This window comes from Homalodisca vitripennis, chromosome X (assembly GCF_021130785.1).
Source record: "Homalodisca vitripennis isolate AUS2020 chromosome X, UT_GWSS_2.1, whole genome shotgun sequence".
NCBI classification, from domain to species: Eukaryota; Metazoa; Arthropoda; class Insecta; order Hemiptera; family Cicadellidae; genus Homalodisca; species Homalodisca vitripennis.
This window is the reverse complement of record NC_060215.1, coordinates 84082462-84147849: the sequence shown is the minus strand read 5'-3', so window position 1 is coordinate 84147849 and position 65388 is coordinate 84082462. Positions and strand designations below refer to the sequence as shown.

Here is a 65388-nt window from a genome sequence, read left to right as displayed (position 1 = left end):
AAAATGTTATATAAAGGTAGGTCTGGAAACGCTCCATTAGTGATTAATGGCTGGCAAAAGATTTTGCTTTGTTTTCAGTTCACCTGGTAAAATTAAGTGATTATAAATGTTTTGTTCTTACTTTTTAACTAAAATAAGGTGGATTTATAAGGAAACTCACCTGAAAAATAAAATAAAACCACTCTAGAGGTTGTAGTGTGAACAGTTTTTGAGAAAAAGTATAAAATTTGCCAAAAATCTAATAAAAAAAATACCGTCTTAAATGTTTGATGCCCAATAACACTGTTAAATGACCAATAAACAAATTATTTTTCCTAATACAGATTGTAAAGAATTTAATTCTGAAAACAACCATAATAAGCAAAGTTAACTAAATGTGTAAAAACGTTATGAAATTGTCTCCTCACGTAGTCAATAGTCAATTAATTTTATATTCTATATCTCTATTCAAACACAATCATATAATTGATTTTTAAGTATTTATATGAGCCATTTATAAAAATGTCCTTTATAGAAATAGTAAAAATAACTGCTAGTCACATATTCATGCAATTCTGTAATGTTCCTAAAGAGTAAATATAAGTAGTTATATTGGACAATTCTAGTTTTTATTTATTAAACTGGGAACAACATAATTTAATTGATTGTTCATTACAGAGTGTGACATATTGAATTGTTATTTCTATAAAAACATTTATTTTATTTATTTTAAATATATTTGTTCATGTGAATCAAAGGGATGGATTATCATGTTTCTAAGAGTAAATCAGTGTATCACCCAAGTTTCAAACTCGACAGAAGAAAATTTATTTACTTTGGAAACATAATGTCCTGTTTAAAGTTGATTGGATAAGATTTCATTTCTCATTAAGTATGCAACAACATAAATCTGCCCAGGTTTATAAACTGTGTCACAATTTAAATTAGTATCACAAACTATGTGCTTTTTATATCACACACTTTGTTTTTGTAATATAAAACTTGAGTTAAATTAAGTAAAATATAAAAATGTCAGTCTTATTCTTAAAATGCTCTACTTAACTAGGTTAAGTAAGTGTTATTAATGTATATACATGTATACATATGTTTTTGTATAATACTCAAATGTATTACCTCTGTTATTCAACTCAAACCTGTAAGTCATTTTATACAGTTTTAATTTTATCCAGAAATGAACGTGATTAAAACGATAAGAATATGTTTATTCAATAAACAATAACATTGCACATAATCCTAGTGATAAATGACAGTACTAAAGTAAGTACTTAATAATGTAGCTAACAAATATTTAAGAGTTTTCTACTGGGAATTAAAAGTGAAAGTCTAATGCTTTTTTAATACATTATTAAAAATGAAAAATAACTTAAATAAAAATAGGAATGCTACAAGTGAAAAATTAAAAATAAAACTTATTAATAGTATCATACGGTACTACAGTACAGTATTACAGTACAAAAATGAAATGCAAATAAATAAAATAATCACCAATATATGCATTAAGTGTTTCTCTTAAGATGACTACAAATTATAGATATATTCTTAACACAGAGGCAGCAATCTATAAACCTTTTTATCGATAAATGATATTTTTTAAACTCTTTTAAATGTAGAACAGGTAAGTCCCTGCTATGCCTTGATTAATTTAGATTTTGTAAACCACAAATACATAAAAGATAACATTATTTGATGGCCAATACCGTGTAGCAGATAGTTGGCATAGATTGTACAGTAGGAGACGTATAGTGTATAATCACCAGCGAGTAGGAAAGGTAAGTAGTGGTAATGCCTTATATATGTTTGCAGAAATACACACTCGCACAGTCGTCCCCTGTACCATGCCTCACCACAACCCACAATGGCCAAGGTTGTGAGCACAGCTATATGCCTCCTATTGTACTAACAACAATAATGTAAGTTTTAACACAGCCAACAATACTATTACAGTACAGTACAAATAAACAATGTGACCTCTCAATGATTAAAAAAAGGAAAGGAATATTATGTTGTTCAATGTTTGATTTTAAAAAACCTTAATTAACTAAAAGTACACTTTTACCTTTCTGGTGTTTGTAAAATTTAATCTTAAACAGAAAAATAAAAATGCAAAATATAACTCATAGAGATACTCGATCAAACAAATATCTTTACACTCATAAAATTCTAAATTAATCCATTTTACTGAATCATATTGCTCGAAAAGTTTTATCAATATTCCTATGTAAAGAGAGATTAAAAACTGTCAAAATAAAAACAATAGTCTAAACATTTACATTGTGCAATTGCAACTGAACAGTATAACACATATTCAGTAAGGTCTGGAACATTGGGATATAAATAAATAAAGGATGCTTGCTCTTTCATTTACGCCCAAACAACAGTTTTAAATCCATTCCTACAAATGTAGCATTCAAATGAGTTTCAAAACTTTTATTGTGGAAAAGAGGCTGGCATATTTCACTAAACCAAAAATATAGTTTGTTTTTTTGGAATACTCTGTCACTTTTTTATCAATTAATTCAAATTGTACTCTGAGCTTTTGTTTAGATTATATTATTTTAGTTCTTTAGTTATATTTATAGAACAATATCGTTAAAGATATTTCATTGAATTATACAAAAGTTCCCACTGTCACATTTCCAAGAGCGGATCTACATGACTGTTGATTTCATTATTATAAAAAAATTGTAATAGCTTGAAAGCCAAAATAAAACTTCTGTAAAATTGAAATAACCAAGTTTTCTATCTTAACAACAGAATTAAGAGAGTTTTTGGACAAAAACTGGCTTCTTACTTTCTCTGTCCTTGACTTCGGGCTCCAGAATACGCATAACTTTAAGCCCGGCTCAATCATTACAAAGTTCCTTTTCTGTGGACCTAATCTTGCACACGTCTATCAACATTTCACTTCAGTAACATCACATCACCTTGATATTGAAATATATAAAGATATATTCATATTTAAAATAAAATTCACTTGAATTTAAAACTGCACACAAGCAGTTTAAGAAATGTCCCATTATCCCAAACTGAATAAAAAATCAAGTTATGTTTTAAAATAACCTATTTTTCAACAAAATTGGAAGTCTGTTAATTACTGACAAGTAAGAGTCATAATTTTTACTTTTTTGAAAAATTGAAGGCGTGTTCTGGTAAACTAATAAACCTTAGTCCTAAGACTATTTTTATTATTTTGAGGCTCCCTACTCATAAAGTGGCTTTAAAATCCAAGCAGATATCTAGTTTCAGATAGGAAATCCTTTTAATACAATACCACACTTGTTCATATTGAGTTTAAGTTTTCATAATTGAAGATAATGTGGTCTTTAATTTTGATCATAAGACAAAAAACTTTCAAACTTGACCAAATTCAAGCACTTAAAGATTTTTTATAATTTTTTAATCAATATTTTTGACAAAATTCTGTGATGTACATTAGGAAAAAATATTAAAAAGTATAGTAAACATAGGTATTTGTACTTAGGGTGAATATTTTATTTTGAGGTGCTTTTTAAAGAGTACATTTTTAGAGCTGGCATATCCTACTCTATTTCCTTATGTTAATCAAGAATATTTTTTTTCCAACCCCCTCTATCAATAACATCTGAATATAGTGGTGTGCATAAGAGTGCTTACTCTCTTAATTAGTTTTGGTATGATTATTGTTCTGAGAGCCAAATCACAAGATGTGGGCTTTGCGATTAAGATTCAGCTGATTAACCCCTTGATGAGTCAAGGACAACTCTGGCCTGGATGAAGCATAAGGCATTAGCATAGTAGCCTTCAATGTGGCAATGTTTATTTTGTTTTTTATCCTGGTTGGCTAAAATAAGAAGACTAAATTAGTCATAGCTCCCACAATCAACTTGAGAGAACATGAGTGAATTCCCTACATGTTTCCTTCTGAAAAATTGCATTCAATGTTGACTTCGAGGTTGACTCGAATTCTAAGGAGGTACATGAAGATATTCATTTATATGGGGGATTTTTAAAGGTGGACTGGGATTTGTAAGTATAGGTGGAAAGCAATGCCAAAATATTTATGACATAAGAGGTAGGCTACAGTTTAACATAGAGAACCGCCCTTATTTACTCAGACAATGTGAATACCATCACTTCAACGTGGGTGAACTATATTTCTCTTGGAATTGTGGGTAAGTATTTTGTTCATTTCATTCAGTTAGAATCAACTGATCGCAACTGTACTCATAGAGTCAAACATCATGTTACTGTATGTGATGTCGTGGCTGGGTTTTGATCCGGTACTAGTTGAGATGTGTCACACAAGCAGTTGTTTGACAAATGTAAAACACATTAAGCAGATTTGAACTGTGGAAGGGGCAGGAGAGATGGTTTAGTCTTATAAACTCAGGTGATAAAGGAAAGGTTGTTATGGTGAGTGGCCTACTGTGAAGGTGGCAAAATTACAAGATAACCAGTCTACTAAGGTTGGCTCTGTCTTAAAAGTGTAAAATGATGACATTTCTCACAATCACTTGACTTTTAGATCTGGTTGTCCCAAAGTGCAGAGTTCTTGGTGAGTTTGTATCTTACATCTAAGCTGCTTATAGGTATCACTACTGCTTTTCTCTGAAACAGCCTATATCAACAGCAGTAGGTGGAATTAAATGACCTTGTGCTGCAGCAATTGAGAGAGATCAGGAAATACATACACCCATCCTCATGTAAGGATTGAGTGAACTGTAAAGGATCAATATTTTGCCTTTCATACATTTCCTTTTAATATTTATATCCTTTTCTCCCTATCTTTGTTTTAAAAGTTATATAATATTTGATGGGGTTTGGCTGAAACACTATGAATATATGCAATACCATATTAGCAGTACTTGAGAGTAACTTCACTACTTCAATGAACCATACCCCAAAATAGCAGTACAGAATTAGGACTAATATTTTCATCATTTAGATCAATGTAAGAAAAAAAAAAACACTAAGTAAATTATCTGTGTTCTTTTACCATTATTTGTCAGTACAAATATGTTTAATTTGCAGCCTAATTATATTAGTAACATTAACATCTTACAACTGTAGAGGTTATGACCAAAAAGGTGGTTATTGGAGAGACCCTTCTACAATTAAAAATAATTCATAGCTTGGAAAGGAGATGAGGACTTTGTATAGGTACTGCAATGGAAATTGCCTGGTTTACAACCCCAACTAAAACCAGTCAGACAGCATTTGCAAGACGAGCATCTAAAGTTCTAATCATTCCTGGTGTACAAATGGACCAATATGTTAAGTGCCTGGAACTGACTATTGATAATAAAACGACATGGATACCACATATAGATACCCTTAGTAAAAAGTTAATACTAGCCTATATATGATAAAAGAAATAAAATCCCTCAGCAACTCTGACTAGCCTATTTCTATTTTGTTTGAAAGATTACACAGCTACATGAAAAGAAATGTAGCTGGTCCTTAGCTTGGTTACAACAACCTGTAACACCAAATCCTTTAACAATACCATTACAGTCTCTTCAGCGACACTATTAAATCTAGCCTTATCAGTCCCACAACTTATTACCATAGTAGAGACGCTTTGTCTCTTCAGTTGTTGCTCTTCAAGCTAATTTTTTACTTAGAGGTTTTGACAGTCTACTGATTCTTTGACCAGAGTTGACCGGAACATCTACGAGCATTGTTCTGCTATACTATGAGAACCAACAAGGGCTCTCAAAAGTAATATTTCACTTTTCAGTAATATCTTTCTGTGCATGCTCGAATTGTAGCTGCTTACTTTTGTCTTTAGCATTGTTACAACTTATGACACGCCTAATTCTTTAACACTACCACTTAAAATCTCTTCCCTGACACAAAATCCTGTTATGAACAGAACAGATTTTTTTAAATTTCATAAATAACAGTACTTCTAAGAAATTTGTTAATAGAGTAGAATAATGAACCTTTTTCTCACAAAATATCAGTCTGTGAATAGGAAATACCATATTGCTCTTATGATGAGTAGTGTAAGAGTGCTGAACAATGTGCCGATTGCCGAGTGGTCTAAGACGTTGGACTTGAGCCTGAGCTAGAGATAGCCCACGTTCGAATCCGGTCTGTGACCGTTGCACTTTTTATCAGTACCATCGACCTTGTACTGTATCGACTCTCCCCTTTATTCTGTTTGATAAGATCCTCGCACAGGCCAGTGGCCCATGAGGACGGGCAGATTAAGGCATAAAAAGGAGATCGGCTTCTCTGTTTATAAAAAAAATAAATGTAATCTTAAACAACCGAGGATTAGTCCTTAACACATTTGCTGCAAGAAAAGAGGCAATGTGTGAACCCAAAATGTGGAAAAATACAAATGGTTTTACTCACCCAAAAGTGATGTCTGGATATCCAAAAAATTCATTAGGAACTCTTGTTGACAGGAATTGATGACGTCATTTCCGGAGCTGAAATTCTAACTTGCAATCACTGGTACTGATCAATGTCCTGTCCGTACTCAACCCTCTGCTGGTTTCTCAGCCCCCTTCCTCACTGATGCCCATGAATCGATTTGTGTTTATTTTCAAAAATGTGTATTTATAAAACAAATATTCTATACTCCCCCCCAACAATATTCACTCTCACACAAGTCATCATCATCAGAACTATCTAAATTGAAACGTATTCTTCTCCATCAGAAAACAAGTATCAATAAGTTTAATGTCCTCCTCAAATGGACTACAATTACATATACACAGTCACAATACACTAAACACAACACTCAACAGGGAAAACAAACCATGATGGCGATCTGAGAACAGTTTGTGCGAAAAGAAACAGTGAAACCGTGTGCACAGCCTTTCTCGCCCATTACTGCACTTACATTAAGGCAATGAGTCAGGGCAGAGGGGGGAATTCCAGCCTTCAGCAATGAATGTGTTTCAAAAGATAATACGTTATAGAGCTGATATAAGTGCTTCCTACCTCATTACCATGGAAGATGTCCTTTTTTTACAGATGTTTCTCTTTAGGTTGGTCTATTATCGGAAAGTTCTGACAACTCTTCCTAATCATAGTGTTCATATGATTCCTGGTCCAAAGGTTCAATTGGCACATCCACAAATACTGGAAGTTTAACTTTAATATCAACAATACCAACAGCTCCTGAAGGCCTTTCAACAGATATGGTTTGGCTCTTCAATAGTTTCTGTAGGTGCTGACTTTGACTTAGTTTTAGAACTAGAAGGGTCATAAGAAACAGTCGGGAGGAGTATATTAGACTGTTTCACCTCATTAATCTGAGCTGATTACCATGGTCAGGACATCTGTATCCTCTTCATATCGTAGTTCATATTCTTTAACCCCTGATCTAAAGAACCGAAAAGAAGTAAACATCTGCAGAAGTACGGCGTAGTGTCAGAACACGCAGAAAAGTCGTTATATTGTTCAGAAAGACTAGGGACTGATTTCATACTGTGGACTAAAGTCTCATTATTCTTCCAAATTAAGGGTGCTTAGAACACTTTTATTTGTAAGTGCTGGCTTTAAAACCGATCATATTCCACCAATTTATATGACTGATAAAAGAACTGCAGACAAGGATTTTTACTACAGTTAATTCTACTCTAACATGCAGCACAGGGCTTTGCAAAGGTGCAATAGTCCAAAGTTTACAATACAAAAAATAACAAACATAAAAAACATATAAAATTTACTGAGTAAATAATTATAATAAAATAAGATAAACCTAACCAGTCACACACTGCATTGATTCTCCGATATGCTACTACTGAGATTGCACTCAACCAAGGGGGCCACAGAAATCATTCTACAAGCCTGGTCGACTTTAAACACCCACATGCTGCTGCTCCAGTCTGAACTACATGGAGGTTGAGTATGTCTTAGTTTGGGATCGAAACAGCCAAAAGAACTTAATAATTCTGAACAGGAATAAATAAGATCATAGAGCCAAATGCAAAGAAGAGATTATAAATGCAAAAATCCATGTATTTTTTCTTCTGAAACAATATTTTTGATTTTTGCTATTTATTTAAAAAAAGTACATCTTCTAGAGCTTGCAGTTTACACATAGCTGAGATTATGAACATGTTTAAGTCAGATACAGTGAAATGACTTTTAGTTTTACCCCATAAGAACAATGTTGCATTTCAAACACTTTTACATTCTAATTTTGTATTGTACAATCTAAGTTTATTATAAATACTTTATGAATATTTATAATTAAGCACAAAAAAGTATGAGAATTTTAAAAACGAATAACCAATGAAAATATTGTAAAAAATTAAAAAGCATATGGGTATGTATTAATTATATCTGTGAAATGAGACTCAAATAATTGTACAACTAGATATAAGGACGTAATAGTGTGTTGAAGTTTAGTGTTGTTCTTATAGAATTCAAATTAAGGCCACCAACACAGCCGGCTATTACAAAGCTCAATATAATAATAATGATAAAATAAACAAAACACAACTTACATTATCTTTTTGCCTGTACGTTTGAAGTTGAAACGGTTTTAAATTTATTTAGAGAACCAGATATCATAAAGTACAGATGACTTGAATATTTCTGTGAAATCACTTCATAACAGGTGTTTTAAAACAAAAAAAATGTTAGCTACCTTAGAAATGTTTTAACTGACTTAAATAGTACCAGTCGGCGTATGTTATTAGGATTTTCAGCTTAGCAAAAGAAACTATGAAAAATTAGAACTTTAAAGTTTTGCGTAAATATAATGCAATATATATATATATTTCTTTCTGCAAATGAATTTGGCTGGATAATCAGAGAAAAATGCTTTACATTGTTTTTTTGTTTATTATTCAATAATATTGCACATTCATATAAGTTTGATTATTATGATTTAAGATTGTACAGTTCCAACTCAATGAATTGAATACTATAAAGTCTCCGTGGACTCTCATATCTTCTCAGTGATACCTCTATATATCAAAGCAACAGAATAGAACTTTCATGTACACAGAATGAGCAAACTAACCTTTATGTATTGAAGTTTTTAGGAGGAAACCTCTAGATATCGAATGTGATGTCAAATATTTTGAAGCTAAAACCTGCGGCACACTATTGTTTATTGTTCCAGTTTAAAATGGAGTGTAATTAGTCAGATTTGTTTGAAAAATATAGGTTTTGGTGATCATGATTGATTCAGTAGGATAAAGATGAAACACAAAATACTGTCATACAGTGAAAACCTCAAGATCATTGAAGCTGTTAGTACGGGTTGAAAAGGATATGTGACGAAATGAAGGATTTTGGAATTCCAAACACCATGTGGGCAGAAGATAAGGCAGGTGAACCTGAGTTAAGTTGCTGCTGGACAAAGAGCTAACTTATAATGCACAATGTGCCACTGACTTATTGCGCTAACTCCTTTTACAACACTATGAGGCCTTTTCTACCTTTGGACAATTGGCATAATTCACATAGCATTTAGAATGTCAATCATCATGAAAATGTGGCATAATTCTGGTAACAATAAAAAATCAAATTCACAAACATTGTGGCGTGGTAAACTTTGAATCAGTAAGGAATCTGAATTTTAATAAGGAGCTATAATTAATGCTAGGAAATAAATATTTATAGTACTTAGACTTGGAATCTTCATTCATCAGGACTTATTGAATTTATATTAATTTACACAATGATATTTTATATATTCCAAAATGCATTTGTAAATTATTATAAATTAATCATATATTAAAGTGGTTGAACTACCAATGGTATTTCTTTTATGAAAAGCTTAAAAATTATTAAAATTATGTGTGTTGCTAATACAAAAGTGAAATACTTTTAGTTTTTAATCCTAGAATGTATTTTCAAGCTTAACGTAACTCCAGCTTACGGGTTTAGTAATTCAAACTGTTTTACAAGTATTCAATTTGATACAAATACAGATAGGGATAGTTAAAATCAAAATCAAAAATATTTTAATGTCTATGTACAATGAAATTGTGTCTGAGGGCCAAACACTGATCTCCAAACAGCTGATTACATACTATAAATATTATATGCAGAATCCTACTAAATCAGGAGTTTTAGATACGAGACTTGCTTTTTATATTTCAAACTCACTAATCAGAATAATCTCAATTGGTTTAAAAGAGCTACAATCTAACAATACATTAATTATGGTATTTTTGTAATTTAGTGTTTTATTATTCATAAAATAATCAATGTGACAAATAATTCATTTTGTCTAAAAGGGCTAAGTTCTCAAGCTTCAATTCTATGTAGTAGTATTATGAGGTGTAATGAATTCTTTATGGCACAGCTTGATTTCATTGTAGACTTTGTAATACATACATATAAATAAATGTGTACTATAAATCCCATGCTTGTATCATGTTTTTGAGTTTGAACAAATGTTAACACTTATACGCTGAAGAAAATTTGGCCGTGATGCAATTAGCGTGCATTTATATGTTTTAAAATTACATTTTTGCCACAGTTTGATTTTTTTTTGTTTATTGGAAGAAAAAATAACAAACAAAAACATATTTTTTGAAAACAGCTCTTCTGGTACTAGCGGCTGCGTTCTACATGTTGACACGCTGTACCTTGCATTGTCACATGAAATGACAATTAAAGAATAGCAGTGGTTATTGATTTATTTTGGGCACGACACCCATTCTATTTGCTTTCCGGCAGTCATAAATCAATCATTTACACTTTCCTACACAATTGCTACTCTTTCATGACTTGTTATGTAGACAATAAACTTAAATAACATAATATGGGTGTTACTGTATGCCATGATTTTGATTGAACAGTGTCTGATTAGTCTGATGTTTGAATATCATCAAACTTTAAATCACAATAAAATAACAAAATCTTTAGTTAATATTACTCCCGATTTTAACACTTTGTACCCTGGGCCCTTATATACATTTTTCGGCGTGGCTCCCTGGGGTTTTATGATGCTTTCAAAAAATTCTGTGTTATTACAGTAATTATGTTAAAAACTCATACTATATATCTTTTTAAAGATAGAGAGATACATACGTTTTTTAAATGTATACAAATATATGGTTTATTTTCAAAATAAAATTATTACATAATATTGAATGTTATGTAAAAAATACAAAAACAGTTTTTGCTACATAGCTTGTTAGTTCAGGTAGTTCGCCTTAGTGTGGTAATTTTTAAAGCACAATGGTCTGAATCAAATACAGGATCTCGCACATTATCGTTTAGATCGTTCATAAAATCAATATTTGGTCCCAGGTGTGTATCAAAATCATTGTCACTTTCTGACTCGGAGTCAAACAAAAGATCGTGAATTGCATCACTTTTGATTTCATCACCCATAATATTTAAATTCGAAAATAATAAGTAAAGAATATAAAAGAAAATAAACGGAAAGTCGAGAAGAAAGAACAAAGCGAGTGTAAATACAAAACAAAACACACGGATAACCTCACATTGCTTGCATTTGCCTTTACTTCATTCAGTAATAAACTAAAGTTCTGATTATTTACAAACAGTTAAATTCACATTTAGAATACATTATAATAACATTTGCTTCAGTATTTGTCGGCAAGATTTGTAGAAAACTTAGTAAGACTTTACTAAGACTCACAACAAACAACGTGAAACACTACAAAGCAAACTGACAGTACCGACGATCAACCGCGGCACCTACGATCAGCTGTCTAGACTCGCTTGTAGTACGACGATAAATATACGTATTTCATTACTAAAACGTGACCCAGGGATCTCAAAACCAACAAATACGAACTTAGACAACCAATGAACATAATCAAAATGTTTGAATCCAAAAATAAGATGACTGAGCTAAATAATACAATTAAATAACACGACCCGATCTATACTCGGGTGCCGGTAGCAGGCGCTGCCCGACCTATACTCGGGCTCAGGGTACAAAGTGTTATGAGATATAAATAACTTCAACAAACGCTGACTGTGTGTAACTTATTCTGTTCCTTATTTTGTTCCAGTGCTTTTTGGTTATGTTCAAGTGCTGATACAATTGTTTGTTTTACATGACAATGAGCAATCAAAATTTTAGTCATCTATAACTTAACTCTGCCAAATTTTTCTCAATAAGCATAAATACTCTTCAGTAAAAAAACTAAAAAAAAAAAACTTAGTATGACAACAAAATTAAAAAGCCTGATAACAAGAAAAAAATAAAGGAAAAAATATATTAATTAATTAAAGTTGTAGTTTTTTAACCCTGGAACTGGCCATCATTTTTCCCAAAATGGCAGGCACTTTTTGGTGATTTTGTAAGGGTTTTGTATTTTAATCACTGCTCATATATTTTTTAAGATAAAAACATTTTAAAAACATCAATGTCTTTAGAAATAAATGCAGTTTCCCCCAAAAATATTAAAGGTTGAATCATTTAATGTATTTTTATTTTTTTACAGATTAACGTAAAAATATTAGTAAAGAATAAATTTTTCTCAAAATGTATAGCACCCTCTCAGGTGATATGAAAGTTTTTAGAATAATTCTAAAATATACAAAAGTTTGCTTATATACCTCAATTACAAATTACAAAAAACATATTTAGGTAAAAGAAGTTTATTGGTACTTTTGAACAATATATCTATAAAAACTACAAAATCTGAAAAAAGTGTGTATAGCACTATTATGTATACCATTTTGACATTTTGGAATCTATTGGATGAACAAATATTTTTTTCTAAGAGATAAATATATTTAGAAGAGATAAATATGACATTTATAGAAGTTTACATTGTATAAGATATTTTTATATGGCAACAAACTTTTTTTAAATTTTTACAAAAGTCAAAATTGTGAAATAAATGCCTAACTTTTTTAGCTAACAATTTTCTTTTCATCCAAATATTATTTATAAAGATAGTACGTTTATTGAAGTTTACAAAAATGTACAACAATGTATTTTTATTTATATGATGTTTTTTGTTAAAAAAATAAAACAAGCGATGGTCATAGAAATAAAACGCTAATACCTTCAGAAAAAGTAAAAGAAAACTTTTTTACTTTTATAATAAATACCTTTGCATAAATTTAAATCAAAATTTAATTTTAATTAAAATTAAGTTGTCTAAAAAATTATAAAACACTGAACCTACGTGATCATAGGCTTATTTTCAGTTTCACAGTTTCAAAAAATACAACCTATTCCCTAAAACTTAACCTAACCTCTACATTTTTCACTTCACTAATTAAAAAAAAACAATAAACAAACTTTTATTTATACACACTAAATAACGAAAAGTCTAAAATATCCTAATAAATAGCAAGCAATACACTAATACGGGCAATGGCGTAATAACAACAAAGAAATCAACATGGCAACCATGCGATGCGTTGTTCTCTACTGGCTGAGTCGCTGATTGCGCAACAGAACAAAAATAAAATACTAGTTCATAGTCTTCGTTGTCTATTATACTGTTGATTAGAGCAATTCTTCTTCTTTGTTTTGATATGATTTTCACTATTTCCAGACAACGATAAAGTAACAAAAATAACAAAATTTAATGAAGCTATTTTAGACGCATTAGGCATTTTGGGATTTTACAAAACACGAGCTTTTCAAACGCTTATTTTATAAACATTAATTTTCCTACTGGCTATTGAAAAGATGTTTCTGAAAGCCAAGAAAACACTGTTTTCATGACGACACTTACGATCGTGTAGAACGTAAACTCACGATAGGGAATTTTTACAAACATACGGTAATTTTAGCGTGTTCGGAAATTACGCAAACAAATGGCAATCGGAAATGTGAACATCCAAGTTTAGAATTTTATAATGAAAGATTTAACTTAAATATAGAGCGTTTTATGGTATAATATGAAATCTTGAATCTTTATCTTTAGATTTACGTATGTTTTACTTCAAACAAAGTAAAAATAGATTTGCTGTGAGAGATCATATTACGGCATAGTTAATGCGTCGAAAATAGCTTAGTGCCATTTTGAAACTGTAGTTAATGCGTCGATAATCGCTTAAAGCCAGTTGCAGGGTTAAATGTTCAAAGAGTGTAATTTTAGTGTCTGCATAAAATTTCAAAAGTTATAAATCCTACTAAAATTTAGATATTAGGCTGAAATTTGGAAATAATATAGCCAAATAGTAATAGAACAGTTACCAAAACCAAAGATGAAGCTAAAACTACAAATTAAAATAATGTTCTCATTGTCAATTAGAACTAATATATTTTTTATACATTTTAATCTTATTTCTAACAGTAAACCATCTTTTCAAGTTTGTAAACATACTGTATTTATATGACAACAAAGAAGATGTCATAAGGAATATATAAAAAAATAATTTTAGTTATAAGCATTACAAGATACTATCTTGTGAGCCTAGTATTTTGGGGTAGTAGGATTTATTTTTTGGGGTCTCCAAAGGATTAAATGATTTGTTTGTGCTTATCACTGTACTTTGTATAATAAACGATGATTTACTCAAAATAATTTTATCCTTTTGACACCATTTTGTACATTCAATTTTAATATATGTTAAGAGAGACATACAAAAATAATCCACATAATTGACTGTACATTATCTGTGGGTCTTAAAGAGTTTGGGAACTCCTGGCCTTAAAAAATTATTTATTTCAATTTCATAACTGTATTGTAATTTTAGTGTAAAATAAAAATATACAAGTTATGCATATAAGACCCTACTCAGACTAATATTTTACTTAATTCTCACAATTTGTAATGGGTAAAACGATTTAAGAAATTATTTATAAAAATGTATTCTTGTTTTCCATTGATGTTTATACTGAATGATACAGCTTAAACATAAAACAGATTTTTAAAATTGACATTGTTAGATAAAATTGTATAAAATGTATAAATTGCGTAAATTTAGAAAATGTATGTATATTCTTTTTTTAAATTTATATTTCTAAACTTAAAATATAACTAAAGAATTATAAGAATAAATAAAAAAAAAGGAAATTAATCAACAAAAGTATTTATTTTCACAAATTAAATGAAAACTTAATCTAGGAAATGAACAGAAAAGTATATCTTGGACCATACAAACAAAATAAACTTAATAATAATCAATTACAGCACATAGTTTAGAAGTTTGGTTTGAAATGTAAAATCTGGTTTAGAAGACATTTGAGGTAGGAAAAGGAATGTGTTAGCAGGAATGGTTCCAAACAGAATCAAAACCAATACTTAATAACTCTATCACTACTATACGAAAATTATTAAATACTGTTCAGGGTTTACTTATAACATTGTGGGTACAAAATATTTCCTTCATTCTCGTTATAGGAGGGGCTCTAACAATCAATGAACATTACGTTCTAAATTTGGAAAAAATATCCTAAATAATAATTAGAATACTGTTAAGAAGTGTTTTCAAAGTATAAATACTTCATGGTTTGGTTTAATAAACATTACTTTGTATCATGTAGTTGTAAACAACAGAAAAAAGTCTATAAGATTGTTGTGCCTTTTTCCAAGTAATATTTAACAAAATATTTCCTAGAGCCTAACATTTTTATATCTATTTATTGTAAATTTAATTGTATTTGGACTTGATTAATAAGAACAACAACAATAATTTTAACCTTTTGCATGCTACAGAAAATTTGAAAAAGTTTTTCTTAAACACCAAATTAAATAAACTACTTTTTCCACAAAATATTTTCTTCAGTAATAGATAATACAAAATTTGTAATACAATTTTACACTTACTAATAACAGTGTGTAAAATGCACAAATTACATTAAATTAGAAAATCTTTGTACAATGTTAGCAAAAATTCATATTTATGCATGGGTACCAAATTACCTATCATTAAGCAAAACATTAATAAAAACTATAATGAAATTATCAGTAGGATGATTGTAAATTTATGGAATAAATATGCATGTGGCAGACCAAGATATGATAGTACCACAGGCAGATAATAAATATGTTTAATTTTGTCTTTGTGGATATGTGAACTAGAGGACTAAATGTGTTATTTTAGATGTGCTCTAATTCAGGATTTAAGGAAAGTTTGAAGTAGATAATTTATGTGTCTATTGCATGCGAATGGTTAAAATGATTGTATAAATTAGTTTTAACTCCAAAAGTAATTAAATGGCTGATTTATTTTAAATACTAAACCTGAAGCTTTCAAATTTAATAATGTTAATTATTGACAAATGTTATCACATGCATACTATAATTTTAAATCCAGTAAGAAAAAACTGCTAATAATTTTTCAATTTTTACTCTACCCTAAATATTATAAATTCATTGAATAACCATTTATTGAATATTTTTGCAAAAATTTAAATATCCTACTAGTGTTGAACAATCATAAAATCACAGAGAAAATTTAATGATTGTACAAATAGAAACAAAACCAATAAAATATTAAGAGATAATTAGATATAGAATAAACATGGGCATGTAAATCTATAATTTCCGGGAAATTTAATTAAGTAATCACAATCTTAAAGTACCTACAATAATTTAACGAATTTTCTATGCATATGATTTATTCCCAATTAACATCTAATAACTATTTTGAATAGGCCGTTAGGAATGATCATTTGGATGGTAATTATAAAAAATAAGAAACATGAAATAATTGAGCACAAAACATTTAGTTTCCAAAATGCAAATACCTAAATGCTTGCTTGAATGACTGTTAAAATATTGCTCATTACCACTTGGGAAGTTTCAAGGACAAATTACTGTGCACCTTTACTTTGAAATTTAGCACAATTCAAATTTGTTATCACTACATGCTAGGTATAAAAAATATTTATGGTAATACCTAATTCTATCGCAAATATTAGTCAATTATTATTTTCAGCCTAATGACACAATTCGGTAACACTACTGTGTATCATACAGTTGTGGCAAGTATAAATTATATCATAACAAAACAACTTCACAATAACAGAAATAAAAGATAGACTAAACACAAAACTCAACAAAAATATTAAACATACATTCATTCACTGTAGGAAAGGATAACATTTTTATACAGCATTATGTATTTTCAGACCTAAGTAAATGAACTTTACAAATGAAGCACCACCAAATTCTAGTCCTATTTCTCTAAAGGCATTTAAGTTAGAAAAACTATACTTAAAATCTTTGGTAACTGACATTTACATTATGTAAATATTGTGCGTGAATGAATGTACGCATTGTCATGTACCAAACAACATAGGAATACACTTGCTTACACTACCAAACATACTACAATAATAACGATTTTAAACCAAATAACAAGAGTATAACCCAATGAGTGCCGTAATCACACAAATTCTTTTATATTCTCATTTTCAATTTATTAAAATATTAAAATTTGTATTGCAATGAGTATTTTATGTTCTAAAAGAATACATAACCAGTTTTACTTTCTGTTATTTTGTTTGAAAATTATCATGATATTTCTGAGTAAAAGTAAATTTGAAGAATTACCCATTTATCTTCAATAACTATTTGTACATTCTTTCCAAATAAAACACAAAACATTGAACAGTTTTTATGTATATGTTAGCTAAAGGATAACATACAAACCATACTAACATGCCAATTTATATAAGAACTAAACGCTTGAAAAATATTGCAGATAACTTTTAAGATATTGTATTGTAATTTTCTTAAAAAGATTGACAATGTAGGGTAAAAAAACATTTGAAAATTTTGCACTCAAAATGCAAACGACACTCATGAGATTGTTACATGTAGTTTGGAAGTAACTTACTACAGTGCCTGTAAAAGTTAAAGGAAATGTTTTAAAATAAAACTCCAGAACTAAATGAAAAACATACAACTTTCCAACTTAGAGGAAAGTTAGTTTCCAGTTAAGACTCGCATCCTTTGTGGGGATAATTAAAGCAAGAGGTCCCTAACTTATGATAATGTCTACAATATTATGTTACCCCACTTGTGGCATATACTATTGAAAAAGTCACGTATTAAATTGTTTTGTCAATGAGTAAACATGATAGAAAACATCATTACTTGTATTATGTGGTCTAGAGTTATAATTGCTTTTAGTTTACATTGTCTTAGCATTAAATTTATAAAATCAAAAAGGAATTAACTTCCGATTTTTCATGGCCTGTCATCAGGTAAACTAATTTTAATTAGTGTTATACTCTATTTGTTAGAAACTTTACAATATTTTATCTAACATCACATTTCACTATTTATAAGGTTGGCTGATGTAACAACTATGGAATAGAAAATTTGTATTGATCAGACTGATCGACAAACAATAAAGCAATGGGACAATTAACTAAATACCAAGTTTCATTCTAAAAAATAGCCAACTTTAGCATCACATAATATGGGAAGATCATAAGTGACAATGTAAAAACCATTATGCAATTCAATCTAAGGAAATTGTTAGTCATAACAGAATGAAGAAATTAAAAATTCAAGAAATTTAGATCTGGAGCTGTCTATTGTAAACTTTGCACAATAAATATAACAAATAACATACAGTTAAGTCAACTGTGTCAGGGGGAGATTGGGTGTGGTGTAAACTTAAATCATGCTTAACTAATTACAAGGGATGATATTTGGACACGGTTTATAGTCTATCTAAAGGCTAGTAGTACCAAATCCAAATATGATATAAGATTATTAATTAATAGCCAAAGCCAACATTACAGTTGATAAATAAATTACAAATGTTAGCAATTGTCTTTGGTCATGAGATCATCAAAATGCAATAATTTAAAAGTGTTTTCTAATATACTACGCTAAACATTATTTGCATTACATTGTAATCACTTTGATAAAAAAACCATCTGAAACACTTTTAACAAGTCATATTATGTAAAAATTTCACTATGCATTAGTAGTTCATAAATTATTGCTTCCTAGACAAAAATTATAAATTTTTTTATGCATGCAAAATTATGCATATGTTTACTGATGACAAGTTGAATTTTATTATCATGTTTTTCAGCTAAACAACAGTACATATACGTGAATATGTACTATTTCCTAGAATTATCATTATTAGTACACAAGTCACTTAGCTGGGACCACTGCAATATATTCCCCTGGAGTCAGTCTAGACTAGGAAACAAGCCGAATACATCTACTGAGTCACTCACACTAGCAGTCAAGTACAAACTCACCTATAAAACTGTTACTGTACATAGCTCTGTTTGAACACATCACAGGAGTTTCACCTTAATGATAAATCACTATAAATAGATCAAATACAATTTCATTCCAACAAGAACAAGCAACTATATACAAAACGCCATAAAAAATTAACAAAATTACTCGAACACAACTGTTGAAACATTCTGCCTAAAAGAACTCTAAGTCAATCTTTTGATTCTTTTTGAGCTTTTAATTTTCTGAGGCGCTTGTGGTAACTTTGAGCGAACGAGTTGATGATCGATACAATGAAGTAGATGATCATGGAGACAACAAAAATCTCGAACGCTTTTGCTATCCAGTTGCCCTGAGAACATGGAAAAACAGCATTAATACATTTTAGTAATTATTTAAAAGTAGTTGTGTACTGATGAATGCCATACTAATCGCCACATGATCGTGACACCTAAGTGGTAGGTATAGTCGCATGTTTAAATAACCCAGTACCAGGTATTTTTAATTTATTTACATGATTTTTGACATATTTGTAGAACGTTTAAAGTCAATTAGGGGTTGATAGTTACCCAATATATCTTGAGTTTGACAGTTAAAAGATTACACATAAGCTTAAAAGTTTTTAAATTTTATTTGCAGAATGTATGTACGGAGAATTAGAGCAAAGGTAAGTGGGAGGGATTGTATTTCCGGGTGAATCACATTAGTATTGATGGCATGAATCACATGGAGAGTCAGCAATTTGGATGTATTTGGCATACGCTTTTAGCATTCATTCATGCTATACTACATATTTTACTGTAATAATGTTTTTTCTTACATTTAAATTTCATATAAAACACTACAGAATGTATGTAATAAAAAAATATTATGTGAAACAGGCCACTGGTGCTAACATCTTGTCAAGTCTGTACATAAATGCTTTGTATATTGAGTAAATAACGTAAACTACAATATAAAATTTCAGAAAAAATTGACTCAGTATTGAAATAAAAAATGTTTTAGTTGCATAGGTTAGGCTAAAGAAAATAACCTATGCTTTTACTTTCATAGGAGTAAAAAACTGAAATATTGAATAAACACAAGTGAAATACTTAAACATCTACACTAAATAACAGACAAACAATAACATTTTTAAGAATTAACACAAATATGTTGTAGAAATTTCTAAATGTAAGCTTTGCGAGCAAGGAGTACCACAAGGGGGCAAGACTGATCACTTTATCCCACTCATACACTGAAAGGGTGTTGGCAGAAGGAAAGTGAGATATGGTTGGTGGCTTTGTTTAGACTTCCAACATTCTCGCCTGCATGATTTTTTTGTAGAAAATTGTGCCATGTGGGCACTAAATGTGCCTTATCAATAACACACCCTTTGTCTGGGGTATAGTATATCTTAATAAATCTTATTGCGGGCTCAAATAATAGATAACAGTTGTATGTTACCCCAGGAGAGTTCACTTCTGGCTGGTTTATACTTTCTAGTTGAATCTACACTGGGTACAGCAAAAACCAATGTGCCACGTACATCTGGATGACCTTACGGATGTCCGGGAGCTGCACATCACTAACTGTAAATGTCGAGATATTGTGGTGCAAGGGTAGATCGATAGGCTTAGTCTACTGTGAGGGATGACTGTTGGTGGGGCTTTAAGGCAGTTGTTAGCTTAGATATATGGACTTGCCACCCCTGCTTGCTTTAAATGGAGAGGCTAGTACAGAACTGGCCTCCCCCCTCTTCCAAAGAGACATAACTAAGATTAATGCCCAAAATCCTTCCTCGTGATCTGGACAGACACTACTACCACCCTCACCCATCCAGAATATCCTGTCATTTTGGAAGCAGCATAAAGGTCTTTTTAGGACCAAGTGCAATTTTTCAGTTTTTTGTCTCCAGAGAATAACAACAGTTGTAAGAAAAATAATGAGGATGAGACAGTCAAAGTAAACTTTTAAAGATAATCTTTTCATTTGTGTGTATGCTTAACCTTATGTCTTAGGATTTATGACATTTAAAGAAGAGGTTAGATTCCAACCTTTTAAACATAGTATTCTATTTTTGTAACATATAACGATTATAGTTGTAAAAAAGAACACTGTTGTGATGACGGAAGAGAAACTTGAAAAACAGGAGAGGAAATAGCAAAAAAATTGCTACAAAGACAGGAATGGGGAAGAGTGAATATTACGGGTGACTGGAAGTATCCAGTACAACAGTGTAGTTTTTAACTTTCAAACAGAATAAATGTTTGCTGAGTCACAAATTTATAAAATTTCAAGAGAAAAACTCCCAGCGTAATATTCAACATTTTCATTGTTACATAGTGTCTTCAAAAAGTAAAATGCAACATTGGTAATCTACTATAAGTAATTAACATCAATCATATTAAGATTCCATATCCGGCTATAACGTTATAGAGCTAAACACACCACCATATTAGGCTGGATATGGCAGGTTTTACCAACACAAATATGACAAACCAACTATATACGTTTTCAAAACCAACCATATAGCATTACTATTTAAAATGTTCATATATAAACACATATCAAGGCACTGGACATATATAGCATTGGATCAGGCTCTACAATATACAAATTATATAGGCAGTTACACAATTTCAGAAAAAAAGGTACAGACTAAGAATTTTTTACGAAGAAATGCACACAACTTTTCAATCCTTTATGCAAACTTAAAATTTCACTGTTAGATACACATAAAACTATGCAAAGGTGAACAATCAAGAGTGTGAAGTTTTTAAACTAAAATTAATTATGTTTGATGTGTAGCAAACAAAATACGATATTGCAAAATAATAACTTTTTATCCAATATACTTATGTTTATACGAACAATTAAATCTAACAATTCAATGAAAAACCACAATTTTTAACCCTTTTAGTACGAGTGGGCTATAATATTTATAACCTGAAAGTATATTGTCCAAGAAGACGATGCAGCCTATACGTAGTCGTGTTAATCTTGCTGAACAAGATTGGGCTACATTTAGCCGGCTTTTTGTTTGAATATTTATGACTCACGAAACACTGTAAAATCATGGTTCTCTATGCTGAAGTATATCTTATGACCTTTGTACAAATATTTTATGCATTCATGTTTGTAGTATAAGTCATCTACATCTTTTTTACATCACTTATTTTGCATGTTTTTTGTAAATTTTAGTTGATTTGAGATTTTGTACTGCAATTTCTGTTACTCTTATTTTCCAACTGATAAAAACAGACTTTGAACTCTAATAGAAAATAAAGTAAGAAATTTTAAAAGATTTCCACATTAAAATTATATTAGATTCTTATAGTAAAATAACGGTAAACAAAAAACAAAGTATTAAAAACTGTTATGCACTGTAAAATTATTATTAAATAATATTATATTGTACACAATTTTATTGTGAATAATAAGGATACAAAATTATAAGTATATCTTTTGTCAACACTATAATTATGATATATTTATAAAACATTTGAATTTTCCCTGTTTTCACCTTTGTCTTCTTCAGTACCCTTGAGAAAAAAGTTATCACTTCAAAAATATGTACCAAAAAAATAACACAATTATTCATTATCATACATAATATGAAATAGTCTTAGAAAGAGGAACTCTCTCAACATGTTTGCTAAAATTAAATTTAAAAAACTATATTAAAAGAACACTAAAATAAGAAATGTACCATGCTCAAAAATGTACTATATTTACCAATAACATTTGACTAACTGTGATAAATAGTACTAAAATTATGAAACAGTTGGCTGGCATACCAAAGTTATGTAAATCCTTTTCTGGTTTTAGATTTATAGGAGATATTGTCTTTCTTACTGTGACAATAAAATGAATCAATACTTCTTATCAAATTTGGTATTAGCTAGTCATTTGTGCCCGACAATGAAAGAGGAACTAAATATTATCAACTACTAGTGCCAGGAGCAATTTGAACAGGAAAATATCTCAAGAATATGAGTTTATACATTCAAACCTCCTTTTACAATTGGAATTAACATTAAAATACTGTCAGTTCATTAATTAATCACTGTTTAACAGTAGATATTTTAACTGTTTGACACTACTCTCTAATTCTCGTATAACTGTTGTGTATTCAATTGGGAATTTTTGCTATTTGTGCACCTCTACTTTTTTATTACAGTAGAGTCTAGCTGATGGCCTGGACAATATTATTGGTTGTGTTATTACTGAGGCCTAACTTGAGGTAGTGTTTCTTTTTATACCTTAAAAATTTAATATGACATACTATTTTCATAAATATTTTCAAGAAACCTAACACACAGAAATGCTTTTATAATAATACCATATATAACATACATATCAATAAGTGAAATACTTACTCCAAAGTCAACACTGTCTCCTCCTTTTCTGTGGAATCTTTCTTTTTGTTTGATAAAGAACTTCATTACTGGTTCCTGAAGCAGTTGCCCAACGATCGGTACTACAGACAAGCTGTCCACAGCCTTAGCGATAAGAGCTTCATTAAACGCAACGATCACAAAGATCTGTTGAATCATCATTTTGATCACAGCCTTGCCTATCAGTGTAGCACCAAAAAAGGTCCAGAAGGGAACTAGGAAGTGACCGCAGGTAATTCCTGCCAAGTCAAACAGTGGGTTGGGAATCTGCAAAAATATTTTTTTTATTTTCAACAACTTCAAAACCATAACCATTTATTTCAATTAATTTAGAACTAATGCAAAAGGGAATAAACAAAAAAACATACATCATTAAACACTAAACAGAAGGATATTTTAGGAAAATAGTAAATAAATCTTAAAATACAAATAACTGAGATCATAAACTGTGTAGAAATTTAACATTAGATTTTATTTAATAAGATTAATTCAAATCTATTTCAGAAATGAGCCGTTTTATTAATAAAAGTGAATACTACAAGAAATGTATTAACAATCAAAACCATTCTTCATTATAACTACACAAACTATTCATAGTGTAATTACAAAACATATCATAATGATATAGACACTTTGAAGACTACCCGATATTATGCAAGGCAAACGTGCCAGGCTATTACAAAGATTACAAAATTACAGAGATTTTCTGAGTTCCAGAGAAATTACTATATTTTAAGACCTAAACATCCTCTAACTTTTATTTTTATTTAATAGATTACAAAATAGGATTCCAGAATATATAGAGTCTTAATTATAATTGTAAACTAGAAATTTAAAAACAAGTTAAACCTATGATGAATACATTGATATATATATACATCGATATGAATTTTTATAGAGTGTACATGTATGCACGACTGCACAAAGGAAAACACATTTCAGAGATCATCTGTATGTTTACTGCCAAGCAGCTGATGTCCACACATAGAAATAACAAATATGCAGCATGCACAAACACAGAAATAAAAAATATGAACTTGTTTAAAAAAATGATTTACAAAATTATATTTTATCATTTTGGTTATTTAGCTATTCTTTTTTTTAATACAAAAAGTACAGCAAAATATGTTTTAACAAGGTCTATTTGTTTAATGCCAAGTAGTTGTGCATAGATGCAGAGGACACACGGTAATGGATGAACATAGAAATAGAAACTTTACATAAAATACTAATAAAAACATTAAAATATGAATAAACCTAATATTTGAATATTTGATCACAATAAAGTATGGAGTACATGTCAACTATTTTATTAAATAATTCCTATGTATTGGAATTTTACTTTTTACTATAACACAGTATCTCAGAAGTTAGTTTCTAAAGGGCTAAAATAAATACAATCACATCCCAATAAATTAAATCTCATGGTAAATAATAAACATTATAGACATAATTTATCAAGTAATACAATACTACCTGAATAGGTTTATAGTATTATTTTTAATTAATAAATAAAGAAATAAAGTTGGAAAACTTAGATTTGCAAAGGCTTGTAATTAGTACGGAGCAAATTCAACAAACATGGATTTATAGAAGTTACTGATTAGTGAGGTTGAAAACATTTATGTTGCTGATTAATAGGAAATGAATACAGCAAACTTCGATCTAAATGTTTGTAATTAGTGAAGAGACATGATCATATTTGATTTTATAGAGGATTATTGAGAACTAGTGTCTGAAAACTTTGATATACTGAAACTTGTAATTAATGAGAAGAGAAGTTTCCGAACTGTGAGGCTTGTGATTAGTGAGGAGTGAAGTAAGCATACTGGGATTTAAAGAAACTTGTGATCAATTTAAAGCAAATTTGGTCAACAGTTTAGAAGCTTGCACTATAGATTAATATAAAACATAAAATTATAAAAATGAAATAGAGAATTACTCACAGAGGCACAGGCTAGAATTCCAAAAAATCCAACTTTTTCTACTAAACTCTCAACCATTACCTTCATTCGGTCTAACAATGTCTGAAACAAACCAAGAAACAAAAAATAAATTAGCAATTGCTAACACAATATTTCATAACAAATCATTCTATAGTTTAATATAATATTTTTATAACTTATTTCCACTTTTATCAAAATAATTAAATAAGAAGTAATAGCACTAGTACTAACATTTTAAAGATTAATGTTATCAAAGCATTGGAGATAGTGATAATGATTACTTTATTAACTTAAGGCAGTTTTGAAGTTATCAAAAGACTGAGTAGCAAAATGTTCATGTTAAGACGTTTTATCAGTAAATGTTTTATGTATTTAAGAATTAGTTTACTGATGCCATAGAAGTTGAAAGCATCTCTTTGGTATAGGTTATATGGCTGAATTTTGGATGGTATTCCTTTTAGTAGCACATTTGATACAAATGGCCCACACTAAAATTCTGCAGTTTACTCACTACTGTACTTTGGCACAATAAGATCAAACTGTGTTTGATTGGAGAATTTTAAGAAAAATTACATTTACCAAGATTCTATTGTATCAGTAATTATACAATACTAAACTGTAATTGTTTGTTCTGACTCTTTACAAACTCTTACAGGATTATTTTAATAGATTTGGGAATGCTGATTTTTCACAAATAAACACTATAAATTGTTGTGCTGTAGACAATTTTCACATTTTAGATACCCTTTTTCGTCTATCAAAATACTTTAAATATAATATTTCACATACATACCCAAAATTGTAGGAAAATTTGTTTCAAGTAATATAAACAAAACATTACTTTTTGAATAAATTTAGGAAACAAGAGATTTTTACAAATAAATAAAAGCTATATTTGTTTATCTGTGTGTTTTGTACAGAATTCTCTAAAGGAACAATTTAATTTTGTTCATTTATTATCTTCCATTTAACATAGACTTTTGAAAACAACTTAATCATAATTTTAAAAAACTTAAGTCTAACTTAAATACAATATTTTAGAGTTAAGTAATTTTGCTATCAATAGTCAATAATTTATTATTTATTACGTCTACCACAGAAATTAGAGGCAGAAATTTGGGACTACCATATATATGGTGGGCCATCATAAAACCTTTCTTTAAGTGCTCTATGGGTCAAATTGATTATTGTGCACTACCTCTAGAGACTTATGAAAATAACTCTAAATCTCTAATAAACATTATTAACATTTAAAGGACTGCTATACTATCACATGTGACAGAAGATTGAATTATTGAATGAAAATATCCCAAAATGATATAAAACAAATCTAACCAAAGATTCTGGATGCAACTCTCTCTTTCTTTGAAATTCTTCGAACTCTCTGAGATCATCTTCATCCTCTGGATCATAGCCGGAGAGGCGGGCGGCCCGAGCCATGAAGTACGGGGGCAGTTCACCTGCTGCTGTGCCCGCACCCCACATCATAGCCTCCAGCCGCACCTTGCACATGATGTTCCACAGGGTAGCAACCCAACGGGGATCCACCTCGTCAGGACATATGATCCTGCAATACCATCATGTATTATTATAAATTATTTCTAATTTTACAAGTACTGTGTTCTGATACATCAAGAAGTATGGGTCATCGATTTATTTAGATTAAGCAGAGTTAAATTTAGGATTGTTTGAGAAATGCTCAAATAAACCACATCTGTAGCAGAATATACGAGTAGTTAACAAATCAAGTGGGCGAATCCTAACCATGCAAGCTGTTAACAAAACAATTACACTAGAATTAGGCAGTGAATTAACAAGCAATCAGCAACTAATTGTGGATGAATTAAAAATGATTTCTATTGGTGGTTCTACTGATCTCGCTGCCTCACTTAGCAATTCATCATGAAAGGTTGTTCAGGACTTGCTCGCCTCTTTATTCCATTTTTCCTGTGATTTCCCGTAGCAGAAAATGTCAAACTGATAAACTTGATGTTTCCAAATAAGGCACCCGGGGCTGATACTATCTCTAATTTCAAAGTACAAAATATCTCACCATGCATATAGTACCAGTTCTAACACATATTTTTAATATGTGTTTAATAAGAGTTAAACTGAGGTAAAAATTGCTAAAGTAGTACATGTAACACAATTTAGTTTTAGAGAAGGAAGAATGAGAATGGAAATGGCTCAACAAAATTTTATTGTGAATCAGAATCAGATTCATAATATGATGATTTCTACCTCTCTCATTTTTATAAATAATGCTGCTGAAGTTTTTAACTCAGCGATTAGTATGTCTATAAGTAATAATATACCAGAGGAAAGAAGAAATGGTCACAGAATCTAAATGGTTTTTAGAGAAATTTATATCTTTTCCTTAAGTGGAGACATAGTTCAGTTAAAATTTAAACAACCTGTACTTACAGATGACTAAAAAGGTGTAAAGGGCAGGATTCTAGAATTCTTACTAGAAGTCTAAATGTTTCCATTCATCAACTAACAGTCTTTTCAGTACTTCTTAACTGATTAAATGGCAGATAAATTTCATGTTGTACGTAGGTGAAATAGGCAACTGAAAAGTTCTAATAAAAATCCTATTAGTTTAAACAGCAACTCACACATTATTAATGATCTTTGTATATATAAATACTAGACGTATGCATACATACTTAAAATGCAAGGAGCTATTACAACTGTGACAGTTTGCCTATTGTCAGTACTATTTAAAAGTAGTTGTACTTAAGCATTATACTGACCAAACTTAAAAGAAACATAGGGTATACTGAACTTTTCAAAGTGGGAAAAGGTGAGTCAGGCAATTAAAAAAAATTGATTCCTGACATCTTTCTTTATGTTTCAACATAGTTTCAATTTTGTTTATACATTTGTCACAAAGTTCTATGAGCTTATGAATGCCAATGTCATAGAAGTATGCCACCTGTGAGGATAACCAATCTTTAATGGTTTCTTTCACCAGTCCTGAAGCCCTTACTGCAGAGAAACTCCTTTAGGTAGCAAAACAAGTGAAAGTCACTTGGCGCCAAGTCCAAGCTGTACAGCAAGTGACCAATCTGTGGCATGATCTGATGAGATTTTGGGTCTGGCGTTGTCATGCAACAAGAGAACTCCAGATTTCAATAGGCCATGTATCTTATTCTGTATTGTGTCGACATTTACCTGTCCATCTTTGAAAGCTCTCACCCACTACCGCACTTCGCTCACTCATTGCATTAGAGCCGTAAACTTCACTTATCTGTCTTTAAATATCCGCTGCTGGAATGTTTCTTGATGTCAAAAACCGCATAACTGATCTATTTCGCAGTCAGCGAGTTAATGAATTGTTTTGAACATCTTCTTCAAAGGAGCGGTCTATTGCCATGCACTTAAGCCTCAAAGGCCTTTTGCACATTCTGGAAGTATACCATGAGGCCAACCAGCCTACAGTTTCGGTAGTTCTACAAATCACAGAAAACAATTGGATCAGGTGCTCCTGGGGAAATTCACCACCCTTGTCCAGACTACCAAAGATGGTGTAGTGCTCCCTTGCTATTGCATGACAGTCAAAGAGCAGGTTTTTAAACAGCACTCTACAGTAGAAATGGCGTCATGCTGGGAGTTGGCGTACATGTGCTTTTCACTTGCTGCTTAAATAGTTACCGTGAAACGGGTCTTACTTTCCGGATGACCCTCATACCTCATACACACCTGAGGGCCAACCGACCAGCCTGAGAGTACTACCTGAGCACCAACTAAGCTACCCCCGCTAAGGGACAATCACCCTACCAGAGGGTATAGGTTGGTTATATGAGTTGGCCTTCTCAGGTAACCCATATAAACTCAGAGGAGATTATTCTCAGATAGTAAGTTTTTGTTTGATTTTTTAAAATGAAAAAATACAAAAACTAAGTTAGGTTATTATAATGTGTAGGTACCCATTATTATTATACAATTTATAAGTCTTCTGGATATTCCCTTATATACATACATTGATAAGTTGTAATAAATAAACTAACTTCATCCTATTTATTTAATTTGAAAAGGTAACATGAATATTAAACAAAAAATCACTTATAAAAAACCAATTTAACGACTTGGATTTTGATACTATTGTGTCATGATATTGGTATTCTTTTTCAGAAAACCGTAATCATGAAAAATCCATGTTAATTATGAATAGAATGTTTGATAAATAAATTATTGTTTCCTATAATAGAAAATATCAGTGTACTTTTTTCCCAGAGTTATGCAACTTTTGGGAAACAAGATTAAAATATTGATGGAAAAGATTTCAAGTTTATTTCTCTGATAATTTTGTCCAAAAACCTAATTGTAAAAAAAATTTCTCTGGATATCATAAATAATCCCCATATTATATAGCCCTGAACTGCAGATTGACTAATACCAATAACTATGTACTTTCAGCCAACAGTTCCAACTACGTCGAAACTATAGTAGTGTATGACTACAGTTTGAACTGTTGTTATTGTTATTAGTTTATATAAATAATCATATCACAATTTCTACTAAAAATATTTGAACAATTTTACTACAAAAATCTGAAGAATATATTCTTTTAGGATTTCTTAAGGATAAAAAATAACCAGTAACATAACACTAATAATAAATATATGAATTTCTCTTGACACACAAGAAAAAATTAAGATTAATTACAAATTTTTCTAAAACATTCTCATGGTTAGGCCATAAATAAAAAACACATTAAAACATACAATTTATTATATACATTATGAATATGCGTTATGATACTATTTTATCAATGATATATTGACAGTCTAGCCTTTTTATTTACTTATTGATGATTTATCATCAGCTGTTCTCAAATGGGTTAAAATACTATAACAAAGTTTGTATAATATATACTGACTCATCTGGGTATGGTGGCTCAGGGAAGTTCAGCCCCCCACACTCGTATGCGGCTAGGGTGACCGAGGCAATGTGAGGGCCCAAGTACAGTAGGAACGTGTGGAGCCCAGTTCCAAGTCCTATTGATGACAGCACCCCTAGTCCAAACCAGTACACACACCACAGAAATTTCTTTTGAGCCCAGGATAGTACCTACAAAAGTTTCCACAATTTAAAATACCAGAACAGAAGATTAACACCATAAGAAAATAATACTGTTATTAATATATAAATAAATTAGCCTAGCCTATATCATTCATAGTAGCTTCGTTTCAAGTCTGATCAAGAGTAAAGATATTTTATTGAACTACCTCTTCCCAAATCAGTTTAGAGCTAATAATAATAAATATTGAAACATTCAAAAGAGGTTGAAAATAGAGGTTAATAAACATGAAAAAAGTTATTATATTCAAAAGTGTTATTGCACATAAGCATTTAAAGCTATTACAAAGTAATGTGAACTGGTGCATTGTCAACAGTGATAAAACACACTGAAACTATGGTTGTGCCATCGGTTTTCAATTGGATTAATTAAAAAAAATGTTTAAACAAAATTATGGTCACAAGCCCTTAAGATAAATTTCCTGAAGAAAAAAAATACAACTTTTTTTTAATCAACCCACAAGGAGTATGTTTGAGGAACAGAATTTAAGGACCATCTTCTTCTATTCAGACTATAAAAAAATGTTGAAGATAGGATACGATTTGTTGATTGTATGAAAGATGACTGGATGGAACAACATCATTTTTATTTATAAAAATATCATTACTTTCACCATTTGGATGCCAGTGGCAGAGGCAGCTAAATTACCAAAAACTGCCACTGTATTTATCTTTTTTACAATGCATTATGTACTGTCTTTAGTTTATTGGCAATTAGATTTTCGTTGTTTTGTACGTAGCTTTGTATGTAATAGTGAATATATCTAAGTGTATGTTAATTAGTAAAACATTACATATTACTTTTACTGTTTACATTATTACATATTACATACACATTATATATTACTGTGGTGATGCCAAACACAATCTTTCATATATAAAAATTCACCAGTGCCATCATGTGATGTGGTTTTAAACAAAACATCAGCTGTCTTTAGGGACTTGAATTATAAAATAAATCTGCTGCAAATTAGATTATAAAGTATAAATAAACATTTAAAAGATTACTGAAATGCAAAAAAAGTAAAATAATAAAAAGTTAGATGATTTAGAACCAAAAATATGTATTATAACCTAATGTCGGACTGAGTCCGGCAATGGAGCAGAATGGGAAATTTGCAATGTCGGACTCAGTTCGCCTATGGAGTGCAAAAGGTTAATATATAAACTTTACTATTTAAGCCCATACTAATGTTAAAAAACATTATTTAATAATGTGTGAAGTCATCACGGTGCCATCTTGTGATGGGTGTTTTGATACTGCTTCAGCCATCACGGGATAGCACCTTGATAAGTGGTTAATGGGTTAAAGAGGTGCAATAATTTTATAATTACATTACATTTTAAGTTTTTCTTTCTATTTTCCAACATTCTAAACCATATCAATTAGCAAACCAATCAGTTAACTTATAATGAGATATTCACACATATGCAATATTAATAATATAGCTCAAATGGTTCTTCAACTACTTTGTGGACAAACATACACAATTTTTCCAACCACTTGAATTAGTGGCTGTACTCACTAATTAATATTGTTATTTAGACCAAAATTTAAAATTAGAGAGCAATTAAAAATTCACAATATCTCGTTAGTTTCACCCTCTATGCAAGAAATCTTATCACAGGCATTAAAATAAATTAGAAGAAAGCATAGGAGTGGAGTGTCAATGTTCATTGATTGGCCACAGACGAAAGGTAAATAACATAGCCTTCTCTTAAAAATGATTACTAGCTGAAATCTGAATTATAGCTGTTAATTATGAAGACACGACAGGGGGAAAGAGAACAGGAAATGTCAGGTTTTACTACTATATGGCCTCGCGCCTCAACCAATAAAATGCTATGTAGCTTTGCTCTTTATATAATTTACTTTTACTACTATTACAAGCAAGAAGGTTAACGCTTAACATTTTCAGTTGATAATGTTACCTAAAGTTCCACTATTCTAAATCAAAGTATCCACCTGTCTTAGCAAGCAACTTTTTTGCATCTGAGCTCTACCATTACAAATAAACCATAAAATAATTAAAGCATCATAAAATACAACGAAACCATTTATACAGCTACTATCCTACAAATCTGTTAAAAAATAATCCAAAATGTAAAACTATTTGAACTGTTATTAACACAAGTAAATTTATATAATATGGTCATGTGCCTAACTTCTGACCAATGTTTTCAGTTAAAATCACACAGCATAGTGTAGCTCCAACTAACTTAACTTAAGGTTTGTTTACTTCTTACAGTACAAACCAGGTTCATTTTAAAACCTGATAATTACGATATCCAGATATCCCATAAGAATATTTGGTCTACCCAACAGATCTTAAAAGTTGTAAAAAGGGTAATTTATCAGAAAAGTCACTAACTAACAATATCTGGGTATAAAATAATCAAAGGTAAAGGAGTATCTCATATTACTGAAGATCAACTTTGATTAGTTTCCCAGTAATCCCCAATAAACCGTCACAAATGTTCCTTTATAAAAAAATTTATACAGACCGAGGCATGTGTAGAAATCACAAATCTTTGGATTTTAAAGTAAATCTAATGGACTAGCCAAAAGTGCAGGTTTACTTAACCATACATAATACTGTTATAAGAAATAACAAATTTTCTCTTAAAAATGTAAATACATTTTCAAAACCAAACAGTAGCAAAAATCAAAAATTTTAAGTCGAAATCAATTTAAGATGAAGTAGCATGTGTTGTTCCAAATGTAGGTTTATTTGGCTATGCACAATCTTGTTACAGGTAACAAGTGTCCTTCAAAAACAAGATAAATTCTTACATGTCTGATAAACAAATTTAATACTTGGTTCAGTCTACAATTTTCCAAAAAACTCATCCTAGAATGTACAAAAATTGAACTTTTGTGTATTACATATTATTTTATTTTGATATGAAAAATAAAAAATAGGTTGGGGGACATTTCAAAAAAATCTTTTACACAACCATCTGGAAATATGTGTTGCTTGTAATGTAAGCAGCGTGTTACAGATGGAGAACGTATCAACACTACAACCGTACCCATTTTAAATAAAAATCTTCACTGTCATGACAGAAAAGGACAAGTGAAAACTAAATTACACCACTCACTTGTTGGTGAGGTCCAGCCAAATTGTTCAAACTAATTACAACTAGTGCTATGAAGATGGAAAGGTGTACATATCGTCGGTGCTCCCATAATCTAAAAAAAACCAAAATAATAATACACTGGAATGACAATGTAATATAACAGATTTAAGTTTCATTCATGCAACCAACAAAACTTAATACTTTAAAATGCTTAAACCATTCTAAAACACGTGCCTGCGATAAAAATTCATTACCATACACTTCTTTCAGTAAATTATAAGTTTCAGCAGCATTTTTCCAAGTTTAAAGTGAACTTTCACAATAATTTGTTGGCAACAACTATTTTATCCGGCAAAACAAAAATAACACAAACTTAGGTTCTGACTAAACGGTGTTGTTTACAGAAGCGAGATTAGTTGTATACTAATGATATAGGTTCACACTAAACAGTAGATGACACATGCCTCCTTGATCCGCAGCAGTGTTAGTTTTGTTATTTAATAGCTACACCTTGTGTGTGTTTATACACACACACACACACACACACACACACACACACATACATATATATATATATATATAAAACCTCTGTATAGTAATTGCTTCCCATTGTTGTTTTTTATTGGCTTTTGACCAACTTTTACAAGTCAGGAAATTATGACCCTATACAAGACCTTAAAACTCTCAATTGACCTGTAACTTGAAACTCTCAAAGGTCGAGTTCTCTACCGATCCCTTAGTTTATTTAGGTGAGATGGAGTTATTAAACAGTATTTTTCTGATACAGATTTGTGCTAGACAGTAACATAATAGAACGAACATAGCGATGTTGCATGTATCTAATTGAGTGATCTCACAGCTGTGGGAAAGGTGCTGTGAAGTAAGGAGTCACACAAGGAGGGCTATCAGAGCCACACAATTGAATGAAGACTGATCCATATAACTTCAAACATTCAGAACATGTCAAATTACAGTGTCTGCAATAGAAAGTGACCTGAGACATGCTACTGGTAACATCATTTTCTAATCCAACTAATCTGGTTATGTGAAGCTGGACTACCCAGTAAGAGTGCCAAGATTGACAAGGATATAATTGCTAGATATGAGGTTTCAAGAATCCATTGCAACTGAAAGGGTCAGGCAATGGAGAAGTGTGTTTTATACAGATGAATCCAAATTCACTCAATACACTTACGATGGTTGGAATAGGGTGTGAATGCGTGGTACAGAAGATTTGCTCTTTGCCCACTTCTAACTTCTGTCTCTTTTTTTGAGGTGTATCTCTTATATAATGTGGGGAGGAATTTTTTTATTTACACAGTTTGTTATTAAAAACAGAAGTTATAGCTCAAAAGTACATCCACAATGTTCTGCATTAACCTTGATGAACCACACCCTGCAGGTGAAGAATTAATTTTGCAGAATGGAGCAGGATTCTACAGGAAATATTGCATTTCTCAAAAGGGGTAGGCTATGCCAAATTAAATTAGAGCAGTTATTCAATTTAATGAATGAATTGTGCAACTGGCAAAGGAATTGCATAATGTTTATGCCTGAAAGTAATAATTGCTTATCTGAACTGGTGCACAAGTTCTCGCAACCAGTGTCATGGCCAGTGGTGAAGAGCTGATTTGGAGACAGTTATATTTTTAACTTTAAAAATTTTTAAGATCACTCTCATGTGTGAATTGATTTGGCATTGACCTTTGTAACAGCTAGTGGCAGTAACTATAGCAAGTACTTAAGACACTCAAGCAACAGTTCTTGTGATCAAAACTGCTTATCCTTGTCCAGACAAAGAGACAATTGCACAATTTCTCTTGCAACATTTCTTGTCCGCATTAACAAAGCTGTAGTGTGAAAGAATTTGTTGTTTCCCAATTCTTTATTTCATTGCACCATTGCTATAACCTTCCAACTGATAATAAGAAACTTCCAGAATTATACACTGGTGTTTGTCTTTGTGCAGCATATTTTTCAGACCTTAAAAAAAATATATGCTAAATGCTAAGTAATAAGGCTTATATCTCAATTTTGTTGTTAGAAACCATAGAAAAATGTAAAATAATAAAAATATGCACTTATTGTATTGTTTTCTTTTATTATTTGTACATCAATTGAAAAATGTGTATTGTAATTTTTTTGTTTTCTAAGTTTTACTCTGCGTAGCTTTTACATGACTTGAGATGGTAAGATAATGTAAATGTACAAAATATACACAGTTTTGTAGTAAAAAAAGATTATAACACATATATGCTTATTAACAACACAAAAACGTTTTTTGATGAAAATGTAAAGTATGTACTGGTTTTTTTGACAGTACACGTATCCATATTGGAGTTTGATGAATTCTTTGGGCAAGAGGAATACAAGGTAATGATGAATTGTTGTCACTGTAACTATTGATTTGTTCACAACCCAACTCACATTCCACCGGTTCATAATCATCCAAACTATCTAACAACAAATTTCACAAGGAAATATCATGCACTTTTTCTGCCAATATGTCACTTTCATCATCCAATAGTTAATGTACAGGTATAACACTTCAACAAGGATCACTCACTCCACAACATAACAATTAATCATAAACAACTATATTACTAGTCTTCATAATAACCTAGCAACAGAAGCAACAAAGAACGTCAAGGCTGTTAAGCACATCACCAGCTACGTAGTCCGTCAGCTTGTATGCTGTGCAGCCTTTGGAGCAATATCAGCTGACAACGAGTAATATTACGAAAATAAAATATATTATATGAATTGGTATTTATGAGTAGAGTATATATATATATGTGTGTGTGTGTGTGTGTGTGTGTGTGCGTGCGTGAAATATAGCATATTTTAAAATAATTATCATACAAATTTATATATTTTTTACTAACTTTTTATATACTTTTCCTCTAATTTTACTTCACAAATTATAATCTGGAGATAGACACGTTGGCCCATACGCCTTCAATAATAATGATACTTTCACTTAGTGCAGACAGAATGTACTCAATGACGTGATAAAATATATCATACTCCAATTTTCCAATGGTGTAAGGGATTTATATATGTATATATATATTTTTTGCTTCACCTAACTCTAATTGTTTGTCCATTTAATACAGTAAATTATGGAATACACGAAATGTCTAGTAACTTAAGATCATAAAATATTTGTAGAGTATTTGTCCACAAAACAAGTTACTTTCAGTTTTGTTAGTTTTTAATTTTTGTGGCCATCTTGAATCCAGCATCTTGGACTTAGGTTTAATATTTAAAATACAAATATAATCACATGAAATATTACTTTTAAGTATCTTTTTTTATATTCTGAGTTCAATGATACAAGCTGTTGTTTGATAATTTAACCCCTTAAGTTGTAAAGAAAAATGGTATTATCAAATATGCACATTTTACTATTCAGTTATTATATCACACTGCTTCTGAAAGAATGAAACTTATCTTCTCAACATTTAAATTAGAAAGTACCTAAAATTATGTATGTACAGTACCTTCAATTCTTGAGCACAGTGAACATGGCATGTACAAAATTGAAATCTGCCATACGGAATCTGATTATTTATTGATTGCCCTTTTAAACACATCACATTACTAGTCTTAGGCAGTTCAACAACAGTGAAAAAGGACGGTCAGTCTATATGTTTCATTATGCAAATATGCATTAAGAATTTCAAATTCATGAAAATTCTCTTGTTTACTAAATTACTTAGTTGATACAGCAGTTACTGTCAGCTAAGCTGCCATTACCAAAGATCAAATGGTTTTTAATTCTCAAATAAAATATTCAATGCACACTATGAGAGATGTTGATAATTTATAAACACAAAAATTATTGTTTCAATATTTTGGTTTATTACAATGTATAAAAACCATGACTTACTTCGGGGGAATACTTTTCAAATAAATGAAAAGTTCTTGAAAGAAGTAGTTCAATGTAGATACAGGTCTACGCCAGAGCACATATGATTCCTGTTCTGCTCTATCGGCACCCCGTTTTGATGAGATAGAGGGGGGTTTTGGTATTGGGCTTGTGCCGCCATTGGAATGTTGTGAACCAACTCTTTGATGAATGTCTTCCATATCCTGTAAGAACAACAAAACATTATACCACAGAGCGTTTCTCATTGCATAACTATTCTATTTATTTATCAATTGCGTTGATTACAATAATTGTATTATTGCTAATTTAGTGGTAATTGTATCACTAGAATTGAAGTGGAGAAAAAGACATTAAAAATAATTTCTGCTAATCAAGAATTTATATTTTATATAATTTAATGACTAAAACATAATGGTTATCACAACTTCTTTTATATCACATCATATGATTTCGTCAAGTGTGATGCAAAATAAGTTGTGATAATCATTATGTATTAGTCATAACACAAACTAAACTTTTGCTTTTAATTTGTACAAAATACATTGTGTAATTTATTTTGTATTTTGAGCATCTTCACAATTTCTATTAAATAATTTAAACTGCCTTTGATTTACGACCACCACCAGCCAATTATCGATGATTAAAATTGCATTTATTTCTCAACTAAAATATTCTGTCAACATTGTGTGAGATGTTGACAAGTTTCGTATTTTCATACACTTTTTGAGTGATGATGGTTTTTTTTTGTTTGTTTCAATAACTCTGTTTTCACATATGTTTAGAACTAATATATAGAATCGTAAATTTTACAAGGTCACAACAAAGAAATTGGAATACAAAAATTTGGTATCCAAACATTTGAACATTTTTTAAAACAAGATGGGTAATAACTAATTTTCAGTTGTTTTATCGACTGATCTTAAAAAAACTTTCAAAACCACTATTTTTTATGGTCTTACACTATTTTGAATTCCTTTTTAATTGTTATGTAAGTTTTAGTGAAATTTGACATGAAAACTCGAACTGTTCAGAATTTGTTGATCAAACTTTATGTAGGTACCATATAAAGAAGGGTTAAGTAATCCAGTATAAAAAATTAGTGATCCTGCTAAGTCTTTCATGATACCCAGATATACAGGAAGGCTGACCACCCATCCGTGATGTTTAGCGGCTGAACCTAGAAATCTACCTTCTTCGTTTTAACGAAAACCCCCATTTTTTGACCCTAAAGAATTCGGGAAAATATTTTGAACATCCAAAACTACCCCAAAATGTCACTTTTGGGGGAGGGGGAGGGGAGGGGATAGCGTCATTTTTGAGACTTTAAATGTCACAAAAATGAAAATGACCTTTGGATGAGCTGTAACTCATTTCAAAGGTCCCTCTCTATTCACTGATCATTCTGAAAAAACTATTTTAAATGATTTTACTTCTTGTATACAGGCAGGGTGGTCCAAAATGTCAAAGTTGTACGGTTATGCAGTATTTTTTTACTGTTATCTCTTAAAATTTTTAAGCAAATCCAAATTTTCCTCCAAGTTTACCAAATAAAAGTATTCTTTCTAAAAATATGTTACAAGTCACTTTTCAACAAATTTCAAATTTTTAAAAATAGTTCAAATTTACGATAGCAAAACTAAAAAAATGCAAATAGCAAATTATGACTTTCATTACATCTATCAATAGCCCTCTTAAAAATAAATTTTTTTGAAAGATATGAACTTTACAAAACTATTTTAATAATGTGCTAAAAAATGAAAAAACTACATTTCTCAAAACTATCTCATAAAATCTATAGAAGGAAACCATTAATGAAAAATGACCAGAGAATAGTGTATGACAACACTCCAATTTAATACAATGAAATACCAATGGTAAGTACATACTCATCTGGATATCAAAATAGAAAAACATACACTTGACTCCTCGTTGGTTAACTCACACATGATTACCACACAGTCCTTATGATTAAACACATCACTTTCTATCATCATTTTGTTACAACACCAGTAAGTTACTAAATGTAGAATAAAAACTTGTAAGTGACCACCAAAATAATGCGTCACACTACATCTTATCACAGCTGACCTTAAAAACAATGGGCAGTGTAAATATTTATGATTGGACAAACTTGTATTATCAGTCACCACTCTTTCTTCTCATTCAAAGATCATCAGAAGTTATTTAGTAGGCATATAAGCTGTCCACTGTACAAATTAACCTGATAATTTTCATAACTAGACCAATTACTTATATTCACCATAAACACTAAAAATAGTGTCTGAGGACCATTGATTAATTCTTTCGCATTCCCCAAGGAAATGCAGGGAGAAAGCTGGTAAATTACTGTATATTACAATTTCAAATTTTGTGCTTGAGAATCAATATTGAAAGAAGTAAAAATCAACTATGTTTTAATAAGCCCTAATATCATTGTTTTAAGTTTCCAAAACGTACAAGTCTATAATAAACTCAGATTTTGAATAATTAATTATTGCTTTTAACAATAAAAAAGAAGCTTACTATTTCAGGTAAACTTTACAATGTATGCAAGTCAACTAAAATAATCAACTTATTATGTCAAGTAAAAAGTATACTAATTTTTGACAAAAACATATGTGTACAGTGCATTTTTACAATTGTGTTTGTTTATGGAGAAGGATGTGGACTCAATATTAATCAGTCAACTACCCCTTCATATGAATATAGGTTAAGTAAGTCACTTTCTGGTCACTGAATTGTTTGTATGCAATCTAATATTGAAATTTACATTTAATCAATATACTAAAATGCATGCACTTCTTCATTTCTGAGAACACAATGCAGGTACAGGAAAACACCACTAAGAATCTACAAACCATAATACTAAAACTAGATTTATGACATACTAACGTCAATTTCTAAATAATGTTTACAAAAACATGTTATTTACAGTAATATAAAATAAATGGGGTAATTTAAAAATAGCGCCATCCACACTAAACATATTATCACATAATAACTGAAATAGTATAATAAAAACATCTGAACAACAATAAACTAAAAGTAGCACTTTAGGATAATAAATAAAAAGTTTAAAAAGTAAATTACTTGAAATATTAAACCAATTCCAAAGTATTCTATTAAATACAAAACATTTTGTAAGTTTGTTTTAAATTATAAACAATTAACAGTCTAATATTATGTAAAATTATTTCATAATTTATCTGAAAGGTTTGCTTTAGTACCTACTTAGTGAGAACGTCAAATTAGTTTAATGCAAGATAATAGTGAAGCAAAATGCAATTTTTACATTGAGTGAGATTTAGTTTATGTATCGTACAATAAAGAATTAATGTACAAATACATTACAAACATTTTAAAATATTTTGGTTAGTAATAAGCTGCATGCAGAGGGCATCTTTTTTAAAACCAGTAATTATCCTAACAATAATGTTTTTGATGACTTAAAATTATTCTTAATGTGGAGGACATAACAGAATATGCATTAATAAATTTAGATTCAATGTCACATTGTTAAGGAATATTAATATGAGACTTTATAGCAACCCTAGTTTTAAACTTAGATACAATTAACATTTCTTTACACTTTCAAAATAAATTAAAATTGGGTTTTAGTATTTTCCCTGTAGCACTAATAAAGTACAATGCACAGACAATATAAGTAAATATTGAGTTGACGGGATACAAACTCAGGCTTGATTATATTTTGATGAGGCATCCTACTTTATATGCAAGAGGGATAACAACAATAACTTGGTTGTTGATTATGTAATGGATAAAAAAGTACCAGCAGCAAGTTAAACTTTGTAAAGGGTGATTTTTTTTTTATTGGTGTGGTTTTTAAGTTGGCACCACTATTAAACACAACAATTAAATTTGAATAAAACAGCTGATCTTTGTTTATTATCTTAAGTCATTTCGATATTTGTATTGTCTAGTGCGTATTATTGTATAGTAACCATGAACAGACTTACAAAAGAAGAGCGTTTGCGAATAGTGCAAATTTATTTTGAAAACCGCAGTTCAGTTCAGGGCAACTTACCGAGCTCTTCGTCCGATTTACGGACCTCATAATCGTCCATCAGAGTCAGGTATTCGAGCTTTGGTTAATCGTTTTCGTAATACCCACACTCTTGTAGACAAGCATCGGCAGAGACGCCGCACAGTAAGGACCGAAGAGGCTGTTGATGCTGTTGCTCATAGAATTGAAGAGGATCCAAGTGTGTCGATTCGTCATCGTGCGCAGCAATTAGCGATCTGCTACTCAACTCTATGGAATATTTTACGGAAGGATCTACGCTTATATCCATACAAGATTCAGTTGGTGCAAGAACTGAAACGATTAGACTATCGCAAGCGTCTTGATTTCGTTGAATGGGCTCAACATAAGATAACACGTGACCCGGCTTTCGCAGGCAAGATTTTTTTCAGTGATGAGGCTCATTTCTGGTTATGCGGCTTTGTCAACAAACAGAATTGTCGGATTTGGAGTGATGAAAACCCAAAAGAATTTGTTGGTATGCCCCTTCATCCACAAAAACTTACCGTTTGGTGCGCCATTTGGGCAGGTGGTGTTATTGGCCCTTATTTTTTTAAAGACAATGCTGGCCAGACTGTTACGGTAAATGGTCAACGCTATCGGGCAATGTTACGGGACTTTTTCTTTCCTCAGCTAAACGAACTTGAAGTGGATTTAGAAAATGTCTGGTTCCAACATTACGGCGCGACGTGCCACACGGCAAACGACACAATTGGCCTCTTGGCAGAAACATTTGGTGAACGTATCATGTCATTTAGAGGTAGTGTCAACTGGCCTCCACGGTCGTGTGATATCACGCCAACAGACTACTTTCTGTGGGGATAAGTTAAGTCTCAAGTTTACGCTGACAAGCCACAAACTTTAAATGACTTGGAAGCTAACATTCGTCGAGTTATTGGCGGAATTCAACCACAGCTGCTGGAAAGAGTATTTGAAAATTGGACTTCTCGATTGGGCTTTCTACGCGAACGAAATGGAGCCCATATGCCAGAAATCATTTTTAAACGTTAATGTCATGACACTGTAGTTCAAATAAATGCATTTTTATGTCAATGCAGGTTGTTTTTCATTTTTTTATTTAGTTTTAAAAACCGCACCAATAAAAAAATCACCTTTTATATCTATGGTCACTGTAATTTCCTCCAATCTCAGTATTTTTTGTTCCATACTTGATTTTTCCTTGTTTCCCATCAAGAATATATATATATATATATATATATATATATATATATATATATATATATATATATATATAAAACAGTCTACAGTATGTACAATATATATATCACAGATCAGAGAAATGTATTTAATAGACAAAGTGAGCAAATATCATTATTTAGGGAAAACTCCAACAATGTTTAGTAATAAAATTGCTTTTTGTTATCAACCACTTACCAGTTTGTAGCTCATTCTCATAAAATTCCCATACTAATTGCTCCAAAACTAATAGCACTATTAATTTCGTTTCGAGTTTATTCTACGAAAACTTCTTAATTACTTAATAAGAAGTAGATGAAGAAAAAATTGTTGTGTAGTACATGGTTATAAAGCATTTATCCATAAATTACCAGTAACACATTACATAGGGTCACTGAGAAAGGTGACTGTCTCTAAGTTGTAAACTCTTACAAGCAATAGACAAGAAATATTTGTGAAACCGTTGTTTAACTGCAGAAGTTTGGATGTATTTACATAGACCTTGAAGCTATTCAAAAGGTGTGCAAATGCCTGAGTCACAATTTAATCTGTTAAAAACTTCACAGCAGCAATCTACATATTCACAATGAAGTGTGCAGATTCTTTAAACTAGTTTAACTAATAAAAGATTGTTTTATTATTAGTTTCGACTTTCTAACAACAAAAAGTATGCAGGATTTAAAAAACAGGTATAAATTACTAATAATAAATCTTCTTTTTGAAGTTACAAACACACTTGCCACTAATGTCTTAAACGAACCTCACTTGTCATTAATTAAAGCTTGAAGTAACCAACAAGTAAAATGGAAGCAGCCAAAACAATTGTATCTGAACAAATGCCCAGTGACTTCCTAGTATAAGTAATAGCAAATACCAACATTCCTTTAGCGTTACATTGTTTTCTTATTGTGTATACATATTACAATTGAAATCACATAAACTTTCTTAATGACCTTACTGGTTTAACACTCCTAAAATCATGAATATTGTCTGTTTTATGTTTTGCTACTTTAATTTCAGATTTACTCAATTAACATCAATTATCCTGCAGTTATTAACTATGGTACCAATAAAAAAAACTAAAGAAAAGAATCAAATGAAATATATAGGTATCAATTAGTTAGAGGAGAAACATTTCACAATTAAGAGCAACCACTGTCTGTATTTTATCAACTGATTGATTCATGACAAACTATTAAGATAAATATATTTTATTTTAGCTCCTTGATACATTTATAACAGTTCTGAGTGTTGTAGCACAGTGATGAATGATTAACGAACAACTGTTACATTTGGATGTTTTCTTTCAAAATAAAAGTACAATGTTTAATATTGAGTTAACATCTGATATTGCAACAAAGCTGCTAAATTATTGCAGTTTAATAAAAAATTATTTGCTGTAGTAGTACAGTAGATACATTAAATAAAGTTCAAGCAATCTAAGATACTTGAAATAATAAGCCAAAAACTTCAAATTGCATTGTAAATGAAAAACCCTAAATGTCTATATAAAATGCATGCCTGATTGGATCATATTATGGGAAAAACATGTACGAACATTCTTGTCTGATCTAAAGTTTTATTTATCAATCAATGTACGGTAAACAATTTTTGAGAACAATATGTTATGTTTGTCTATACTCTTTAATACTTAATGAATTAGTATTTTAAATGTTATGCAATTTTTAGACATAGCTACTTAACTTAAACAAATTACTTCATATAGTAATTACATGTATGTTATATTTTACAAAATACATAACACGTTAGTGTTATACATTTTGTGACAATCTTCTTCCTAATATAAACAAAACAAAATACATGCTTTGAAGTAAATCTTAAAAATACATATATATTTATGGATAATTCCATTACAGAACATGTGAAAGGTGTCAGATTCTGAACGAAATGGGAGGGTATTGGAAGGTTAAAAATATTTTGATAAATTGTTTTACAGGTCATATTCATTTAGCTTGACACAAAAAACCAAAAAGGGCCAGTGGCCGATTAGATTAGCATCGCTATATTTCTTATATTACAATAATTTTATACAGTACATTGAATATAAATATTGAAGCAATTTAATTGCCAGGGGAAAATTTTGTTTCTAAAAGAACTGTGCAGAAACTGTGGTAGCTCTTTCTACATTTAAAAATAATGAAAAAAGTGTATATAAACATAGGTCCAGAAATGCTTCGTTAGCTAGTGAAAGATTTCGCCTGGATTTCCATTTTGTTCAAAATAAAATTTTCTACAGGTTTTATTAAAAATTTTTTATCTTTTTCTTGGTGAAATTACAACAAGGTTATTGTTGCCCAAAGATGAAAAAACGTGTTTCCACTTATTATATTTGACACGGGTTGTCTTCAAAAACTACTTAACTTAAAGTTCTGGGAGCTCTTTTATTCGATTTATCAGGTTAAAAACCATAAGACACGATTGAATTCACCCCTTAATCCACCTTACCAGATTTTCCGGTTTACATGTTGAGCTGAACTCTGGGTAAAATGTTTTGCTAACCATAACTCGCTAACAAAGCATTTCCAGACCCATGTTTATATAAACTTTTTTCATTATTTTTACATGTAGAATAGGCTCTCACAGTTTCTTCATATTTTTGTGAATCACCCTGTATGACAACAGTAATTATTTTATCAATATTTTATGAAACCCTTACAAACTTTATATTTTGGACCTGGCATTACTGGGTATACTTTCATATTTTATATTTTGTTAGAACACATAAAGCACATTACCTATATACATAAATGTAACTCAAAATTCAAGTAACTTACACAAATACAATATTATAAAATATTGAAGATTTTAAAAACGTGTTACTGTTAGACACCATTAGAAATATAATACGAGTAAGTACAAGTAAGCTTATACCACCACACTGCACAATTACAATGAGTACGGAATATTCTCATCAAAATCTGTTGGACTAGTAAAGTTGACCACATATATTTAATCATCCATAGCATTGATATTAATGGTAAAAGCACATATTTAAGTGATATAAAGCAATACAATTATGGCTGCTGTCAAATTTAATTGATCTAACAAATATTTTGAGAATACAGTAATTGTCATTATACTTTTATTAATTTGGCAAATAAGGGAAATAAGAGCCTCTTTTGATAGTGACATATAAGTCACTGACAGCATACTTAAAATTTTACATATGCGAACACTGAAGGTAAATTGGAACTTTCTCAATAAAATGTATGACAAAAAATTATTTCACTGTATAACAGCTTCCAGGTGTTTTGTTTTTATATATAACTGATAGGTTTCTATTTATTTTTAATGTTCTCAGTGATATAAACAAAAGTTCCAACAACTTTTTAAGATAAACTGAGTTTTTCTATTGAAACGGAAATAAGATGGAACCAAACCAATCAACCCCACATAATTCATACAAATTTCTCCTTTAACTGTTTGTTATCTCTTGCTTCACTATTTTCAATGTAACAAAATAAATAAAAAGATTTGAGATATATTTTGTTACTAAATTCCAAGAAGGCAATGTTTTTATCACAACACGTATGACATCAAGGGTAGTTAACATTACAAAAAGGAAAATAGAAAATAACTTGCAGATGGCATGGCATTGTTACAAAAACAAGAGATAGATGGTGTTGCGTGAAAATAAATGGTGCCAAACATGAGCAAAATGTCCAATTGACAGTTGGCACCTACAGTGGCAGCTGGCAGAGTGTTCGTGCATCTAAAGAACATGCTTTTGTTCTCTGTACTTGAGTCGTTAATTAAATATCCTATAAGCCTCAGACCACAATATGATTTCACTATCATTTTGAGCACAGAACATTTCCAATTTACCTTTCTCAATCATAATACAGTGAATGTCAATATTTCAGTGTTGCTCTTTTTAAAATTTGTTTATATCCTCCAAATCGTGATTAATTTTCAAATAATATGAATTAAATGGCATTAAATACTTAGTGACTTTCTTCTTGACATAAAGTACTATTTTCCATATTTAATAAATGTTCTCTGTCTCAAACATTTCTTATTAATTAATGTTTACTATAAGTAAATGTTGACATGTATTTAAACATAGAATTCTAAAACAAGTTACCAAATAGAATTACAATTCTTAAACTGTTATTCTCTAAAATTATCTACAAATTATCAATTCACAAGGCATACTAAAACAAAACAGGGTCAATATAATATAGTGCACTATAATTAATTTTAGCTGTAAATAATTTTAATTGTTTTGTGATGACAATTTTAAAAATATGTAGTATGTTACCCATTTGTAAGACAATGCACCAGTTTTCTTTTTTAGTAAGAAAGAAAATCATTTATAATAAACTAACCATGCATGTAAAGGACTATAAGTTTACTTTCTTCTATTTTATCATTCCAAGTAAAAAAGAAACTAGGCTAAGCAATGTAAAATATCCCATTTCAAACATTAGCCATTACTGTGAATTAGGACATGATAGCTTTTAGATAAGATTAGCATTGTTAGCCTAATTATATAATTTGAAGAAGAGGTATCATAATACTCATGAACACTTAAAGAAATTTAAAGTAACAGTTTTACAATAACACAAACTGATTTGTTATTGCTAATTCTTTTTACTCTTTTATTCTTGTTATAATAGCCTGGCTGAATGAGGGTTGAAGTTTTTTAAATTAAGAGAAAACAAATTTTTTATGTAAGTACAAAATTTTGCTAATGCGATTGGTTGTGCACTCTTCTTGGTAATCTATGAGAAATTTTAAATATATTAAAATATGGCAATAATAAACAGACTGGCTCCGACTAAAACCGTGAATTTGGTAAATTTAAATATCAGCATATATAAAATATTTATTCGAGCTTGGTTATTTGCTTGGAAGGATTTATGAAAGTTGGAAAATGATCTAATTTTACAAATCTTACGGACAATAATGTGAGTTGGTTAAAGACTCAGATGAAAAACGTTTCAATTTGGGTTTCTGAATATGAGTGAAGAAGTCAAGAGATGAGTTTGGAGTTTTTAATCTTGTATAAACTGTTTTTTTAACACATTGATTTATATACAGGTAATTATTTCATAAGCCAGTTTTAGCTCAACAAATTTCTGCTCAAGACAAAACAATAATAATATTTGGGGATATTGATTGATAAATGTGGATCTTTTGATACATCCAAAATCTTGGATAGCTCTGCTGTTTCACATCTCACACATAGTATTGTTACTAGAAGAACAATAGTGATGACACAGAAAATCTTTAGGGACTCCTATTACTTCTTATGACACACGTAATAGAGTTATAAAAAAAGTATTATGATGAAAGAGAAAATTGGTTTTGAGTTTCTGTTAAAAATATTGACTTGAGGTAGCCCTAAATAAAACAGATAAATAATACATACAGAAATTCCAAGTATAAAAATTGTTAGATGGTAAAATTTGGCATATATTTGAAACTTGGCTTTACATATTTTTTTTCAATTTTTATTATTTAATATTTTGCTATCCAAAAATTATGAATTTTGTTAAAACTGCTATCGCGATTTTTATTGAAATGACAGTTCATTAAAAGAGAAACAAAATGCCTTAAACTGTATTAAATTAAAATTCATGTTCAAACATATACAACACTAAACATTTAATTAGAATTCAAACAGTAAAGCCCACTTTTATTTTTCAAAATTTTACTTTTGAATTTAAAAATAGATCCAGTATATTCTAAATTTTATACTTAAATATGTTTGTACTTTTTTCATTGTTATCAACATAAAAACTGTATTGTTTGTAAATAATTTGCTTTGTATTTTAAAAGAAAAAAAAATAAACTAAATTTTAATGAAACAACTATTATTGTAGTTCTACTAGTTAGTTTGTGGTTATCTTTCAAACTCGGTTGCATAAACTTTTAAATCCAAGAGTAATTATCTGATTCTGGATTGCACTTTCAATGTACAGACTAACATCTCTGATAAAAATTAATTTGATAGACTTTTATATTTCTGTGCCAGCTGCGTAAAGAGTGTTAAGTCCAAAATTGGTCAAAATGAGTTATTGCTACACCCGCATGCAGAACAATGATATCTACGTTTGTGTATAGGGTGATAAGTCCAATTATCACATAATAAACAAGTTATTCACTTGTGCGCCAATGGTATAAGTAAAAGTGAACAATTTTGATTGTGTAAAGTGTTGTTTAGTCCATGGTCACATTTTACTCAAACTATACTGCTTAAGGTCTATTTGTGTTTAGTGTGTTAAGTCCAAGCAATTTGTGACTTAACGCACTCTTCACTAATTTATTTATTAAGTTAACACACTTTTACACTGTTTAAAGCCTGATTTGACTACTTTAGTTTTCAGTAGTTGTATTGACCATACTCTGGAAAACAAGCACATAATAATAATCATTACCTAAATAGTTTGTTGGTTAATGTGAAGGTGTAGTGTACAAGTTAAGTTTACCATCATGTCATCAAGATCTAAGAGGATTTTGGAAATATGTGGTGCAGGTAAAAGCACAGATGACAACTTCAAACCAGATAAAGAAAGCAAAGGTAAGTAATTTTGTTATTATAAATTTAATGTAAAATAATTAAATTGCTGATGACTTTTTTACAATAAACAACCAGTTAATTGTTCAGAAATTATGCAATATAAAGTAAAATTTTCATTGAAGTTATCATTAAAACATTTGTTTCATTCTTTTCTTTTGAAATACGTATATAGTATTTACTGTACTGTACATAAAGAATAGTTTGTCTAATGTAATGGAATTCCCCCCAACATTGTTCATATTTTTTTGCATTGTATAAGTCTAGATTGTCTATCGTTGTTGAACTATTTCAACATGCACGTTTGGCTCAGGGGGTAGCGTTTTAGGCTCACAGTCTCATGGTCCGGGATTCGGAACCACGTGGTGGTCGTATACTTTTTGCCATCTGAATAATTCCGATTTAATTTAAATTTTAATCATTAGGCTATAAATTAAAGATTTAAAGTATGTAATTTTTTACAAGTGAAATAATTTTAAAAAATCAACTTAAAATGAGTAAGTAAATCTAAAAATTAACAGACACTTTATTGTATTTTTTCAGACTCAAGTCCTGCCCCAAGCTTGCCACCTGAACTTATGGATCTATTTAATTCTGATGACTCAGATGTAGACAGAGACTACAATCCGGACGAAGACCAGATAGAGGATTGTCAGGAGATGAAACACAATTTTTTTGTAAAGAGAAGAAAAAAGATGGTGAGTAAGACTTACACTGAACTACTTCCGGCTAAGGTGTTTAATTTAGAAACAGTCCGACCAACTGAAGAAAAAACTTTACCTCGAGCAGCTGAAGAGGCTAGCGATATTCAGTCCGATCATGGAGGCCTTGAAGAGACTTTTATAGAAATAAATGAAAACTCCACTTACTAAAAGTGGAAAAGTTGAGACAAAGAGGTTTGAAAAATGAAAGCCGAAAATGAAGGAAAAAATTTAAGAAATCAAGGTTTGGAGTATAAAACAAACAAAGGAAAAGTAGTAAAAGCAAGAAAGTCGGAAAGTTTAGATTTATGCAGAAACAAGTGTGCTGAAAAAATACCAGACAATGTCCGTGAAGCAGTGTTTGAAGACTACTGGAAAATGAATGACTACAACAAAAGATGTAATTACATAGTAGCCTTGATAGAGGTGAACCTAAAAGAAAAAGGGAAAGGAAAGATGACAGTGATAAAGTTAGAATGGCTACCGTCAAGTACATGTTGAAGTTGAAGGTAACAAAGAAATTGTTTGTAAAAGTTGTTTCTTAAAAAGTATTTGGTGAAAATCGACGGATGCTGGAGACTGTAGTTAATAAAAAAAAGGGCGTCTTCTTCAGGCTTAATCCAACCAGATGCTAGAGAAAATTTTCAAAAAAACCACTTTAGCTCAAGAAGACAAAGACAAGGTACGTGACTTTCTTCTTAAAATTCTAGCTTACGAAAGCCACTATTCGAGACGAGATTGTGGTAAAGAATTTGTCGCTCCATTTTTGATAATAACAGCATTGTATGAAGAATACAAAACCACTTTAACCCGAAGCCAGTACTAATCAGTGAGTTCACAAAATTTCTGTGAGGAGTTCCATAACTTGAACTTAAAAAAACCCAAAATAGACACTTGTTCAAAATTTTCTTCGGAAGATGAAAAAGGGGCGTATTTAAAAGAAAAAAATTGCCGCCTTGAAGATGCAGAGTTTGCATATGAATCTAAACAGTTAGATAAAGAAAAAATCAAAAGTTGACCATACCACTAAAACAGTGACATTTTGATTTGCAGCAATGCCTGCCAACTCCTCTAGTTCACAATTCTGTGGCTTTCTATAAACGCCAACTTTGGACTTTCAACCTAACAGTCTACGACTGCACTGAAGGCTTAACTTACTGCTACCTTTGGCATGAAGGTATAGCTGGTAGAGGTGCCAATGAAGTGGGTTCATGTATCTATTCGTTCATTTTCGGAAGCTACAAAACCTGATGTGACATGTTTGACAATGTACACAGAAAAAACATGTGGGGGCCAGAACAAAAACACACACATAGCTGCTATGTGTATGGTGGCCCTACAAAAATTCGCCAGGACTAAAAGAAATCAACCATAAATTTTTTATACCTGGGCATACGCACATGGAGTGTGACACATCTCACGCTCTAATTGAAAAACGTAAAAAAACCTTTCACGGAAACATTCACCACCCTCAGATTGGAGCCAGCTTATACGAAATACCGGATCAAAGCATTCCTTTTTTATTGTAAAGGATATGAATGAAAAAGACTTTTTTTGACTTTGCTAAGCTTTTCAAAAGTGATCTCCAGCAGCGCAAGCAAGTTGTTGTAGGAAACAGTTTCAATTGGAGGAATGTGCAGTGGTTGAAGTACCTAAAAAGTGAACCTGGAATTATTTTCTACAAAACTTCCTTGGACCCCAATCAACCATTTCAATGTATAAGTTTTAAAAGGAGATGTAATGAATGTTTGCCAGAGTAAAACTTTTGTTTGTATAAATATTTAATCTAGCCTTTGAATTAATTAAACAATATACTACTTAAAGTTTGTTTTTTTAACCCTAAAAACAATTGAAATATTTAAAGACAGTGTAATAAAAGTTTACTGTTTCAAATCGCAGCTTTCTTCTAGTGTAAAATAAGTTAATTCCCTGCAATTAGTGTAAAAACCGTGTTAAGTCCAAGTCAAAAAAAGTTTTACATTTTTTTCTAATAAAAGAAAATGTTGTTATGTTATTTTGAAGTATAGTACCTTTTAAGGTAATACACAAACTAATATTTTAATGAAAATAGGAGGTCGTCTGTAGGAGTAAAATGTCCACAAACTATTAAAAAGTGTAGGTTTCAGATTTACTGAAAACTTCAAACGTGAATATCTCAAAACTATGTTTTTGGACTTAACACTCTTTACGCAGCTGGCACAGATTTTGTAAAAATAAGTACTGAGTTTTAAATTGAATTTTCTCATTAATCCATTTAATTCTGTTGGAATAGAATTTGCAAATGTTTTTAAATTTTTCTACCGTAGGCTTTGAATTGATAAAATCTGAAAAAGCAAATTTTAATTTAATCAAAACTTTTCGAACGATAATAAGGCATCCCTGTAAGAATAATAATTAGTTACAGGGACCTGTAAACAACCCTCTGGGATCTCTTGCCCTTCATAAGGGATAAGATCTCTTCAAAGTTAGAGTGTGTCAAAAGGTCATATAACATTCTTATATATAATCATTTGTAGTTTTGATATACATGGACAAGTCTTCTACACAATTATAATGTTTAAAAGAAGATTTCAAACCCATACAGCAATAATTTATTGTTTATTGATAGGTAGGTCTATATTAAACTGATACATGAATTCAAAACCTATTTAACAAAGAACCTATTTCTCATTTTTCTCTTGAATACGATTTTAATCTTCTATATAGGTTTACTACATTATAATTGACTACTTGTATAAATTGAATTATAAAATAATTAAGATCATTAGTACAAATAATATGTTAATCACTTACTATGAGCAATTGTACAGGTATACAGTATGGGTGATATTCCAGATTAAATGATTATATCCATAAAGAAATGTGTATGAGGCATTAAACTCTTATATCTGTGCATTTTCTCTATAAAACTGAGTTATCCTGACTCCTGTCAACATGACTGAGTGTTTATACACCTACTCCATTATAATGTATTGATCTTGATATTTAATATTAATTGCTGTTTGATATTGTTTCCTAATACATTCTTATACCAAACCAGGAAATACATTAAAAGCAATTAAAATTACCCAAAAATAGAAACACAACATAAATTAAACTAAATTTAAAATTGTAATGGTTTATACACCATTTTGAGATCCCATGAGTAAAAATTGTGGTTTTTAAAAAATGTCCATCCGTATGTCTACATGCACACCGGAAGTCTGTGTATACTGGAAGTGTCAACTGTAACAAAATGAATAGACAAACTCTGGGATGTGGATATAGTTTGTGAATGAATATCTAGATAAGTTTTGTCATTTGAATTTTTGTAATTGGCCAAGTAATATGTGCTTATAGTTTAAAAACAAATTGAAATGTTAAAAAACCCATTGTAATTAAGATTTCAATACTTTATATCCTAATAAATGCTTAACAAAATGACAAAAACAGCATTAAAAAACTCAAAAGTTTTAATTTGATCTAACTAAAGTTTTAAAACATTATATATAAATGTTGGGTTGCATGCAATTGAAACTGTAACAAAAGACTACTCAGACACTCTGATTCTGGTGAAATTCAGAAAGTATGTCTGATTTAGTTACACATGTTTAAACATTTTTAATTATAAAGATGTTTTAAACAATAAAATATTAGTTTTAATTCATAAACATTGTATTGGCCTAAAAAGTAAATTTTTTTAAAAGGTATTAAAACTTTTTAATTAATTTTCACATTATAGCATCTGCATTAAATTCTCTTACAATCTCATCCTAAGCCTTCCAGAACTCTTTTGTAGAGTGTAAAATGCAATGTCTAGTGTGTAAAAATAGAGATTTTTGTTTTGCCTTTGATCCTATTTCCTAACTTTTATTTTCAACTTAAAACTAAGATAGGCTAACTTTCCTACACACCATTCATATTTTTAATTCTAGGTTATGTTTGAAAACATTTGATTTGAAATAAGGAGTTCGGGTTCAATAATCAATAAATATAATAAGGTTAATATATGTTCTCTACCATACATGAATACATTCTTTATTTTATCGGGTGAAGTTAGGACCATTTAGTTCTTTCTTACACTTAACCTGAGGTAACAAAAATAAATGTAAATTTATTTGTACATCCCAAAACAGTTATCATATCAAAAAGTGTATAGATAAAGTAGAAAAAAACTTAGAATCCCACTTAATGCACTTAAATAAGAGAACCATTTTTAATTGTCATATTTAATCATTGGAAAACTAATTTAGATAAGTAAACAGATGGCATTAATGATCTGTATATTATTAATAAAGTGATAAGAAATATCAGGTTGTAAATATCAAGGTTGTTCTGCATGGGTAGGCAAATACAATACTATATAGAGCTTTTATCATTTACACACTACTTTATTTAACTAAATTTTACATGGCCTTCAAAGCATTTTTACTCTTCTCCATCAATTTATTACAGTAAAATTGAAGTATGTCCGCAGACCTTAAATCTGTACTAATAAGGAGACAGAATTCAATAAGAATTGGAAATCACATCAAGAACTATAATCTATTAATTCATGCACAATCTCTTTATGTAAATATTTTTCAGCAACTTTGCTTAAATTGAGTGCCAAATGTACAGCAAGGTGCTTACTATATTTGTCTTGATCCATGCTTTAATTTAACCAACTATGTAGTGTGGTAGCTGCTTCTTATTTAGCCTAAATAATGATTTCTATCTATAGAATTATGAAAATAAACTTGCATTGCTCTAGTGTTGCCTGTTAAAAAAACTGATAAACCTCCTAGAACTTAATTTAATTTTGACAATCAATTGCAGATTAATGCAACAATTTTAAAATATCCTAGATATATATAATAATAATAATACAAATTTATCACTAGATAAGCGTAACATCCTAGCTAAATTTTAAATTGTAGTACTTTATTGCAATACAATTGGAAATATTATTGGTCTTCATTTATGAGAATATATAAAACCTATAAGTTGTAGTTTTCAGACTCTTACAATCAATCACATATGCTGTAAAATATCAGTTTATTGCAATGAATTTATATTTTATATTCTGTTAACTTATTATTACAATACTATTGACTTATTTTATTTTATATTCAAATTTTTGTTTGAGAAAAAGTTTACTACATATTTGAATTGTTAATAATTTGAATTTCAATTATTGAGAAGATGCATATGAGCGAACACAGAACTATTGCATACATTTCATATTTAATTTACTGTGGGACACACATGGTTTTCCTTACTATACAGAACTGAATATATTGAACTATTATACCAAAGTATCGATATACATGAGTAACGAATCCTCGATATAACTATTTAAACCAAATTACGTGATAGGTATTTTAAATTCCAATATAAAAAGTAATGATGTTATTATGGTGAATAAAACACAATCTAGACTATGTGTATGTACGAGGGGTATTAGAAAAAAAAGGTTCCCTATGCCGCCGAGAAAGAATGCGATATGTTGGGAGAAATCTGGCAACACTGTCTTACTCATCAGCTGTCCCTCTCTCTATCCATACCACTCGCGCCTCGCTAAGTCCAACAGTGCAGGCCTAGCTGCCTTTGAAGATGGGGCTCTCTTTCGTTGTTACCGCCAGATGCGAAATTCGTGCTGTGATACGCTTTTAAATGCAAAACAAATTTCACCTATTGAAATTCATCGTTAGTTAATCGAAGTTTATGGGGAAACATTAAGACACATTAAGAAAACTGAGACGCGCGATCCAGAACCGCCGGTGAGGAAGATTGTCCAGTGGTGTGAGGCTTCTCCATGACAACGCTTGACCTCATGTCTCACGTAAAACTCAAGAGCTGCTGACAAATTTTGTCTGGACTATTGTGCCCCATCCTCCCTACAGCCCAGACCTAGCCCCAAGTCATTATCACTTATTCCCAAAATTAAAGGAACACTTGTGTGGCCAACGCTTCAGTACCGATGATGAAGTCAAGGAAGAGGTTACTCGGTTCCTCAAAGGATTGGCGGCAGAATTCTACAACATGGGGATAGAAAAGTTGGACCATCGTCTACAAAAGTGTTTGGACAAAAACGATGATTATGTGGAAAAATAGCTTAACTTATGATAATATGATAGTTAAATTGATGTATAAGACTAAGTAGAAATATAGAGCTGTCTATTTTAAAAAATCATGGGAACCTTATTTTTCTAATACCCCTCGTATGATACTTGTCAAACACAAGTTAGGATGGAATATAGGTTTGGGGGCCTAGGCAAAGGTCAATCTGTATCTGGTGCTGAAGGTTGTTTTTCAGCTTCGTTGTCATCTAAATCACGACCACTTACTAGTCTTTAGTCCTCAAAAATAGCAAAATCAGGATCAATATCATCATATTCACTATCAAAATTAAACAGTGCATCCTCAATGTCTTCATCATACAAAACATTTGCATCACCGCCCGCCGCCTCGGCTCGGTAACGTCATTTCAGTTGAAAATGAAAACTCATTTTACATGTTTATTTATTGAAAACTAAATAATCATAATAAATCTGTATCTATTCCTAAACAAAGGACTTCAAAACAAATGTTTAACCAAACAGCAGCAGACACTACAAGTTGTTGGTCGGCTGAAATAAACACTACCCAGGTTTTAAACTACGCATCGTAATAATGCCAAAAGTGAAACCATAGAGACGATATCTTGTGACTAGTTATTTAAAACTTTTTCACAAGATCTTTTTTTACTAGCAGGATAAGCCAACCTAAGAATAACTTAATGCCGCTTAACTTAAGTATCTTCCATCAGAATCAGAATCAGAATTTTTATTGCCGTTACAAATGTGGTACGCATGGCATCGTCATCTCATACAAAACAAATTGTATTATAAAAGTAAAATATTCATAACTAGACTATGTTAGCTTCAATATGATCTATAACTTCATCTAAACTGTATGCTGCTAGATTTACTAAGATATTTTTTAAGCATTTCTTAAACCTAATAAAATCTAGACATTTAATATGATTTGGTAACATGTTATAAATTTTAATACCTATCTCTACAAAACTATTTTTGGTACACTGGTAGGTACAGTAGTTTACTCTAAATATTAGAGGATTACAGTCATCTCTAGAATCCTTGGATATTACACTTGCTGAAATTAACCCAACCGTTGTTGTCTTGACAGAACATACAAAGATAAATTCCAACTTGGAAAGGCTCAATATGAATGATTACAACATAAGTGTTAGTTACAGTAGAAATAAGAGTAGAAGTGGGGGTGTTATTATTTTAACAAAACCTTATGTGAACTGCACAGAAATCATATTACTGCAAATTCAAGATATTATTGCTGACCAAATTTTTTGTGTTGTTTAGCAGAATTGGAGAAGGTACAATCATAGAAAAATTTGGTCATAATTGGCTGTTATAGGAATCCTATTAAACAAAACGAACCCAAGTTTATTAAAAGATTAAATATTTTGCTTGAAATAATAAATTCAAAGTGTCATGTTGTTTTTATGAGAGACATAAACATTGATATTCTGGCCGTTAATAACAGAAACAGAAATCGTTTATTACATACTATAACCGCCAACGGATTTTGTTCACTGGTTGACTTTCCAACTCGTATCACAGATTCTTCAGAATCTGCTATAGATAATATTTTCACTAATTTGGATAAAAATATGTATAAAGTAACAGGTATTAACACTCAACTATCCCATTACGATGGTCAGATGCTTGAAATACTAACTATTACAACTGCAGTAAATAATTCTTCTAACACTATTGGAGTATTTAAAAAGAAATGTACAGACTGTTTTTGTCTTTTTATATGTCCATTTTTTAAACATTTTCTGTTGTTTTTTAAATTCACTTTTTAAGCATTTTCCTTATGAAAAAAATAACAAATATATTATGAAGTGGTTAAAGTGAAAATTTATCTAGTACAGTACAATACAAATATTAATATAAAACAAAATAAAGTTTCTGGATTTCTAAAAAAAAATGGATAAGTAATTTTAGCAAGGATAGTATTTATTATTTTTGGTAATGTTAATGTTACCTATTATCATTATCAGAATTACCTTCTTTTTTTTAATGAAATAACTTTATTTTGTTTGATTTCTATACCATTAAGGTATTCTATAGGGTGGGCCATAAGTCACTTAATACTACCAGTCACTTAGTATAAATTTAACTCTAATTGTAACGTGTCAGCTGTTACAACAAAATAATAGATTAGGTTATGTTTGAGTTATGTTGAAATTAACATCTTGTTAGAAGTGGTTTTAGTAGATTAAGTTTTCTAAAGTCCGTTTAAAACCGTTTAGGACTATTTTAGAAGTAAATAAGACTATCTGTAATCAATTTTGTTCAGTTTAGTGTCCACCCATTGTGTTTTCTTAAACACACATGTTAGAAGTGACGGGGACAAATGTATATATATTTGTAAATAATTATTTTGTTGACAAAGATTTTTCTTAATTTTTTCAAAAAAATCTATGATATAAGTTAGACTTGTGGTAGTGAGAAGATGCTCTCATTTTAATACTATGTAAGTAGGCTATGTTCAAACGTATTTCCTACTGAAAAATTAATTATAGTTATAGTACATTTTTTCTAATATCAACACTAATTAAAAGTATTTTTTGTGAAACTATTTTTCAACTTTCAATTCTCAATTTTTGTGAGCAGTCTTAGATATAATATCTGTAACGAATAAAAATATCACCGATAGGTAAAAATATTTTTTTTCGTACCGATATTTTGGCCTGAAGTGAAATTTTTATGTAAACAAATGTTTTGGTTAGGCATTACCACATCATAAACAATGTAGTTCGATTCTAAATGCTATTTATAATAACACTATTCGATAGCGCATATAATTTCCTACAAATAAAAAAATAAACATTCAAATAACATAAAAACTAAGGATAATACAGAGCTAAGCGTAATAGGTTACAAAAACGTCAAAACAGGGCTGGCGGTTTTGGCTAGTGCAGTTGGTTAGGGCGCTAGCGTGATGGGTAGGGCGGCAGCCTTGGGTGTTGGCGTCCAAAGGGTTAACATATACTTTATAATAAATTAATACTTACTATCACAATGAATTTTTATAAAGTGACTTATGACCCACCCTGTACATTATTTGGTAAGAAATTAAGATTGTTATAAATAGGCTATGCAACAACAAGATATGAACTGGGGAAAACATAATTTCCTAGCCTAATTTTGTTATTAGATTAAAAAGTTCAAGTTATTAACACCATTGACAAGTTCTTTCAAAATCTGGTTTATAATGACAAAACATAAAGGAGATAAAACCAATATAAATAATATATTTTTCATTGGACAAGTATTTATCGTATTAAAGAAACTAACATTTCCTTGAAATTTTAAACACAAATTGTTTAGTAAAGATTTGTTTTAGGGTTTAAAGGAGAACCATCTATAAATTGTGAACTGTAGCCTATTTGAATTTAATTTCATTATGTTCCTTCATATAATTTGATATAGGTTATGTTAGCAAAATTACTTTAGGTCAATTTACTTATTATGAATAAAGTTACGATTTGCCAAATATATCTTATCCCACTTAATACAAGCTTTTATTATTTGTAGGTGTTCTGGTAAATTTATTGTACACTACGCCAATTAATTTAACATATAAAACTTTGGAGGTTATTATACGTTACACCAAACTTAAGAACAAGAAAACTTGTAATATGGATTTATTGTGTCAATATTGCGGACTTTAAGTTGTTAAAGTACTTACAATTTTAATAGAAATAAGGAAACGGAACTCTTGAAAGAAAATAACACTTTCACAAGAAATTTCACATGACAAACAGTTCGAGATCTAAGAATGAGATACCATATGCACAGGCCACAGAGGAAAACAATACTTGATCAGTCCGATCGTCATCGAAAAGGGGAATCATGAAATTTTCACGGTTTTAAGCGCATGCGTTTGCATGCGTGTCCATAGGTTATAATTGAACAACGAACAGGTGAGCTTAGTGTCATAACGTGATTTGAAATAGAAAATTCAGTTCAAATATATTTATTAGTATAGAACCAAAGTTGTCTAATAAAATGGTTCTGGTGTATTAAAAAAAAGAATAAAAGTACACTACGCTGTAAATTTGTTGCCTCAAAATTCAAATTTCCAATGAAATATTAGTTTATACGGGTTGTTGAGTGGACAAAATGTTAATAGGTAAACTGATACATAGGACTGATTACAACACTGATTATACCACTTGAGCTTCTTTCAAGCGGCACTCAGGCGTTACTATGTTTGATCAATATTCTCATCAAATGGGCATATGGTTTAACCAGGAATCAAGGTATAATCTAGACTGAGGAGGGATCACGGTAGGCTATTCGTAATTACAAAGTATTCTATGAATGAAAAAACACTGTATTAAATTATAGAAGTTTTGAGATTTCTGGGATCTTATTTCTAAAGGAAAAGCCTAGTAAATCATAAGTCCATTATAAGTTGGCTTGGTTTCAAAAATGTAAGCATGAGACTTTCAGAAAAATGATCTTTAAATGATGTTGTTGCTATGGCTGGCGATTTTATACTTAGGTGTGCGAAACTTAATGTAACCAGATGTTTCCAATGTATACAAGCTGATTACGTTCGAAATATTAAATTCTCAATAAAGTAGCCTACAATGGTGAGGTAAATCAAGTAAATAGAGGTATATAAAAATATAGCAAATCGACTTTTCTATCAAATCATTTAGTTTTTTTTTTTTTTAATTGAACGGCTTACTAAAGATCTATTCAATCAATTAATTAAATCACCCCTAATCTTACCTACAGAAAGTCAGCCTCTTAACTTGTGATTACTTGGTTTCTTCTGTAAAAAGATCTGGTTTACGAAAGTATTTATATTTTTTTATTTGTTTGGATATAATCTTACTGTGATTTGTTTGGGTGCAATATGAGCCTGTTAACTAAGAAATTGTAGACTAAATTGGTCACCTTGACAAGTGTAATCTGCAAAAATAGAAATTTCTCTCTTTTTACCATTGTGGTGTTTCAAATCTACACTAAACAGGCGAGATGATTCAAAATCGATTCTATTTGATTTGACAGTCTTTATTTTAAATATGAACTCATGTTCAGCTTTAATTACTTCGTACGGTTGCGCATGAAAGAGCTCCGCATCCAGGCAAGGGCAATTTTTGTGACACCAAGCTTCAGCAGTATTTTCAAAAGATGTGAATCAACATAGTCAATTGCTTTACTTAAATTTGTAAATTTTACTATTACAGTTGTGCTAGTATCTGTTGAGTCAATGCAATCAAAGAGAGCCAGTTATTTAAACCAAGTTTTTCTGAATCCATACTGGCAGCCAGATAAGACATTATTGTTCCATAGGTGTGCTATCAGTTGGTAATAGAAAGCTCGCTGTAAAAATTTGGAAAATGACGTAGAAGTTGAATCCCTCCCTCTTTTACATTTTGGATCGAAACGTTTACAATGTGAAAAATTGGCTCAAATACTCGTATATACCTAATATACCTTAAAAATCTTAGTACTTGGTTCATCAATGTATTTTTGAGGTTATGTAGACAAACCTTGTGAATGCTCTACTTCCTGATTCTTTATTTAAAAGTTCAAAGTTCTTGAAATCACAATTTACCTCATATTTGGTAGGTTACATATCGGGAGGTCACATAGTTATTGTCCACCTGCATGTAGCTCTGAAGTCATATTTAAACGATAGTTATTATTCAATTCACTACTTTCACTTTGAATATTAATATCCTAGGCATCAATAATCATCTTGTCTTCTAGCCGTGCCTGTGCTGGGTACCTCTATAGGGCGTGGGGCACAAGAGTGGCGAGGGCGTGTTTTGGTTTAGGTGGTTCAAGGATAACGATTTTGACTCGGAGGATAAGGAAGGCCAGAAATGTTTAAAGATGAAGAATTGGAGAAAATATCGGAAGAAGACTCTAGCCAAAAAAACACGAGAAGATCTTGCGGCAACATTGACAGCAACCCAACAAACCATTTCGGTACATCTGAAGCCATGGGTATGATCCAGAAACAAGGTAATTGGGTACCACATATGTTGAAGCAAAGAGATGTCAAAATGCGAGTTTTCACCAGCGAATAGCCGCTCCTAAGTAAAGGAAGAAAAGGATCGAATGTGGTGTTCAGCATTTGGAGGGATCAGGTAGAAGCTATTGTAGATAGGTATTAGGAGCTAATGCTTGTTTGCTAAATTCTAATATTTATTTGAACCATTTCAAATATTTGCAGTGTCTTAGGACAAAATCAAATAAAAAAATAGAAGCTGAAACATAATTAATGTAATTTTGGTAAACTAACACACAAAGCAAATTAAGACGAGACAATTTTACATGACATACATTTCAAAAAAGTTGTTAGCTTTTACTGCTTATTTCTTAAAGAAAGTAACAAAACCAAATATGTTCACAAATGTTATGTTATTTCAGTGAATTTACAAACTTAACCTGTAGAAGTCTTTTTTCTTCGGAGATGTAGTGGCAACAATAATCAATAACGGTGTCTGGATCTATGAAGTTCAAATTTCAGCTTCTGAATGCATTAGCAGTAAAGATTCAAAATGTTCGTTTTGGTCAACGACGATCTCAATCTGGTTTTGATAAGTTTCAATTCAGAAAATACTTGTTCGCAAGAGACTTGAGTCAATGGGATGGTTCGAAGAAATTAATATCTTTTTGTAAAGTTCTGAGTATTGTAAACAGTAGTACATATTATAACACAATTTTATATGCACACTTCGTACAACTATTGCAACTGTATACATTCATGAACGAGATAAGTTCTTCTTTCAGCTCTTCTTTATCAACGTTCAAAGGCAATTCTCCTATTTTCATCAATATTTTAAGAGGAAGAGATTCTTGCAATTTGGATCTTTTTTGGTAAAACCAGAACAGATCCAAATAGAGCGATTTGTGCTGCACAAAACGGCTTTCGATAGTTGAGATAGCTCTATCCACAATTACGAAGGTCTATATTTTAAATTATTCTTCGGGAGCCAACACTGTTGTCTTCAGCAAGTTCTCCTGCCAATCTCTTTACTTTTTTATTCCTTTTCTCTGTTAATGTTTTACAATAATGATGTTATTAAGAGTTTAATCGGTTTTTACTTTTTCTTCAAGTTTTTGTGTAATTTTTAAAACAAAGCGTTGTGCTCCTTTCAATGTTTCAACAAGCTTGTCTCGTAGGCGCTTTAGTCAACTAAGAGAAGACTCCATATTCCTCCACGCTTGGGCGTAGTCTAGATTCTTCGTGATAACCCAATAGTGGTGTAGTGATTTTGAACACTTGTAAGAAACCATGCCAATAAGTATTGTTTCGAATTCCAGATACTTGCTAAGTAAAGCAGTTTTTAACGGAGCCAATACCAACTCCAGAGTTTAGGTTTAGCTGTGTTTAAAGACAGTTCTTCAAAAGAGGTTGACTCAACTATCTGCCGAATATTATTTTTACTGCGTTGCTGCGGCTTTACATTTAGTAGCACCATTGGATTCAAATTTGTACTCAAAAATTTGCTCCCTGAAATTGTCTTTTAACTGAATCCTTAAAAAAGCCTGGGTGTCCTGCATAATGCTGAACAATGAGATTGACACAGTAGGCGCTTAGATATTACAAGATGTAAAATTAGATAATTATTTTAAAATTAAATTGATGTGTTGTTTAATCAAGACGGTGTGAATTATCGTGTTTGTGTATATTGTGCTATTGGTGTTTATTTATATGTATACTGTGTTGTTTACATGTGTTGTGTAATTTTCATTATATGACAAAGCCATACACCGCCAATTCTACTGAGATCTGACGATGAAGGTAAACCTTCGAAATAAGTCACCATAACCATTAAGACCACATTAAAATTTTGATTGGATTGACGGTAGGATATAATCTATTATATTTTTCTTTGTATCATCTGGTTTATTCTTTACATTTTTAGATTATTTTTGAGCATAATTTGTTTAAATTTCATAATTTAATGATTATCCATTTTATACTTGTGTTAATCTTTAATTCGATTACCTTCCAGTGATATGCTAAGTCAAAATGGTCAAATAATAATGAAATGTTCATACATTATATCAATGTCCTGTTTTTTATAATGTCAACCCTCCTTATTTAATCCAACTTTTAATTCATTTATATTACAATGTTTTTATATATAATTGTAATTGTTAAAAGATATTCATTTTGAGCTCTTAATTTGTAGTTTTATTTCGTGAAGATCCGACATTAGTGACTTCAGTGCTTCAGTTTGTAATGTGGACTCATGACCAATAAGAATTTACAACGAGGTTGTTTATACATATAGACGAATCCATTGTTATTGTTGTAGTGATAGTCCAGAAGTGAATTGACCCAATATTTAAAACTATTCAAGCTATCACACATTTTGGTTGGCAGTTAAAAATAACGTAAATTGAAATTAACGCCAAAAACTCTAGACAATTGGCGTCACTTCTTAATTCTTAATAATGAAAGAGATGGAGTTACGAATCCTTGATTCGGACTTTGAAAACTTAATAGCTTGTATCCTCTTTATTAAGAATCAGGCGATTTTCGTGAAATCAGTGAAGTAGTGAATTTATTTCCTCACATACTTTTATTTCTAAAGCAACCTCATTTTAGCCAATACATATAGTAAGAGATGTCGTTCGCAAATCCTCGCTGTGGTGATACTATTAACCAAGTAGTTAATGAGTAGCAGGGAAAGCATAGGGTCCGAGCCTCGAGAAACTCCTTTCTGAAGAACTCGCCAACTTGAGATAACCTACAGTGTCATGAAAGGAAACTTGAACATCTTAAATAAGAAGCAATGAATAAAAACGTAATAACACCTATGACCAATTCGATATAGTTTTGTGGAAGAAGGCTGCGGTCTATCATGTAAAATGCCATCGTTAAATAAAAAAATAAGTCTGCAGAATATTGACGAGACTCGACGGAAATAGACATTGAATGAGACGAGCTGAATGATGGCCTCTACCGCAAATTTCCATTTGATAAAACCCGAACAGAGACTGAGAAAGAATTTGGCTCTTTTGAACGTATGTAATTAGCCTATATTGAGAAATATTCTTTGCATTACCTTCTATAAGGTTAATATTAACGAAATCTGTCTAAAATTATCACACTCAACCTTGCTTCCTCTTTTGTCTAGAGATCGTAAGAGCAAAAATTTAAAAGCAAAAGTGAATTGACCAAGATGGAAAGGAATTAATTAGATAAGCCACAGGAGTAGATACCAGATAAATTATTTATTTCAAGAGCTTTGAATTCCATCAGGACTAGCAGTGGTTAACGTTTATAAGAACAAAGTCTCTTGAATAATTTCACCCCAGAGGTTTGCAATAAAAGCATTGAATCAGTGCAAGACGCCATATTTAGTCGGTAGTCGCTTGGAGTTAGTTGGAGCCTGTATACCTATCACTCCTCGCTGTAATAC

At 30.7% G+C, this 65388-nt stretch overlaps 1 protein-coding gene across 3 annotated transcripts; it reads right to left on the bottom strand.

Moving 5' to 3' along the window:
- Positions 1-14924: 14924 nt before the first annotated feature.
- On the bottom strand, positions 14925-59830 carry LOC124369283 (vacuole membrane protein 1). 3 transcript variants are annotated; one of them, XM_046827201.1, is made up of 8 exons: positions 59676-59830; positions 37451-37653; positions 33580-33670; positions 30278-30468; positions 26728-26959; positions 25393-25473; positions 23429-23713; positions 14925-19419 (listed from the first exon to the last, which is right to left on the bottom strand). In XM_046827201.1, the coding sequence occupies exons 2-8, from the start codon at positions 37648-37650 to the stop codon at positions 19279-19281; spliced, it is 1221 nt and encodes a 406-aa protein (XP_046683157.1). In that variant the 5' UTR covers positions 37651-37653; positions 59676-59830; the 3' UTR covers positions 14925-19278. The 3 variants fall into 3 exon arrangements, with proteins under 3 accessions (XP_046683157.1, XP_046683156.1, XP_046683158.1); XM_046827200.1 differs by lacking the exon at positions 59676-59830 and adding an exon at positions 39367-39464; XM_046827202.1 differs by lacking the exon at positions 59676-59830 and adding an exon at positions 39337-39448.
- Between the last annotated feature and the right edge of the window lie 5558 nt (positions 59831-65388).

Coding starts and splice junctions, on each gene's coding strand:
- LOC124369283 (XM_046827200.1), bottom strand. CDS start 39,444: ATGATGATAGAAAGTGATGTGTTTAATCATAAGGACTGTGTGGTAATC. Junction 37,654..39,366: donor TAACCAACGAGGAGTCAAGT/GTATGTTTTTCT, acceptor TTGTTCTTACAG/GATATGGAAGACATTCATCA. Junction 23,714..25,392: donor GAATTCTAGCCTGTGCCTCT/GTGAGTAATTCT, acceptor ATATTTTTGCAG/ATTCCCAACCCACTGTTTGA.